Source organism: Gordionus sp. m RMFG-2023, chromosome 2 (genome assembly GCF_954871325.1).
Source record: "Gordionus sp. m RMFG-2023 chromosome 2, tfGorSpeb1-WG-v2, whole genome shotgun sequence".
NCBI classification, from domain to species: domain Eukaryota; kingdom Metazoa; phylum Nematomorpha; class Gordioida; order Chordodea; family Parachordodidae; genus Gordionus; species Gordionus sp. m RMFG-2023.
In genome coordinates, this window is record NC_088776.1 from 13,616,490 (window position 1) to 13,686,897 (window position 70,408).

The window sequence follows — 70,408 nt, forward strand, 5'->3', positions numbered from 1 at the left end:
TAAACCAAATATTTTGGCTTTTAAATAAGATTTAGTAATATTTTAAAATAAATTATAAATAAATATACAAAAATGTATATACTTATAAAACTAAATATATTTTGTATTTATAATAAATGTAAACCCCATATATGAAGGGGAAAAGGCAGATCGAAAATAATTCTATAATTGATTTATTTTATTCGTTTCAAAATTTATCTACGAATAACAAATCCAAATGCTAACAATAATTTTTTTTTTGACGAAAAATAAATTTAAATGATTTGCACTATTCTAAAATTTTCGAAATTACGAAATATTCAAAAATATTAAAATTAGATAAGTAAGTAGAGACTTGGGCCATTTTTTATTAATAATGGCGCGATCTCTACTCAATTACCTCTAATTGTTAATTTTTGAAATATTTGCCTATATTATTATATGAAGGATTTTTAAATTAAGGCATGTCAATCAAGTATTATTTTTTATTCTGACACTTGCAGTATTGATTTTTTTAAAATTATGTTAGTGATTTCTTGGTTAAAATAATTTCCTAAAAAAAATGAAAATAAATAATTTATAAATGATAAGATCAGGATCGTAACCAAGCGGCATTTTACTCTAATAAAACATATTCCCTATAACCCCCCTCCCCACCCCTTCCCCAAAAATCCCAAAAATATATAAAATATATCACTATAAAGAATTTGAAAGAAATTAGTAAAACTTAATAACCTTTTAAAATAACGAACTATAATTCAAAATTTTTAGAAAAAGGCATTTTTATTTTTAAAAAAAGTGAAAACCAAAAATTATTTTTATACAAATAGAATATAGCTAAAGGCCTAAAATATAGACCAAAAAACCTCCAATAAAATTTATGGCGGAAAACACCGCCTAATAATCCCCCTATAGGAAATTCCTGGATACCCCTATGGGTAAAATTATGCAATCGGACGGAAAGAAACAATAGGACACTTCTAAATCTTGTAAGCGTTTAATTTTATAGGAAATATGATTATCAAATATCGCATGTTTTTAAAAATGAAACAATTAGGAAAACCTTAATCCTTGAAAAGAGCAGCCCGGTTATTTTTTTCTAAAATTTTTTTTACCCTAGGCCCGGATATATTTAAAAAATAAAAATATGCCCCAGCCCTATGCCTGGGCTTAGGACCGGGCCTGTAAGTCTCGTATATATAGTCTTATTTATTTACAGTGGTTGACTCAAATATATGTTACAATTTACATATCTATATTGTGTATTTTGATGACACAATATTACCTATGCATTCTATTTTTTACTAATAAATTTTAAATATTTATAATATAAGGAAACCGGGGCTATCCGGCAGATGGGGTAAAAATGCAAACGGCTATAATTTTCTCATCATTATAGACCTTATAATTTCAAATTTTGTCAAAAGTATTTCTTCATTTAATAACGGGAGCTCATTATTCAAAATATATTGAATAAAAACGATTTTTTAGCCCTTTTTATTAACTTTTCTTATAAGTATTTTATTTATGAAATTTTTATATGACATAATATTTTCCAATGTATAGACGATAGATTAAGTCCGAATAATTTAATTTGCTTAGAAAGGTTTCTATAAGCATTTAAATCTTACTACCTCCGTGACTAAACGTCAGAAAAAACGCGAAGACTAAATAAAACGCACTAAATTTCCCGAATGGGCACATTCAAGTTGTGATAGGAAGAATCCATTTTATGTGTGCCCCTATTGTGAAGATTAATTTAAAAAATATATATTTCTCAGTTGGTGTTCATTATAATAATAAAAATTTTGTGTTTTATGTTTTGAATTTTATATTTGCCATCCTACCCCCAAGGGTCTTGTCTTGCCATTTTACCTAGGATCGTCGGTAATTAGTAAAAAGACCTACTTTTACTTAACCATAAATATCACACACAGTATAATAGGTAGAAAGCTTTGGTTTTATATTCATCTAGTTGAATAATGGTCGCTCAATGATACAATTAGTTTTATCCTCTAAACTAAAATAAAATTTTAGTGTAAAAGAGCATAATACCTGCCGCATAGCCCCGTCCCCGACTTCGTTATAGTGTTCAAAACCTCTCAAAATTTTATTTTTCTAAAACCATAACCAAACTTGTATCTTTTTAAATGTAAGCCTCTAAACCGAACCCGAGACATAACCTTTTTTAATCTTTCACCTATCCATGATTCAAATTTAAAAGTTAGAAATATGCTAGGCTTTTTTAAAAATCTCTCATACCCCAAAAGTACAATATGGAAACCAAAAAGAGTCTATCATGTTTTCTGATTTCAACATATGCTGCTAATAGCAATATTTTGTCATAGGCCTGGAGATCTTTTTAATGCTGAATGGTCTAGATCCATGATTTATTTTTCTAACATGCAAGAATCTTAAAAATATTAGACAGTCGACTCTAGTCTAGACCACTCATTTAATTATATTGGTATTAAATAATATAATATATTTTTATTTTGTTAAATTTATCATTCAGTTTTTTTAAATAAATTTAAAAAAATAATAATTTAAAAATTAACAAGATGTTTTTATGCAGGAAAGAAAACCATATATAATAAATAATTTTAAGTATAATTTGGAAATTTATTTTTGATTGATTTAAACGAATGTTATTAAAAAACCTTTAATATTGTTATGTAATATTTATTGTATTTTTATAATTAAAATGATACTTTAAAAAACAATTTTAATTTTAATTGTAATAATAATAGAATATAATATAATTTTTTTTAAATAAATTCTTTTGATGATACAAAATAAAAACATTTTTGTTAGTAAAATTTCATCTTGATAAATCCTAAGTTAAAAGGGAAGGAATTATTTTAAAAAAATTTAAATATTAAATTTTCAGATTTTAAAAAATTATTGTTTAATAATAACACTGAGAGAATTAGGTTCAACATTTATAGCTTGTACACATAAATGAGTATATTTATCCCTCAACATCATAATATAATAAATACTCTAAATTTAAATGTGAGGAGGATTATATGTAAGGTTATTTTATTTTAAATTAAATAATATATGTTTTTTACACAGATTTTTAAAAAAATCTATGAGAAAATATTTTAAAATATAAAAAGTTATTTCAGATATTTTTAAACAAAATGAATAATATGTATGTGATCATTTTTTTATTATTATCTTCTCTTCCAACATTTCATTTTTTTTATCTATCATATAATTAAACTTTTTGATGTTACTAAAAACGTTATGTATATTTTTATATATTATATAAAATTACAAGATTTAAAAAAAGTTTTATTAATATATATTATTCTTAAATAATGTTTATGTAATTGTTTTTTTTTTCAACGAAATGGGGGAAAAAAAGTTTTTTTTGCGGCTTTATGACTTTCGTTTCTTTTGATGTGGAAAAGGCGAAATCGAAAATATAAAATCAAAAGTTTGTAATTGATTATAAATATTATTTTGTTTTATTAAATCCTTATATTTAAAATGAATATAAAGCATAGTTCGTTTCATCTATAATTATTATACATATAATTAATTTAGAGAAAAATTATTATTTTTTATTTAAAGTTAAGTTTAGTTACCGGTAATGATAAAATGGATTTATTAGTTAATTATATCTGTTCTATTTTATCGAGAGTATTTTCTTTTTATATAGTGCATATATAAATATCATTGGCTTATATAAATGACAACACCCCACTTAAGTTTTACCCATTACCACCCATCAAATTTACCCTCTACCCAACTCCCCTCTCTCTAAAGTTTTTCTCGCTCTAAAATTATATCTTTTCTATATTTTACCACATACCTCCTCCCACCAATTTTAAATTAGCAAGCAAAAAAATAGAAATCAAATACCCCTCCCCCCTAACCTTCTCCAATTTTATTCAAATGATGATAGAATCTTCATAACTATCTACCACAATATAATTTCAATGACGATTCTGCATACCTCCGTCTTAGTAGAAGTTCCTAAAAGACTTTCATGATCAAATTTGAGGAGTCTATTAAATGATTCAAAAGGCAATAGGGGTCATAATATAGAAAATTAGCCCTAATTAACTATTCTGTGTTAATAAAGATGTTTAATTTATTAATTTTCAAGAGAATTTTAAAATTTTATTTGATAATCTATGAAAGATAATTATATAAAATAACAAAATATTAAAAAAATTATTAAAATCTATTCATAATATTATAATTGGCTAAATGAATTGCTGTTCATTATGCAGGGGTAGGTGTTGCCAGGGAGAGGGGCTATTAGGTGGGGTTTTCCCCATAAATTTTATTGGAGGTCTTTAAGTCCACTTATTGTAGGCCTTTGGCTATTTTAGATTTTTATAAAAATAATTTTGGGTTTTCACTTTTTTTCATAAAAATGTTTTTTCCTAAAAATTATAAATTATCGTCGTTATTTGATAAAGTTTTTAACTTTTAGCAATTTTTCTTTCAAATTCTTCTTTATAATGATACATTGTATACATTTTTTTGAGGTGGGGGGATAAGGGGTGAGGTGTGTGTAAGTAGAAAATTTATATTATCATAAAATGATATTTACGAGAACAAGCAAATTTCCAAAGGGTGAAGAAATTTTCCTTTGACTCTCCCTGGCTACGCCTATGGGTGACGAAAAATTGACATACATCTTGTCTTAAAGTGGCAACTTAAAAATTGTGGGGAACTGATTTTTCAAGTGTTCTTTTATTATAATCCGTTTTCATGCATTGGTTATTTTCGATTATAAAAAGAATACTTCGCTTCTAAGTTATGCAATTTTTCAGATGGAATTAAGCCAAAATTATGTCATGAAATTGGATATTGACCGTTTTCATAGCTATTGTTTTATACGGTAATAGGAAAAAAAAACCCCGGAAAAAACCCCAAGGAAAAAAAACCTCATGGAAAAAAATTTAAAAAAAAGAAAATAGTTATTTTTAAAAAAATTTTTTTGTCAATTTTTCTTAATTTTTTTTCTCAAATTATTATTTTCTTCCCATTTTTGCTTTAAGTCATTGTTAATCTTAATTTTTCTGACCTTTTCTCAATTTTTTTCTTCTCAATTTTCACTTAATTTTTTTAGTATAACCTAACAGTAATTAATATTGATGAATAATTTTATAAGCTAATGCCACAATCATTAACAGCTATTAAACTCCAAAAAAAAACACAAAATACTTACGAAAAAATATTCGAAGTAATAATGTTTAAATGTCAAGAACGGGATTTATTTCCTGATCCATTATATATATACATGGATTTAAAAAAGTCTGCTATGAGCGCGGTTAAAACTGTCATTGTATGATTATTAATATGTTAAATTATTTATATTTATTTTTTCAATTAGGGGATCACATCATAATCAGAAGATGCTTTTACCATTTGTGTCAAAGTACCCATAGAAAAATTCAAAAGCTAGGTCTGGAAAGCCAATACAGAATCGATGAAGCCCTAAGCTTCTTTTGTGGCATAATGGACGGTTTAGCATTTGTTCCTTTATGTGATATGGGCAATGCAATGGCATTCCTTAAATCGGTTACTCCGAGCAATGATAAGGATATTCTTGAATATTTCGATAAAAATTACATCAATGGAGTATCAAGGGAGGTTAAAAGAAGCAATTCTCAATCCCAGACAGGTCAAATTGGGCCTTGATTTTCTCCAGAAACTTGAATCAGAGCACTCTATCTAACGAATAACTCATAAATAATCAATGCGAAGGTTCGAATCATTGTTTTTCTAATCTGGTTAGGAATAAACACCCATCAATCTGAGTATTGATTAAAAAAATGAAATGCGAGGTGGCTGTCGATGAAACCAAACTTGAACGGTGGCGTGTAGGTAGTTGGACACCGAAAACAAAATCGCAGTGCTTAAACAAGAAAAAATGCTGATGTTCAAATTGGTACTGGGGAAATATCCCAGTAAAATAACCCATGTATTACTTATTTTCGTAAAAATTTTTGCTATAGTAATAAATACAATATCCATCCTTAATTACTATGTTAAGTAGACTAAATTTGACAAAATTTGCAATAAGATCTGTTTATTTTATTGATAAATCATTATTATGTATAATAATATTTTTTTCTAAAATACTAATTTGTGTATACCTTATTAAATCCAAATAAGATATTATTAGATCTTAAGTAAATTCGAAAAGAAATTTCGGGGTTTTTTTCCGGGGGTTTTTTTCCAGGGGTTTTTCCGGAGGTTTTTTTTCCAGGGGTTTTTCCGGGGGTTTTTTTCCTGGAAGTTTTTTTTCTTGGGGGTTTTTTTCCGGGGTTTTTTTTCCTGGGGTTTATTTTCCGGGATTTGTTTTATACATTACAAGAATTTTCAAGAGTTGTATTTATTAGTGCAAAAAAAGATTTATAAGCATCATCTCTATTTTTTTTTCTCAATAGAATTTCGTTACAAATCTACAATTTCTCTCAAAAATCATGAAAATAACTTTGATGTCAAACATGGGTCTAATAGACCTGGAAATTATTTTCATTTTTTAAACTATGAATGAAATTTAATCAAAAGTTTCTTGCTCATTTTTTAATAACAATAAAAGGAACGTATATTTTAAAAATTGCACTATATGAGTGATGAAATGTTAAAATCAAAATTTTGTCCTAGCAACTTATGTTATTGAATTAGGGTTAATGATACAAATTAAATCGGATCAATTAGGGAATTTAAAATTTTGATAAATTATTTCTTTATACTAACCCATAATGGACCAATATCTTTAGGATCAAAGTCCCGTTCAGAGCAAACGAGTAGTCACTTCTTGCAATAGATGATAACAATCTTTCTCTCCTTATTACGCTATATTCTATGTTCAAATTGTAATAAACACTATCTCAAATTTTCACATCTAAGATTTACGTATATAAATAGGAGATACGAATATTAAATTAGACGTTATGGTTACGCTAGTTAAAAATTGATAAAATACCGTTCAATAATAAAATAGCAAATTAAGATACAAAGCAGATTAGGAGACAATCAAATCGAATAGATTAATTTAAAGAGAGATTTAAAAATAAATTATCCCCAAATCAATTCGAACTTTGTAAAAGATTCAACCTAAAAAAATATTGAAGTTATAATCATTCTGCTTATTTTCTTCCTCTTCTGAATATTCTATCTATAACCTTAAATTGGACCTGTAAGAAAGGATGCTAATTTTGAACGAGACTACGCCCTGTCCCGGACTGATGTTTGATCATTTATATATCTTGAAATAAAGTCGATGCAGTTCGCTGTGAATTTAAAATCATATTTTTTAATAAATAGAGGGACCTAGTGTTGTTAAACGGTTCGTTTTGAGCCGATTTTTAAAAACGGCTAACTCAATATTTTAGCCAGGAAAATATTGCCTAAGTCTTGAGATTTTTTTAATAGATGCCCAAACCTTTGTTCCTACACAAACAAAATCTTCAGGTCTTTCGTAGTATTATTCTGGATGAAATATTGAATTAGCCGTTTTTAAAAATCGGCTCTAAACGAGCCGTTTAACAACACTAGAGGGACCGGTGCACATTGGATACAGGGATGTGTTAATTCGTTTCACCTAAAGCTAGTACTTTATAATTGATACAAATATATAAAGTTGTTACAATTTAATGATTTATCTGTAAAAAAAATTTACACACTACAATATATCATCCACTTGCATAATTAATCTTTATTAATTAAACTTATTAAGAAATAACACATTTTTTTCCCTTTTGACAAATTAATTTTTATGTGTAAATATTTTATGTTTGAAAGTAAATATATTAATAAAACCTTACTTTTCTTAAAATTTTATTACATACCATCCCTAACCCATTCATCTATATTTTTTTTGTTAATATATAATTTGTAAATTAGGTGATTTATTATAATATGCACTTGAATCATAATTTTTATAATCCACTCTTTTTGCTCCAGTCTCTCCATCACTCTTCTCTCTTTTCATCCGATTCGATTTGTTAAAAAATATAAATTTGTTGCAATAATAACATTTACAGATGCCTAATTTTATAAAAAGTATATATTTAAAAAAAAACATAAATGTAAATAATGTATAATATAAAAATAAATATAAAGTATAAAAGATTATGGTAGATGGATGGAATGGAAAAAAAATATTATATAAATTTATTAGCATGATGATTTATATGTATAAGAAATGAAATATAAAAGATATATAAAAAATAAGTAATCCATCTTATTACTATAACTATCTTTTTAAGTTAAGACAAGAGTTTATTATACACTTTAACAAATGAGGTAATAAATTTTGCATCCTTATTTCTTTCTATCTATTCCTATAATACTAATTTTCATAACAAACCATTCCTCTTTTGTTATCTAAAAAAAATATTCTATATCCACTCACATTATGTATTGTAGTAGTGGTATATTATGCTTATATTTAAATCTAAAAAAATATGGTAGTATTATATGTATAATATAGTAATTCCCTAATTATACTAATATAAGTAAAAACTATATATTCACTATACATAGCTCAATTCTCAATTTTTTTTTAGAATCATATTTTTTTTAAGATAAGGAGTACACAATAAATTTATACGAGAATATATGAACTTGTGTATATCCATTATAATAATATAGCTTATTAGTGAAAGATATTTTTTTTTAAATTCAAAACATCTCACTTTAAAAAATAAATTCCTATAAGCCATATATTCAATAAGTGGAGTGGGTAGAAGATTTTATAAGATGAAACATTTTATTTATATTATTTTTATAATATTTTGTTCTCGGTAAAATTTTTATTATACAATTTTTAAAATGATGATTGATTAACAAATGTGCAGAAATTTTATTTTAGATAATACATAATTTCATAAAGAAAAAAAAAATTTTTTTAAATTTTATTTAAAAAAAATTTATACGAATATTTATCAAGTGCATAATAATGGTTAATAAGTAGCTGTTAAATAGTGCTGATACGTGTCACAAAATAACGAGATAAATACGTCTTACCCCTCATATACTGTGAGCGCGAATTTGCGATGGAACAAAACTCCGTAAAAGTACAGCAAAGAAATTTAGTTTGGATTATATTAGAATCAAATAGAAATAAAATAAATAGATCTTATTTAGTAATAAAAAAAAATCCTACATTATTTTTATTATACAATAACATCGATAGCCTTTATTATTTAGGCATAACTGTGCTAAGGAAAACAAAATTGATTTGGCCATGCTTAATAAATATTATGCTTATAATATAAATAAAATATTTTATGCGTTCTAAAACAAATTCTACGCGTGCTAAGCAAGTGTTAGACTGTCCTTAGCAATCAGAGGCATAATAGACACGACCACAACCCGTGCGGGAGAGCCCAGCTAAATTTTATAGAAATAGGAGAGGGGTCGAGGGAATATTTTGGTGAGAAGGAAGGAGGGGGGAAGACTATCCAAAATATGCAATAAAGTTTGGAGTGTCTATAAATACTTAATTCCTTTTTTGTCAATTACACAAAGCAATCAAGGTCGATATCTCTAGTTTCGGATGATATCTGTGAGCGATAATGCGAATTATATATATATATTTCTTTTCTTAAATGGAATAATCATTCCAATATGGTAAAAAGAAACACAGCTAAGTAATGATATGGATATAACGTGATGGCTTCTCTTATCATGGTGAGGGGGGGGATGTGAATAGAGTCGATTTTTTTTATATTTAGAGAAGCTAATATGCCTAGATTAAATTCAGAGGTTCTGAGTGAAACCGCATGCAGTGTCGCATACCTAACCATAGCACTAATATGTTACATTTATTTCAAACAGTAATATATATCTTAATTACTAGGCCAATTGATATGACTTGCAAACTCTTTTAAGGATTATATCATTTTCATTTAAAAGTTATGACGATAATTAATAACTATTTTGACTAGAATATACATATAGTATTTAGAGGATTTATAATTGATAATTTTGAATACCTGCTAAAATCATTCAAATTAGTTAATTAAAATAATTGACGCTATTGTAATACATTAAATTTTCAAAAAAGGAACAAATGTCTTCACAGGGATCCCCTCCCTTACCTTGCCCATAATTTTAATGAAATATGATCTTATCCTAATTTCTTTGTAATATGGTCAAAACATGAGGAGGATCGGGGTGGTGAACCAGGGATTTCCGCCCCCCCCCCGCTTAAGCCAATGACGATTTATTCCCAATTCCATCATACCCCCCATTCTTACTCTCTACCTCCTAACAAAACAAAATGGGACAAAAAAGGATATTAAAATCAAAATTAGCAAAAAGAAAGAGGAAATCCAGCAAGAAAAGAAGGAGGGAAATCCAAATCTGTACTACAACTTCCTTTAAATTTAATAATGATTTTGCCCTTCGGTGGTAAAAGTTATAGTGAGCTACTTAACTTTATAAAAAATTTTTTATTAAATTTAAATCATATCTACTAATTTTATTCGTTTAACTTATAACCATCAGGTCACTCTTCAATAGTGAAAATATATTTTATATATTAGATACAGCTTTATAACAGTAGGCACCTTACGTAATTTTAGCCATATCCCGGGTTGAATAAGGCTAGACTGTGTTAAATACGGAGGGGGGGGTATTGAAATTGGAGGAGATAGGTAGTAATGAAAAGGCTATCAGGAGTACTTTTGCTTTGGATTCTTTTTTTGTTAATTTGAATTTTATTTTATTGCGTAGGAGGGGGGAGGGGTAAATTAGGGAATAGGGGATAAAATTTTAAATGGAAGTATAATATCGTCGTTGCCATAGGGAAGTTAGAATTCTCTAAACATACTCCATTTAACGTATAATTTAGAGGTCTCTGAATGAGGAAATTTGATATATGATAAAATATGTAATAATTTATATTATTATACTTTTTTATTTTTTTTACTAAAACTTTTTATAAATACAAATTTAGATTCAAATAAGATGTAAGAGACCTTAAACGGTAGCTATATATATTTAAATATCAAAACTAAAATTTAAAAATTACAATCACTATAATTAATTTATGAATAAGGCACAGGGGGCCGATCAACACCCTCCTCTCATCTAACTTCCTGTCTCCCTTACTTGCCCTTTAGAGGTCATTTTAGGAAGCTTTCATTTTAGGTATAACGCCGAATCTGAATACGACGAATGATGACGTGAGAAAGAGGAATACTTTCCGTTAAATGTTTGTTTTAGGGCAGAATGTCTAATTTCGTTTTTGTTAAACTCTAAAGGAGATTTTTTCAAGATTGGATTTCAAACTTTTATCTTTATATATAAATCATATAATTTGACCTATTCCTGAGGGCATTATTTTCAATAAATTTCCTTCTTTTTAGATTCTTACTGTGATGCTTAAAAAAGATTCTCTTCTTCTTTTTTTTAAAAATAAGGTTAATTTAATTAACATACAAGCAGCCACCAAATTTTTATTACCCTTTAATTTTTTTTAATTAAAATATAACATTTCATAAAAAAAAGATTGATTTATATACAGAAATGGAAATATTGCACAAATTTTTTAATAAAACAATCAATACATTATATACTTTATAAGAAAAGAAGTTAGTCTGCTTCCCGGCAAAATAAAAGAGATTAAAATTGTTTTTCTTCTTAATGTATAGAGACATTTTTATTTTGCAGTATAATTCTTTGTTAACTATAATCATAATAATAGATAGGTATAATGCATGTTATAACATAAGAATATCATATAATCATTTAAAAATAAATATATTTTTTTATGATGATGAGGAACGAGTTGCGAAGAGCCAAGAATATTCTAAAGGGATGGTGTAAATATTCATTATCATTAATATAAAATTACATTTTAAAAAAATTTTCTTGGCGTCTTTGTAAATTATTATATTGTATAATAATGCAATTTTAAAAAAAGAAGAAGAAAGTTAAACAACACTCAATCGAATGTGTTAAGTGGGAGAAAAAAAAGAGGAATAATGAATTGAGCCTTTGATATAAAATAAATAATTTCGTTAATTTAATTTCGAGCACCATTTTTTTTCTGGTTTTTAATTTTATTCTCTTTTCTATAATAAGGGCTGCTGGTGTTACATTAAGAAAAAAACATTTTTCGTGGCAGCCACGATTATAAGATATTAATATTGTAAATAGGAAAATATAGAAATTAAATTTATTATATTTTTATGTTTTGAAAGCCAACATTTTAGGTTACAAAATCTAATCTATTTTTTTTAAACAAAATATAGTATTGAATAGGAAACTGAGGCTATACGGAATGTGGGGTAAGAAGGATAAATACCTATATGATTTTTCTTTAAAAGCTAACGATGTCAAGTCAAATTTAATCTAAATTAATATCCTTAAAAGCTGAGCCCCCACTACTAAATAAAAATATGGCAGATACTATATAGCAATACATATTTTGACCAAATTTGAAACAATGAGCTCTAAGGTTGAAAAAATTATAGATGTTTCCCTTTTTACCCCACCTGCTATTGGTCCCCAATCTCCCCTCTATAGAAAGTTGACAAATTCTTTGCGACTGAACGAATTTCTTTATAAGTTGTTCCCTACTGCAGATCAAATATCCATGTATATTACAAAAAGCTAACCGGTTAATTAAATTCCAATTTTTCTAAAATTTTAACAACGTCGCCTTATAATAATACATTATTGAATGTATTAAAAAAACATAAATAAAAGAATTGACGATGTTTTGTGTACTGCTAAAAGTTTGATAGTAGTAGAAATAAAAAATGGAGCCCTTCATCGGACATATTTTCGCATATCAGGCTTTATCTGAACATTTTCTTTTTTAAGGTCAGAGTTTAATGAGCCCATCCGAATTTTTTCGAACCAAGTCAGTCTAGCAAAGATTTTCAGATTTTTTAATTACGGTCCGGTCCACCCAGGTACTATATATTATATGAAAAGATGAGTTAACTTCATAAGAAAACTTATATAAATTTTGAAAATTTAAAAAATTGTTTGTAAAATGTAAAAAAAAAATTATATCGATGTATATAACTATATTTAATTGTAAAAAAAGGGTTAATGATGCTTACTACCAAGCGAATGTACGGAAATATTCTAAATACCAACCTAATTTGCTAAATACCTACCAAAATTTATTAAAATGTAATAAGATCCTTTAACGGAATCACGTGGTCGAGTCCGGCCTCCTATATACCCACCCCCCCTCAAGGATGGAACCACCAAGTTAGATTTAGAAATAAAACATGACCATTCCCGGGATTCGAACCCACGACTATGGGATAAGTAAGCGAAGCTCTTGCCGACTAGACCAGAGGCTTTTCAAAAATCACGATTTTTCAAATATATATTATAAATATATTTGGTAGTGTTTATCCAAATGAAAAATAAACAAAATTCAAATTTGATATGTAGTAACTTAAGGTAGTAAGCATAATTAACCTAAAAAAAGCTCTTACTGAAATCAGTGTGATTTTGCACAATGGAAAATATTTCTAAAAGTATTTGAGAGAATGATAGCAAATATAAAGAAAATTTAAATTACTAATTTGAAAGCACGAAAGATAAAAAATAGTATATATGCAATATTCAAAAAATTTACAAATATTGCATATATGTCAAATAGATTAAAAATTTTGAAAAATGTACAGCCCATCAAGCCCTACTTTGGGTAGACCGACTTGGACTGGGCAGACCCACGTAGAGCTATGGTTCACATGGCACTGAATCGGGTATTAAGTGCCAAGATTGAATATTATATATGCCCCTTTTGCGAAGACATAATTTATTTTAATTTTAATATTAAAAATTTCATTTGTTAATTTCGACAATAAATATACAATATATACGTTGTATTTTGATGCTTAAATTTGACATTGGCTATTTTTATTAAATCTTAAATAGCGCCCACATATAAAAGGTGGGAAGTTTGTTATATTCATATTTTAGTCCAATAATTAGGCAGTCCAATGATAATCGCTTAAGAGCAAAATATTCGCCGAATAACTTTTATTATCGGGCGCTCTTTCGCCTTAATTTTTGCGAGGATTCGGGGTTTAAAAATATCTCCTTTTATCAATCATTTTAATCTCTAAAAAAATATATAAACTCTGTTTTTGTTTAAAAAAATTAAAATATTCGTAAATTTCCGGCTTCACATCTCTAATTGTGTTATCTAAGATAAAAAATTATAAATTTGAAAATAGATAATAGATAAATAATATTATATTATTATTAGGTTATAATCATATCTGGCAAAATAATTTTAGGATTAAGATATTTTTACAGAATATGCTCATTATTTAAAATGAATATAATTTTTTAAAAATATTTTTCAGAGACTTGTAAAGGTTAAATTTCAACCTAGCTCCTCCAAAGAAAATAACTTAAGGCAGATCCCGTGATGCTCTCTTTAGTTTTAACAGGATACCACTTTTAAAATGTTTTTAATTTTCCGGTAAGCTAGATCATTACCCCTGGGGCTATATGGTAAGGGGATCTTGTGAAGCAGACCGCATTAAATATTTAAAATCGGGTTTCTGCTTGTAGAATCTACTCAAAATGGAATTTAGCGATCATATTTGTATCGATCGTTCTGGAGATGAAACTATTTTGGATGACGTTATTTCTAATGATAGCCAAAGTAGCCCATTCATTATATAATCATAAAAGAATAATAGGCACTTCTACCACAAGAGTGGAAAGGGGGGGGGGTATGATACAAGATCGTTATTAAAAGGAGTGAGGAGGTAGGAAGAAATAGAGGTGAATGGGATTTGTTTTTTAAGCTAATTTTGATGATTTAGATTTACTTTTCGCTAAGAAATATTTAGGGGTAGATATTTTTTTTTAAGAAAATGGGGGGCGGATAATTATTATTCAGTGATAAATGCGAATATTTGTTATAATATACTAATTGTCCTGAATTGGTATATTCTATTGCCAGGAATGATATAATCTTATGTGTGCCTTTTATAAAATTAATTTTTTTTAAATTAATTTATAATTTGTTTTAATAATTTAATAATTATAACGATTAAAATAAAAATGTTGGATTTTATAATTGCCATTTCCCCCAAAAGACTTGTTATTTTACCCAGGGTCATTGATAAGTAGTAAGAAGCACTACTTTTATTTAATTCCAAGTAGAGCCCACAATATAAATGGTAGGAATCTTGGGTACAATTATTTTAATCTTATATAGTAAAAAAATAATTAAACACAAAAGAGCGAAACACCTTCTATCTCCCCCTAATATTTGAAAATTGTTTTCTTAGGAAAATTTGAAAATTGTTTTCTTAGGAAAATCGAAAACACATAAACAGGTATAGAATGTTAAATGAGGGATTATATGATTTTTGAACTAAGTTAATATATTTCATTTAAATACATTTTGAAAAAAAAATTAGCCTTGCTCTGGTCCTAATTTCCCCTCCAGGCAGGGTCGGGTTGGGTCTGCAAGTCTCTTATTTTTTTATAAACTTGGAATTTTAAATATTTTTTTTCATAATATAATATTTTAATTATTATGATATCTCACAAATAAAATCTTTAAAAATTTTTTTTTGCAAATCTAGGCGCTGAAAAAGAAATAAATACAAAATAACATTTCGTTAAGTTATATAAAAAAAATTTCTTTTTGTATATCGGGTACAACACACAAATAATTCAAGACACCATAAAAAGTAAAATTAAAAAAATATGTATAATATAATATAATATATTGGATAGAAGAAAAAAAAATAGATAATATTTTATAACTCCGTAAAATTTAAATATTTAAGTAGTTAAACTTCCAAAAATTGAACACTCTATTTTATAACTCCGTATAATTTGAATATTTAAGTAGTTAAACTTCCAAAAGTTAAACACTTCTTCTTATATCTCAGTATACCTTTTTTGGAGTAAAATACTCTTCCATTTCATATTAAATAAAAATCACGAAACTATTTTCTATTATAATTTATGGCGGTTACCAGGAAAAATAGATATGGTCCCATGAAAATGAACTAATATTATTGTTTATTACATTAAAATTGCTAGTTAAAAACTTCTCCTCCTTTCTAATATATTCTGCATAATATATGTATTTTTTTAAAAAAATTGACATTTATACTAATAAAACATTTTTTTTTTCTTTGAAAAAATAAACAACTACTATAATACTATACCTTCAATTATAAGAAAAACTTAATTATCACCTATAGCGGTCGGTAAATAATAAGAAATAAAATTTTTAAAAAAATTTAATTGCCAAAATAAAAATTTGTTATTTAGTATATGAATAAAATATCTCTAATTATTTTAATTTTCTCTTATTTTTCTGAAATTTTTTTATATAAATATTGAAAAAAATATATTTGGAACTTTAAAAATAATTGAGCAATTTGTTTTGGAAAGTTTAGTAAGGTTAGAGGAGCTGACATAAAGAAGGGAATTAATCTAGAAAAGAAATTTCTAACTTTTTTAATAAGAATAATGACAGAAATCATAAATTTGAAAAAATAAACAATTTTGAGATTATTTTCATTAGACCGGGGTTGGTAGACGCCCTATACTTTATTCCTAAAATACTTAGCTAAGGAGATTAAAAATTCGACCTAATATATAATTTCCAAATCATGTATAGTGTAATAATATCAGCAGGATTTAAAGTTATGCACACTCAAAGTTGGAAAACAAAATTCGAACTTTTCAACATGTAAAAATTTGTTTTTCATTTAAATTAAACTTTACATTCAAGTAAGCGATAATATAAAAAAATGGTTTTCAGTAAAGACTTAAAATTTTAGGACAAGAAAACATTATGGAGCCAAAATTAATTCCATCGGATCAGCTGAAAAACGGTATGATAGTGGTAAACCACGCCAGCTGGTACTATAGGAAATGTTGATTCAGTTGAAGCACTCGTATTAAGCCAAGAAGATCGACCTGGCACCCACAGAACAAATCATCAGGTATCCCGAGAAACTGGTATTGCACAAACTTCAGTGCATCGGATTTATCAAAAAACTGTAGCTAAAATGTTTAAAAAAGGCACAAGCTTAGGACACAGTCGATGCAAATAAGATTGCCGGTCTGGTACTTACCAAACAATTCCTACGAAAATACCCTTAGAGGTTACTTTCATATAGTTCACGGAGAAATTTACCATAACCCCACCGGTAAATCTAAAAGGTGATTGGATATACTTTGCCCTTTCAATGTGAAAAAAACAAGTTGCAGCCAATCGATTGCTTCGTAAGCTTTTAATTTCTCTAAATTCGTCATGCTTTAGATGGGGTATCAAGTCTTGGTTATATAGAGCTCATTTTTATCAATCCAGAGATCCAAATTTGTGGTGCATGTTATCGTGACCTTTTACTCGGTGAGCACTTATTGCCTGCTATTAAAGATTTGTCGGGCAGTGAATATTCATATTCCAGCAAAACAGTGCTCCAGCTTACCAAGCCAGAGTGGATTTACTTAAGAGAAATTCGAGATTTCATTTCACTTCCTCTTTGGCCCCCTATAACAAATCCGCATACGCGACTTTGACCATCTCAAACTTTTGGAGGAATGGAATTGTTTTGATCAATGAATTGCTGATTGTGTAATCAATGATTAGCGAGGGGGGCACCTTAGAGCTTGTATTGGATCTAATGGCAGGCATTTTGAACATCAGTTTTATGGTACAACTTTTGACTCAAATTAATTTTAAATGTTGGTTTTTATTTTTGTCTAATTGTAAAGTTTAATATAAAAAAGTGAATTTATACATTTTGGAAAGTTCGAATTTTGTTTATCCAACTTTAATGGGCATAAATTTGGATCCTTTTGATAGAATTTGATAAAATATACAGAAAACATTGATAATTTATCCCTCACTCAATCTACATTAATTTTAGAGGCAGATCTATTGCTAAAACAAAAGGGTATCAGTTTAATTGAAACACAGTATATATATGTATTATATAAAAATATTCCTGTCATTTTAAAAGTATGGCAAGATTAGAAACTGGGGCGTGATTTAATAAAGGAACGACCACAATTCAATAGGATATTGGTATTTCTAGGTTTACCTTTAGTTTAATCATTTTTAAAAATCATTTGCTTTATAATTTTACCTCAATAAAAAAAATAATAACCTTTTCCTAATTCGTTCATTTAATTCGCGGAAAATGTTGAAAGGTGAATACTCATTAATTCGCCATCGTTTCAAATAGCAAACAAAAATATTTGTTAAATTTATAGATCTATAGATTAGGATACTGTTCGAAGATCAAATAGCACAGTTAGTCATCGTTTAAGAGAGTCAGGTTAAAATCGAAGAAAGCGTTTAAAAGATATGATAAGGTTCTAGAAGAAAATGGCTTAAAATACTCGAAGATATCTCGAATGAGTGTAATTCGACTCTTCACAAGGTTCTTATAATAGAAGGATTTCTAAACTGTGTTATTCATTTTATAAGTAAGAACTTTAATTTATTATATTCTATACCATTTTTATCGGAATAGTCTTCAAAAATAAACTAAATTCAGCAATTGAACATACAAATTAGGCTTCCGATAAATAGAATCAACTGGTATTTAGCGATAAAATCCGGAGAGAATACAATAATAAACACAACCTCATATTGAGCGAGAAAAATGAAGATGAATAAAACTGGCGGCAAAGTTCCAAAAAGTTTAATTATATCTGAGATTTTACTGCAAAAGGTATAAGATGGTTGTTCTTTATCAATGGAATTTTGATCAATTATATTCTGCAGAGGAAAACCTGCTTCAAAAGGATAGAGCTTTATTTTTCTCATCAAAATCAATAAAAAAAATGGTTGCTCGATAAGAGAATAAAGGTTTGGGATTGGGATGGTATTCATCAAGAATCGATTTTAACCAAATCAGAAATATATGCGGAATTACGAAAAGAGTTACAAACGTCCTTGTGCAAAGACGTAGAAGAGCCTTTGAGACTTATCAACAGTTAATTAACTCTCAGTTAGGATAATTGGAGACATCTAAGCAAATGGTGGCATTATTAAATTTTTAACCTTATAAAAATTTTTAATAAATTATGTAGATGCCATTTTTTTATTGAATCTCCCTGGCCTTTTGATTGCATGATGATTTTGATATGTCTAGAGAAAATTGAATGTTTTTAAGTTTTTGATATTAACGTAAAGGATTATATTATAAAATCCAAAAAGCTCATTTTAAAAAATTAGGTCCGGCATGAGAAATGGCTTTTATTTTTAATGCATCAGCTCATTTTATATGCCTGAAATAAAACATTTAAATTTAATCATGATTTGTATTAATGGTTTATCTCGGGTATCTTCCGTTTTGCCCTGGTAATGGGGTAAAATATGTTATTTATCTCTATTGAGGAAAGTGAGAATACCTCATAAATTCTAATGGATGGCGAGCTTATTATTTTATTTTGTAACCTAGTGTTGTAGATAACGAATAGAAATTTTACTTTTAACCACGAAAAATTATAATAATGTAGAAAAAGAACAAACACTTGTCGTTCCGCCTCTGTTTCCCCTATACTTGTTTATAATATATATATATATATATCGTTTTGCCAAAATCAGAAAATTTTCTAATATTTATTTTATTAATTTCACCAATTATCTCATTGAAAAAATGCATCGTTTTAAGAAATTAGATTAAAGGATTTTAAAGACGAAGAAATAGGAAAATAAAAATGTGATTTTAAATTTAAATATTTTTTTTTTTAATGAATTAAAATTTAATTTCAATTTATAATCACATAATTTTTTTAAAATGTGCTAAAATAATTTTAATTTTTTTTAGTTATTTCCGGAATGAATAATTATTAATTATATACAAATTAATTAAATGATTGTATATTAGGATTATATACAATACATTATATTTTAAAATATTTTTTGAATTTATTTTTAGTAATCAATGGAAAAATAGTAGACATATATATCGTAACTCGCTTTACATATATCTAATATATAAAAATTTGTTTGTGATTTGGTAAATTATCAATGCCATTTTAAATTCGCATATTATAACCCATTCTCTCCCTTCTTTCTTTTTTTTGTAATTTTGATTACACATTATACAGAAACATTCATTTTTTGGTAAAGCGATAGTTTTATAGGTTTTTCCGACATGCGGAATAGGTTTTGAAATTTTGAATCATTAATCGAACGCTTTTTATAAAATTTAAAGACCTAATTTTGCCAGATAGACATTCCAATATGTGTAGAACCACCCTATAAATTCCAGACAATTTTATGACCAACTTTTGGAAGAAACCTTAATATATATTAATTTCTTCATAATTTTTCCATATTTTTATTTTAAATTAATATTTCTTCAAAGATTTATTATAAAATTGTCTGAAATTTATAGGGTGGGTATTATACACCTATTGGGATGCATTTCCGGCAAAATCAGATTTCTAAATTTAAAATAACGGTCTCAATTAATGACTTTAAATGAAAAAAAATTAATAACATCTATTAAACTATCGCCTTACCCATTTTTTAAATGATTTCTCCTTAGGTATACTCTTATTTTGAATAAAAAAAGTTGCTTTTACTGAGATATACACAAAAATACGAATCAAATATCTGCATTATTTTTATTATGTCCATTCGTACGATTCCTATGATTTGAATGATTCTTTGTTCCTTTACAAATAATAAAACATTATTCTTGATTCGCCAAACATTCGATTCGAAAATTAAATTCTTTAAAATATTTTAAAAAATGAAAAATTTTAAAAATCGAATATAGACATGGAAAAAAAGTAAAAAGTTTTGAAGGGACATCTTAAATACTTATGAATAATTCAAAATATTTAGGAATAATTTTGAATATTTATTAATATTTCAAATATTTACCATTTGTTAATTATAAAATATGAATCGAATAATTCCTTATATATATATACGGAGATGAGATTACTATCGCAGCCTTTTCTTATCAATTCTTACCCTTTTCTTAAGGGATAATATTTGATTTTAAATTATTTTTAGCTGCTTTTCTATACAAGCTAAACTGAGGACAGGTGTATTCGATAGGCTATAACTAGATTATATATTAGAAGTTTCAGAAAATCTAGATTATTATTTTTAGTTCAAAGCAAAAAAAACCCGAAATTACTTTTTTTAGATAAGAGAAGAAAAATTGTTTTTTGTCAATAACTGGTAAAAAGTGGTCTTACACCTTCCCGAAATTAACTAAAGACAACAGATAGTGTTGATAAAAATAGGTAAGTAATTTCAGTTAAGTTACATTATTATAGAATTCTAAAGTATTAGTTATAGTTAAATTTTTCAGTACATTGCAAGTTCTTTTATAAACTACTAGTGTAACGCATAATCTTAAATAATAATTTTGCGATATAAATATCCACAATATAATAAAAATTTGTTGGATTTAATAAATTTTTATTGGGTTTTTAACGATAAACTATTCTTAAAATTGGGCTCTAATGGTGTGCTAGTTTTTCTTTTAGATTTATCTTCTTTGGAATATTGCCCCTATTTCGCCAGTTTCTACCCTACTTAAAACATTATTCTTGCACTATCGTATCTCCACAATGGCGTTGGAGGGCCATAAAAAGTTAATTTTTCTTTATTTAGTCCAAGATGTTCAAAAATAACATTTTTAAATAGAGCATATATTTTGACGTGCTTAATATTAATATAGGCCCTTTGGGCGAGTATGCTTTTGCATACCTTTTCTTAAAGATGCCCAGTAATTTTTCATTCCCGCGTCACTTTTCAAATTAAACAATGAATTATTTTAAAAAATTGATATAATAAATCAACCATCATCAAATCAATCAAATTTATAAATTATCTGTAAAAAAATAAAAAAATAAATGAAAAGTATTTTAAAAAATGATTGGCATTTTTATTAAAAATAAATAAATAATACTTATTCTTGCCAATATTTTGTTAAATTGTTTAATTTTAATTTTAATTTACAAGGAATGTTTCATAAACAAATAAAAAATAGTATTAATGAAAAATGACGAAATCATTTGAAAATATAAGTTTCCAAATTCTACCATATCTGTCACTGTCGCAATTCACAAATAAAAAAAAATTAATTTATATATAAAATTTTAAACTACTCGTTTTTTATAAAAAATATTATATAAAATAATTTTGTAAAATAACCAGTCCATATATCGAGGGGAAAAAATAAATATATTTAATTAATAAGTCAGATGATTATAACATATTTTAAAGCATATTAGCACTTTATGCAAATTGATTCAAATATCGTTCTTAAAGAAATAAAGTCATTAAATTGTTGTGTTTAATTTTTAGATTGGACTAATAAGCATTAGGGAAAATAATTTTATTTATTTTATAACCTTGACGAAATTAATATTTATATTTACCTAAAATAAATTTAAATTTTTTGAAACTTTATTGCAAAATTTTGAAATTTAATTAAAATTATAAAAAAAATATTTATAAAAATTTATAAAAAATAGGGAAAAAGAATATTTCGATGAAAAAAATATAATTTGTTATTCATTTTATTTCGTTAATAGTATCTAGATTGAAACTTCTATAAAATAATTCCTCAAGGTATGTTGACTGGTCAACATAAAGATTGTCCAATATATACAACATTTTGATATTACAATTTTGGATTTTGGCAGGGAACAACCCTAATGGTTATATTATATGGTAAAGGAGTAGGTGGCCACCTTAGGAGGTTTCACTGAAGTTTTTTTTATATCTTATTATATTTTATCATTTTTGTCCAAAACGATTCCCAAGAGAGTCTTAATATCTAATGCTAAGAAATATAATTTTTGTTTTTTTTATCGGAAAATTTATTTTATATCCCGTCCTAACTTAATGAAATTTAGTTACGAACACTCTGGCCTAATTTATGATTTAAAGTTATTTTAACGCAAATTGGTTATACTAATTTTATTTATGCTCTTCGTTGGACAGTCACATTTGTTATATTAATTCATTAATTCAACGAGAAATTTGCTAATTTCATTGATCTAGGAGAGGGTACTAGAAAAGAAAGAATTAGAAAAATACTAAAAAAAAGAAAAACCTTTATTAAGGTTATCAAATTTATTTAGCAAAAAAAATACAATTTTATATTTTATTTAAAAATCAAATCCAAATAATAAGAAAAATAAATAAATTATAAAATTATATAATTTTATAAATAAAATAAAATTTATTTTAAGAAGAAAAAAAAGTAAATTTTGATTAATTAATGTAATATTTAGTGAAAATTATCTTAAATTTGAGTATATAATTACAAAAAATAAATTATATATTATATATTAATTTATTCTCATCTAAAAAAATAATATAATAATCATACTTATATATCATATTTAATTGCTTTATATTTATAATATACAGATCAAAATTTGATAAGTTAATAATAAAATAAATATATATAAATTATAATATTATATAATATTAAGTTGTTATTGAATAATGAATATATACTTTATAAATTTTATATAATATATATTCGGTCTTATCTAAATTATAATTTAATGTTAATTTCATTTTATTTCATTTTTTTTACTGTTTTTTAAAAAAATATATATTATGTAACATTATAAAAACAAATAATTCTTTTGATAACTGGATGAAATATATAACATTTTAGTAATAAATAATATTCTTTTTTTTTTAAAAAAAAAGCTTAAATTTTTTCTAACGCATAATAATGCCTATTAGGATTTAATAATGGTTAGATATTTTAAAACCATATGCGCTATCGAATGAATTCTTCTCACTTCCAATATGGCAATTATTGGCTTAACAAATTATATCCCACTACCAATGATTCTATGCTAAAAAAATTAGATCCATATCTTCTCCCGGATCTACCCATCAACGCCTTCGATGAGAGAACTACCATTTCCAAACAAGCATCCTCCACATTCAACATAACCTCTCAACTGAGTTCTAAGGCAAACGCGTTTTCCATAGAGGCCCTAATTTTTGGTAGTAATTGCAAAATCATGAATACCCATGAAAATCGTTTAAACCATTATAGAACAAACAAATCCATAGATACATCTCCCAGCCAAACACGAGTATTCTGCTCTTCAAAGGTCTACGATAGATCTATGATATCCTCGACAGCACACAATAAGAAATCTAATTTTACAAATATCTCTGCTAATATGAGGTTTAAAAGGAAACCCATTTTTCATAATTATGATTCTAATAATGATGATAACAAAAATGAGAATGTTGTTAATATAACTAAGAAAACGTATTCTTATGTTAAATACAATAAGCGTTTCGCAAAAAATCCTCTTAAACATCAGATCAAAAGATGCAAATACGGGGAAACGGGACATTTGGACGATATTCCCTTACAAGAAAAAGGTAAAATATATTTAAATGCAAAATCTTCTGTATATACACATACATCTTTACAGGAATGAATTATTTATCACCAGTATTTAATTTATTTATATTTGGAGGCTTGATTATTTTGTGCATCATTGAATTTCATGTTAAACTAATAAACATTAAAGCTAACTCTAAAACCGATCTGAATAATATGATTAGTCGAAAAAGATATATTTTTTGTTTAATAATAAAATAATTAATGAATATTATCTTGTTAATTATTATTGACCCTTTGTAAACCCAAAAATAATGCTATGGTTTAGGGCTGTTCTAAGACTTTTTAGTTGCCCAGAACAAGAATAAATTCATCAGCCGTTTAGAAAACGCTCGCCATTTTATAAAATGGGATTCGCCAATAAAAGGCTTAAAATATGAATTGTAAGAAATGATTTTCTAAAATAAATTTAAGCATAAATTATGTATAATAGGAATAAAATTTGATAACCCCTAAATCAGTCCAATTTAGGCGCTCCATATCTGCTGCCTCGCCTCCTCCGTTTGCACGAGCCTGGCTATAGTTTAAAATATTATTTTCAAAGAATTTAACTTTAAAAAAATAGATCTTGTTTTAATTGTTCCACACTTTTATCGCTATTTTATTTTTTCTTTTTAAGATACATATACTAAAATGCTATATAGACAAAAAAAAATTAAAATTAGTTATATTTTGAGCAATCTTTTAAAATAAAAAATATTTAAAAATTATAACAAAACCACACTTGACCTAGGTTAACACTTAAAATACAAGTATTTATTATATAGAGGAGACCTCTATATTATTAAAAGTATGCATATATCATTTTTTTAATAAAATATATTTCATTTTGTCCCTTCTTTTTTTTTTAGTTTTATAGTATATATTTAAATTAAATTTAAAATTTTATTCTATGTGTAAAACTCCAGTTATACCCATGGAAAAATGGCTTACAAGTGATTAAATCAGAGTTGTTAAAAAATACTACAGTAAGTTGAGTCTTAAATTTCATTTTAAAACGCGAATCAAAAATCGACATTTATATACATTATAAGGGGTTTTTTCCCTGACTCGAAATATTTTTAAATCTTATGATTCCAAGATTTTTATAGGTCAATTCTTCTTTTCGATTTATTGAATAGATATAGACGTAAAATAGTTAAAATCTCATTATACTGAATCGAGTTATATTTTGTATAAATCTGAATCTCATATTAAGACGTAGTTCTAGAAGTGAAATTTGCCAAACATTTAAAAGCACTAATTCTAGAGCCTAGTCAATATGTATAATCAGGGGCGGACTGGTCATATGATCAGGTAGACATTTTGCCCACAAGGCCGCGAGAAAATGTCGATTTTTGAGGCCGATCAGAGGAAAATATCAAAAAAGAGGCCGATTAGAAAAAAAATATAATTATTAGTTTTAATGATATCTCTATGATTTGAATATCATAGTCCTTGACAATTGTCATTAGTGATCTGCATCGAGCCTAATTTTTCAAGCCCGGCCCGAAATTTTTTTTAAAAAGGTTTTGCCGGCCCTCGGCTGGGCCCCAATTTATTTAAATATAGAAATTAATTTTTATAATTACTCAAAATAAAAGACATATGTTATATGGCGTTTAGTTTCAATAAATAATATCAAAAATTTTTATTTTACATAAAAAATTCAATATAAAATTGATAAATTTAGATATATTTAAAAAAATTTCCAAAATACGACCCGACCCGGCCCGAATTTTTTTAAAAATATTAGGCCCGGCCCGGCCCGAACCTGATTATTTTAAATAGAATTAGACCCGAGCCCGGCCCGCGGGTCGGACTCGGGTAGGGTACGGGCGTGCCTAACTTTGCAGATCTCTAATTGTCATATCGTTTACTATAATTTAATGCATAAAATACCAGTAACGTCGATTGACGCTATAGATCATTACCATGTTCTTATTTTTGTTTTTTTCCAAATGAAGTAAAAACGCTTCTGTTTGAGTAGAGTAAAAGCTAAGTTTTGATTAATTCATTATTTTACATTTTTATACATTGATTTATTGTAGAAATAATATAGCCAACATTTCTTGTTCTTAATTCATTGAAATCAAATATAATCCAGGTCGGTGAATCAGATTAAAGGATGGATGCTTGGGTGAAACAGAATATCTGGGCCTAAATAAGTTGAGAATAGGTTAGATAAAGTGGTGGGCAAGTGAAAAACCCCTTAGAGGATATAAGGTAAAGAGAGCTTGCTCCCAATAACGATAAATGCACTTAAATTTATAATAGATAATAAATCATTTGAGACAAGAACTTGATAATTTATATAAATTTAAGACTCTAAGTAGAGCTATAATATATTTGGAAATTTTTGAAATAATTGGGCCACTGTCATATCTTCAAACTAAAAAATTAGGTACTTTGTCAGCATGGAAAATGATAGAAGATGATAAGTCTTCTGTATCATCGATTATTACATCGATTCAAAATAAAGCAATAAAATGGCTTCTAATTTTAATATTTAAAGCTCCCGGAGAGTATCAGGGTACAGAATGATCTGCCAAAAAATCAAATAGGACGAGCGAAGAGAATATATAGTGACAAATGCCAAGATAAACGTCCTCAAGAATCGATTGATCTTTATAGGTTCGGAGTATTTCATCCTATAATTGATCAAATTATAAACAGCTTGTCCGAACGGCTCTCTGCGAATTGAGAGCTTATTTTGAATATGCAATATTTGCATCGTAGACATTTTGATGAAATAGTTAGTAAAAATATATATATTAACGAATAATGTTCATTTGCCAGTGTATTCAAAGATTTGGTAGCAGAATTAAATGAAACGGACGATGATCGTATGTACAAGTGAGGAGCCAAATGAAGAAAATGGAATATTACAATATGATAATAACTCAGAGTGTGATAATAAGTGTAACAAGTGTTTAATATGCGTGTATGAAATTTTTAAAAGATGCAATATGCATACAAGTGACACTAATTTATTTTTGGCATATGAATACATTTTAACTTTGTCATTTATGTAGGTTAATTGCGAGAAAACATTTAGTAAATTAAAAATTATTAAAATAAGCTGATGACCAAGAAAAATTAGAAGCGTTTTTAATGATGTCAGTTGAATGAGAACCATTAGCGCAGATTGAACTAGAAGATATTCTTGTATATTTGCGCAAAGGTTCAAAGTTAATGAGAGATTTATTAATGTAAAAATTATATATTTCCTTAATTCTTTTATTTGAATTTTATTAATATCTATTTACAAAATGATCGGTGCCTGATTTTATAAGTGCAGCAATTTTATACGCTGTAATATTGTATAACTGCAATAATTTTATATGTGTGAAATTAATTGATTTGATATATTGATTATGTATTTTTTTATATTTAACATATAATATATGATTTGATTTTATAGTGCAATATCGTTATAAATCTAATGTAAAATATATATGTGCAATGAATATTATTTTATATTGGTAGTGAATATGATTTTAGATGTGCATTTTTTAAAAATAAAATATATGATTATCGTATAATATACTATTCTTTTTTACTAAAAATGTAAATCTTTTGAACTTATTTTCAAAAATAAGAAGTTATAAAAATCATTTAAATCGAAGAAGCCATATAAGGGAACCCGATCGAAGACCGGGCAAAAGCGGGCCGAATCTCACAAATGGGGGTATGGGAGCGAAGCCCCCATATAAATGAGGCCGCTATAAAAAAATGCCCACGATGCCGTAGCGTCGCCAGTCTTCCCCTGTGTATAATGCCTACCTAGTATAAATTTTAGTTAAATGCTCCAATCTATTTAATAAACAGTATATAGACAATCATAATGAAAAAAATTACATTATTTAATAAAAAAATCAACATTTTATCGCATTTCGAAATATGAGACTCTATGTCTCTAGTTATAGCTTTAGCTTTAAAACTTTTATAATTTGGTGGCAGCATAAAAAATATTCAAATAGAATTGTGGTTGGCATATTTCGAAAATGTGATACCAAAATATTAAAAACAATTACAATAGATTATCTATACTTACAAGCGCTAAGGTAAAACGATTGTTTAAAGTGATATTAACTAAACGCGCTTTTACGCTTAGATAAAAATGTCAAACATCTATCCCTCACGAATTATAGCGTCTCTGGAAAGCGTCCAGTTCTCAATTTTTATATATAACTTATAAAAAAAATTTTTAGGCGAAGATTTAATTAAAAAATTAAATGTGCCAATAGTAATGCTTACTCGTATAATTTTTGGATTTTTTAACTTTACTTTTGTAAGTAGAAGAAGAATTTTTCTGAAATAATTATATGTAAATAGAAAATTAAATAGGGGTGTTTTAGCAATTTAAAATAAATGAAAGCAAATTGTCTAGATATCAATCATTATAAAAATGTTATGACGCCACAAAATCCCCCTTCTCTATGGCGGAGGGGGTCAAACTTCCCATCATCTACATAACTTTAACCATATGACCTAAAAAGTACATCTAGATACATTTTAAAAATATATTTAGATATAGATTTTATTCTATAGATATAATTTTTTTTATTTATAATTATGTAAGATGAGCATAATTTCAAAATTGAAAATCTATTTTTAAAATAAAACTCAAAATTTTAAAGTAAACCAAATAATTTTTTTTTTACCAGTTTGATATCTTATTTAATATATACAAAATAAGATAATGATTATGTAATTTTATTGTAAGTTTTATAACTAAAACATTCTCGAAGTTTTGATCAGCGACGATAACCGTTTACCTTTAAAAAAATATTCGGTCAATTTTTTTTCCATTCGCGCAGGAAAGTATAGTTCTGTATATCGGCCCGGCAACCTATAAGATTTTCGGACAAGACTAGGACTACCTTTTTTTCTCAAAAAAATTGGACTTATATGGGCTAGAAAAATGTAAAATAGTGAGAAAAGATAACATATTAAGGGATGTTTTCATTTTAGAATTTATATTTGAGAAGGTTAGTGATTTTTTTATTTCATTAGACTTCATAAAAATACGATTAATTAATTAATTATTTTTAATTTTGGGCCTGGTTAGGGCTGTGCGGGCCTTGGAATGTAGTGTTTTGATATATATACCTTATAAATACCTAACACTTTTATATCGGGATAATTTTCAAATATTACTAAATCCTCATAACACTCCGTTTAAAAAAAAGCATAGAAAATTTTGGGTGTCAAAATTTTTATCCTAGTCCATATCCTCTGAGAAGTGATTGGGAAAAACAAATATTAAAACTTTAGATTTTATTTCATTTATAAGATATTGTGGTCTTCATATGTGTAAAATAAAATTTGCCAGTTTGTTTTCATTTGTAAAGAAATAAACTTTGAGAGAATTTTAATAAATTAGATATAAAAAAATGTGATTAAATATTTTTATTATGAATAAAAAAGACGCAAAATAAAATTGTATTTAATAATGGATACTGATACCGCAAATATGTGTCTGGAGGCAGATACAATCTATTAGAATGAATCTAGATAAGATATAGAGAAAACGTATAAATCTCGATATTTCACAACTCAGGGTCGAATAGAACTGTATTAGAAGAGATATAAACCAGGCACCACATGCTTTCAATTGATCAGCCAACGAGTCTTCGATAATGTATAATAGAAATTCGCACAGTCGAAATGCTGAATCTTGCATCATGGAATAGGCAGGGTTAACTCGATTGTGCAAAATACTGGCAGCAATTTTTTGAAATTTCTTACTTAAATATAATGCAAAATTCATGTTTTTTTTCAAAAAAAATAATTACCGGCTGGGTTAAATATTTGAACCGGCCCGACCTGTACTTTGGGCCAGGACAAAAATTTAACAACATTCTAAAATTCTTGACGAGGGGATTCATTTAGACCGGACTGTGCTGCCGATATCCAAATATTTTGATCAATTTTTTTTTAAACATAAAAAGATAAGAATTGATAAGTTAATAGCATTTCAAATATGACACAATATAATTTTATCCCCATTGACAACTTAATTAAATATTCATATATGAATTATTAGAATAAAAGATATTTAAATTATTTATATATAATATTGGCATAACTTCAAAATCAAAATATAATTAGTTAAAAATTCTCATATAATAAATCTCCATTCCATATAATTTAAACAAAAATTTAATAGTGTCAACCGATTTAACAACTATTTGTAAATAATTAGGCTACCAAATCATTGGCAAAATATTTGAATTGGCTTGCCATATATTCGAAATTAAAAATTATGGCATTTTTATCATTTCAATAACAAGTTAATAATTAATTCAATTCAATTGTCAATTGTAATTAAAAGTTTAGTTGATGTTGTGCTCTCTCGTTAAATTACATGTACAATAAATATTGCCAGACCATAACCACTGGGAGATCTATGGGGGATGGGTCTCCAATAAGATTTTTGCCCTCTACATAAAATTTTCAAATTTGTTTTTTTGGGGGCATTTTAAATGAATTGTAATTTTAAAAAAGTATATATCCTAATTAATGATTATAATTACTCAATTCAGTCGTTTATGACAAATTATTTATATTTTACTATAATAAATTGCATACTTATACCTAATTCGTGTTCTAAACTTTATGGAAAAATGATAATAGAAATAATAGGATCAAAACAAATTTTAGCCGCCTCGAAATTATTTATTTATGGCCCTGGTTGTTTCATTAAATTACACTTACAAATATTATAATCACACATATAAATTATAAATATTATACCAACATATTTCAAATTTATATTTTAAAATGAAATTGTTTGCCAGGAGACATTATATTAAAAATAATATTATATATCAAACATTAATAATACAATATTTCTCTCACCTCTTGATAGAAAAATATATGCTTATGATATCTCTGCATCGATTAAACATTTGTGAAATTAACTGTTTTTCTTTTTTTCCCCATTTCTCCCACTATTCGTTACCCCAGGCCTCTAAATTAATTATAGAACCTTCCACGTTTCATATGTTTGGTAGAAACTCCATACTACCTTTAATTGAAAACTTAGACATTTTAAAATTCAGCCTATGCATTTTGGGTAAGTAAGTACAGGGACTAGGAAGGAGGGTGTAGATTTTTGAAGTGCTATCATCATTTGAATGAAAAGGAGGGATAGAGGATAGTGTTGATTTGGATTTCATTTTTTCTAATTTTGATTTGAATTATCTTTTTTTGTTGTTAATGATTTAGAAGGAGGTAGTAATAAGAAAAAATTTAGAGAAGGATGGAGATAAAATTTTAGAGAATAAATTTTTGAGGTAGTCATTATCGTCATTGGCTCAGGAGGGTGTAGAAATCTCTCAAAGCGACTGGGCCTTTTATTTGATTTTTTTCTCATTGGCTAATCACTTACATAAATTTGTGATAAATTTGCTAGGTTTATTTAAAATTATAAAAAATGTCAAATTTTCCATATTATGTTAAATTATATTTTTGAAATATGTCGAACCAGGAAGCAGAGGTCTGCAAAGGGTTAAAAAAAATTTGAACATTAGGCTAGTAGGTTTAAACTTTTTTTGAATTATTATTTTTTATTTCATAATATTGTCTATTTTATACGTGTAAGTAAAAGATAATAAAATAAAATAATTAAAGAGCCAAACCAGCCAATCATAATTTTTAAGCAATGGGTTCAGGAATAAACAAAATATGAACTGGCGAGTAAAATATTTTAAAAACTATGAGCGAGTGGGGGGATGGGGGAATTATCGGCACCTTAAGGCCTCTCTCTTATAATAGAACCTTAACGTTAAACTACACATACCTTCTTAAAAAGATTAAAAGGTTATGGGCGACTTATCCCTCCCCCATCTACCACCCAGAACTAGTCTTCCAAGTATTTTCGCATTGGACAATTTAAAGAAAATGTTATAAGGAATAAATTATTAATATTACTCTACAAAAATATTAAATCTTTTATATTTTTTTTACACCCGTCAAATCTTATAAGGCCCCTCCCTGACCGTTTACCGTAAATCTAATTTAAATTATTTATATTATGTGTCAATCATTAATTAAGTTTTATGCAAATTATCTTGTCTTTACATTAATTTTCAAGTTTGATATAATAAGTATACCTTAAAATTTTTTTTTTCAAGGAGAATTTTGATATAAAGCCTAAAATAATCAAAACCACCAGCATTCTGAATGTTTATTATTTTTTGATCAGTATTTAGTATTTTTTTTCATTTACTGTTATATGGAATTCATGGGGATTTGGAATCTAATTTTATATTATTTATTAAGAACAATCTTTAAATTTGAAAAGTCTGATATGACCGGAAATGTATTCTAGCATAAGTACTAAATTTTAGACATTTCTTGCATTTAAATTTTGTGTATTTTTCAATATATAAATATGTATAAAAAATGGAGATAAATTAAGTGCAGTTCAAAAGTTAACAGCAAAATTGTTTGAAAATCATAGTGTTGGTACTCTATGAAATATTTCTGGTCAAATCATATGTTTATTTAAAAATCGCCCTCAGGTTGATTTAAAATGGAGTCCAATACGCCATATATATAATTAATATTTAGTTATTATAAATAATAGATTATCAGCTTGGAACTTTAAAAAAAATCAAACTAACTTCCTACAGCAGGTAACTTATATAGCTTAAGGTTAGGCTTATTTTATATTTTAAAATATTTTTTCAGAGACCTGCAGAGGTACAATTTGCACTGCCTAGTGTTGTTAAACGGCTCGTTTTGAGCCGATTTTTAAAAACGGCTAACTCAATATTTTAGCCAAAAATATTGCCTAAGCCTTGAGATCTCGCTAATTGATGTCCAAACCTTTGTTCCTTCTGCAAACAAAATATTCAGGCTTGCGTAATAGTATTCTGGATGAAATATTGAGTTAGCCGTTTTTAAAAATCGGCTCAAAACAAGCCGTTTAACAACACTAGCACTGCCCCGATTATTTCTTTAAAAAAAATTTTCGGGTTGGCCCATTTTCAGGCCCGACAAGCTCGGTCCGGATTTTTTTATAATATATTTTATTTATTTTTAATTTTTATAGCTAATAAAGGCGAAAAATATTTGGTTTAAAAATATAAGGCCCGGCCTGGGTATTATTTTAAAGATAGTCCTGGTATATTTTTGAAATCACTAGCCGGGCTTAGGGCCGGGCCTGCAGGTCTGTGATATTTTTGATGTTTTTAATTAATAAAAAATTTTATCAACGTATTTAGTTATTCTTTGAAAAAGGCAAAAATATATTAGATATGAATGAGTTGTTTTGTGATAATGAATTCATTTTTTTGGTGTAGATTAATTTTAATAGAATTATTTTACAGGAGTATAATATAACTAAAATAATGAGATAGATATCTTCTGACAAATCAATTACTACCAAAAAAATTGTATTTATTGGCCAATCTATTTAAGATACCAAGAGAAATATATCTGAAAATTTTTATACTAAGGATACTGATATTTTACTATTTGCACTTGTAAAATTTAAAAAAATGCCTGATATTAAATACAGTTCCATATATGATTTCGATACTTTAACGACTCTTGTGTTATAAATGCGGTTTCTTACGTATTATATACATAGCTGGATTAATTTATTGGATTGTTTTATCTCGATATTTATCATATGATATAGTTACCATAAAACTTAAATTTATTAACCAGGATATAAATTGGGCAATAATTAGAAACTAAGACCAGGGTCATGGCGAGTCCCAAAAAGCAGATATCAATAAAATAAAAGTTTTAGCATTTTTAATAAAAGATGTTTATCATTAATTTCTCTTATATATTAGTTCTATTATATGATTTTAAGAAAGAACGATTATTCTATACATTTCTCACAATTTTAGTCAAAAATAAGTATTTAGAAGAAACATGAACTATACACGAGGAAGGATGAGCCTTTAATTGTGGACTTTTTAGAACTAGATGATTTTTGAAAAATAAAACAAATATATTAAATAATAGTAATAGTTTAAAACCACAATTTCTGGTCATATTATAAACTTTAAAATTAATATGTTTAAATTCGTTACAAACGTCAGCATAGGATACACTCTCACTTTTGTTTTAACATCTTTTTATCAAATAATTTTATATCATATGTGGAGTAAGATTTTTTTCTAGAAACCTTGATTTACAATATAATTTTTTTTTACAGCCGCTTATGCATTGTATAGTTGTATTGTTAAAAAGTATATAGTAAATAGTTTTGCTTATGATTTACTTAGACAGTAAAATAAAACTACCCATCCCAATTTGGAAAGTAATATCATAGCAGGGAAGGATTGGTTTTCTTGGTTTAAAAAAAGATTTTTACATATTTTTATAAGGACTGACAAGACTTGCTTAAGCCTATGGCTTCAATGCTAAAAGGAGTTGAAAATGAACATCAAACATTATCACATCCTTGCCGTATAAACACATTTATTTAAAATGGAAAAGGATGCTATGCCAAGAAGAGTAAAAAGGACAGGTTTTGTGTTGTGTGCGATCTAAGTAATAAAAAGTAAAAATGGGAGTGATTGGGTAAAATTTATTTATTGTAAGGTATGGGAACATTCTAGTTGTGCTATCAGACTTGCTAGCGATACTTCTAAAACATATCGATACCGATACCGTTATAAAAACATTTTCTCCATATGTATTTGATACCGATATACAAAATTATTGATACATTTCAGATACATTTATAAATATTCCTTAACTATTAACGAATATATTTATATTAAAAATACAATATATATATTATTTTAGTAGATTTACAAAATAACATTACTTCAAATATAATTTATTGATTTTGATAAAACATTTTCTAAGTTTTTATCAAAGAAGTGTCCTATACTATCCGAAACATCATTTTTAGCTACACTTAATAAGCGTTCAACCGATGTGCTGGAAGGAATGGTAAATGGTGTTGTATTATATATAACTGTTTAATATTAGGAAAACAGTTTAAAATGGTGAAATATTTAAAACTATAATTTAAGATAGGGTAAAAAGTTTCGAAATGTATCAATTTTTTCCGATTCATTTAGTCTAAGATACATACTAATTTCAAAAGTATTGCCAATACCGTTCGATACACAAAAAGATATCAGTTGCAGTTCGATACATAATTTCGATACTTTAACAACTCTGTGTGTTATAAATGCTTCTTATTTCCACATGTAAATATATGTATATGTCTTTATTACATAGAATAAAAATAATTTTTGATGTATTTTTTGTTTTGATTTTTACGATAAAGACAAAATATAATCTATTTTATACTTAATTGATATTTGCCATTCTACTCTATATGGTTTTGATTTTACCCTGGCTCATTGGTATGAGAGACCGGGACGCAATAAAGCAAATACCAATAACTTTTTAATCATTTGAGCTAAATAACTCAAATTTAGTCAGATGTTTTTTCGCCTTATGATTTTTAGAAAAAATCGATAAAAATTTTGAAATAAAACACAAAATGTTTTGTGAATTTTTCGCTAAAATGCATTCCGTCACAGTTTAGGTGTGTGGGTTTTAAAAATATTTAGAGAAATCTTTAAAATGTTTTGATTTTGGAATGTGCCAAACTATTTGATCTCATTTTTTAATATTTAAATTTTACCCCAATATAGATTTTAGTATAATGTGCATCTATTAATTAGAATTACATTGAAATAATTAACTTTCATGATTTTATATAAGATAAAACATTGATTTACAATTTTTATGACAAAATTATCCTCTTTTATAATTTAAGATAATTTTATTTATGGTGTTCTAGATATTATTTTAATCATAATTAGTAAAGCTAATGCCACTTGAGTATGCCAAACCAGGTTACTTTAACCACTACCAATGCATCATTTTAAAATATATTTAATTTATATTTGATTTTGATATATTTTGTGGATTATTTGTATCAAATTTCATGAGATATCAAAATGCAAAGAATCGTATTTTATATGCCCTAAATGTTTATAAAAATTATCAAAATTATATTTTTTATTTTTATATAAAACATTTTTAGTCACGTCGTGCCGACATAGTTTTTTTTTCAAATACATGGTGTTTTCACGTCCACTAATATTAAAAAATGACACTATATGCTTGAAAAGGGGTTAAAATTCTATATAATGGGTAAATTTTATTGTATAATACTTAAAATACTAAATAGTATAATATTAAGATTATTCTATAAATATCAATCTTAAGAAACAAAAATGTCATTTCTGTCCACTATCAGTAAATTGAATGGTATAGGAAGCTCCAAAAGATGGTTTGACTAACCCCATTGTTGCGGCTTGTTAGGCAGAATAACATTTTTTAAAAGGTATATATCTGTAGTGGTATTTATGGATGTATAGATAAGAAAATCGGGGATAAGTGGCCATGTTGGCTGGTGATAGTTAAAAGATTTAAAGGCTGCTTTTAATCAAATAAATTTAATTATGTATGATTAGGTCAAACAATAACCTAAAATCTATATCAGAGTTAGTGGTGGCTCGATTTCAGCCAATTTTTAAAAACGTCAGGCTCAATATTTTAGACAGAAAATTATTGCATAAGCCTCGTCATTTATGCGAATGGATGCTTAAACCTTTGTTCTATCTATGAGCTAAAATCTTCAGGCTTGCGTAATGTTTTTCTGGCTAAAATATTGAGTTCGTCGTATAAAAATCGGCTCAAATCGAATTTAACAATAATATCAGATTGAAAGTATATTTTTGGCCATATACCTGTGTTGCCTCTTAGACTTATCGATATGAAATCTGAATTTATTTTTATTTGAACCAAATCTATACTCATCAGTTCATGACTATAAATTAATGATTTTTGTTATTAAATATATTAGAGATCTGGCCGGGCCGGGTCTATTTTAAAAAATAATCTTAGTTTGGACTGGCTTGGGTCTAATATTTTTTAAAAAAATTTCAGGCGAGCCGGATCGGGCTTAAATTTTTAAATATTATATCATTACATTTTGTCAAATAAGTTGATATATTTTAAAATATTGCAAGAAACAAGACGCTAATACTTTTTTATTAAATTATATTTAAATAAATACAGGCTGGGTCGGGGGGGGGGGGGGTTGGGCAAATAATTTTTTATTTTTTATTTCGGGTCCAGCTTTTTGTAAATAAATAAAAATATTGTTTGGGATCTGCCGGGCAGAACACTTTTTTTAATAAATTTCAGGCCTTGCCGAGTTATTATACTATTCATCATTAAATGGTCATTTATATAATCATTTATTTAAATTAAGATTTTTTTTTGTAAGGATAAATTTTATGTATTTTTTGCTTGTAAAAAAAATACAAATAAAAATATATTAGAGACTTGTTTCTTGCAAGAATTTTAAAATATATCAATTTATTTTATTAAATGTATAATGATATAATATTTAAATAAGCCCAACCGGGCCATTGGCCCAGCTCGGCCCGAATCAGGCCGGGTATGGGCTCGGTCTTGGATCTCTAGTATAGATTGGATAATTATATATTATTGGATAAACTATCAGACAAAATAATCGAATAGATAAGAAGTTAGAGGGGGGACAGTTATCCTAGTAATTACTTATCTCAGGTTTCCCTCCTGATATAAAAAGATACGGAAGAGTTTTATAGATAAGGTTAAAAAAATTGTTTGCGTAGCCTCAGTCTCCCATTCTTCACAAATTTTTGAATGATATTTTATAAGTATGAAATTATTTTTTACCAGGTAAAATGATATAATAATATATATTTTATATATAAAGTCTCGTTTTCTACAATATTTTATAAATAATAAATGACATTTCATCAGCTAATAAAAAAGACGTTCAATATCATTTTTTTAAACTGTTATATTATATTTGTGATCATCAATTTAACGAAAATGCAAAAAATAAAATAAAAAATTTTTAAAACATTTATAAACATAAAAAATTGCCGTCAAAAAAAATTTGCATTTTATTAGCCATATAGATACAGTGGAACCTCTAAAGGTGGCCATTTATTTATGGTGATCAGTTTCTTATTTTTAGTCTCTTTAAGTCTTTTCGCCCTCCTCGCTACAATTGATTTATATATTAATTATTTCACTATCTTGACCATGAAACTTTACGGACCATGAGTGATCAATCCATCAAGGTTTACTATCATATTATTATTAATGTTATATTATTCGAATCATTTACAAGCATTTAAACAAAAATTTAAATAAATTATATTATTTATAGTAAATGGTATAATTAAGAAGGCATCAGAAAACAAAATTTAAATAAAATATATATTTCTATTTTATGAGCTCAGTGACTTTTTTAGGATAATTAATAATAAAAAATAAATATATTAGTCTATAACTAAAATTTATTTTGATGATCATTTTCGTAATTATTTACCTATATATATATTTCTATTTTGAACTTTTATGTTTATATTATTTAATTTTTTTTATATTTGTTTATAAAAAAAATGAAATTGGAATTTTTTTTAGGATAGATCCTTTCATAACAGTAGCGTCATTGGAAAGAGTTAAGACAGCATACCTAAATTTAAAGAGTCTAATATGCCTTTGAGAACCCTTAGATCAAAACAAATTATAAGCTTTAGCAGCCTTAAATGATAGAAGCCAATAATGTCATTATTTTGTTCTTTCATATGTAATATTTAAATAAAAAGGAATTTATATATAGATGATTTGTTATCTCTCTTTCATCCAATGCTTAAATGGCCACCGCGATTTAGAAATGAAAACCAACAAATGAGAATTTCTTTAAAGTCACTGACAGATGGGGATAAAATTATGGTTATTTTCCTTCTCTGTTCAGATAGGAGCCTAGTTTTAAATTATAATGTGCTTTACGAGATCAATCAGATATATAATATTTTAATTGTTGAGATTTTATTTTTAAGTTTATATATATTTATTTTATAAACTAATTGAAAATATTATTATATTTTTAGAGCTTTAACTTTTAGCGGCCCAAGGCGAAATAAATTCGGCGGCCCTTCAAGACCCCTCAATAAAAAAATCTATTTCAAATAAGGTTATCAAACTGATTCACAGATTTTTTAGAGATTCGGTTCAAATTTAGACAATAAATTTTTTAGGTTCAGATTAGATTTAGTAGATACAGCGAATAGTAACGGTTGATACTGGGTTGACCCTTCTGGTCAGGTCCAGTTTTAATTCCTGCATTTTGGATCAATAAAATAATCTGTCCTATGTATTTTTCTTAGATAAAATTAAAGTATTCAGAAAAATAATTTAAAATTATATTTTATAATGATGCATTCCTGGTTTAATGTACTCTGGCTTAGCATGCCCTATTAGCACTAGCTATACTAATAATGATTAAGACCTTATCTAGACACCATATACGTTTGCAAATCTTTCACAAATTATATCAAATTTGGATAAAAATTAAATTGCAGAATATTAACAATGTTTAAATTATAATATTAAAATCTTGTCTTACAATAATTTTCGAAAATTTTACATCAAAAGTTATATTAAATTTTTAAGTTAAGTATATTATAAAATATTTTTCATACACAGATGCACACTAATAAAAACCTCACCAATGGCAAAATTTTAATATTCTAGTTTCTTAAATTAAAAATTGGGATCAAATGGTCTGACATGTCCCATCAATTCAACAGCCCCGATCTCTTTACTACTAAAACCACTCTTATAAAAAATAAAAACATATTCAGAAGCGAAAACCTTTGGCTCCAAACTCTTTTATTAATAAACTAAACTTATTATTATTAATAAGTCTATCCTAGATCTAAAGTCTTACGCTGGTCAATTTCAATCCGAATTCGGAGCGGTCGGATTTGGACCTTAATTTAAAATTTAATTACGGACCGGACTTGGACCTCACCAAAATTTCAAAAAATTTTGTTTCTTTTTTAAATTCTTTTTTTTTCAAGAATATATTACAATTTTCTTTTAATTTTTCTCCAGCGCTTAACTTGTTTCCGCTTTCGGTGAAATATCATATTTTTTGAAAAGTCTTAGAGAAAATTAGGATTGGCTAGGTTGGTCAAATTTTTTTTTGATCGTGTCAGATCTAAAAGATATATACTTTGCAGAGCTTTACCTTATTTTAACTGTCTTAATTTAATATAAACTTCATTATTAGTATATATAATTATAAAAGAAATTAATAGAGAAAAAATTCTATTAAAGAGACTGCGTTTTTGAGTTGTTACCTGTTATTGGAAGGATATTGTAAATAGGGATTTCTACCCCCTTCCCTAAGCCAATGGTAATACCAAATCATACCCCCTATCCAAATCAAAATTACCCCCCCCCCCCCAATTTTTTTAGGCTATAAGCTATACTAAATTTTATTCGAGTTCACCAAAATTAGATAATTTAACAGCACTACAGTGACGCCGCCATCTCCTATCATTTGCTTGCGCTAAATAAATCAACTTTTTTTGGCGTGCAAATTAAATGTAAGTATTCTAAGCCAGCTCTTTTTTTAGGAAAACTAAAGATCTGTCACATTTAAATTCTTATATATAAATTTGTAATTAATATTTACGGTTTAAAAAAAAATCTCAATTCATATTGAAATTGAATTTTTGAAATTAAATTATCAAAAAAATATAAATAAAAAAGTATTTGTAAAAAATAAATTTCAAAAATAAAATACCTAACAGATGTTAATTGGTTCTGTTGAAAACATTTATGTATTTTTTTTGTATTTTTTTTTCTCTATATCCAATCATTGTTTCGTTCTTATAAAATATCAGACAATTTTATTTTTATAACAAAATTAAAAAATTATTATTCTTGAATAAGCTTTAAAATATATTTAATTATCTACCTAATTAAAATATTTTTCAGTTTAATCTACTAGATTAATCTACAGAGTTCGAGCCTTACAACAAGCGTATGAGGGGTAGGATAAAAATTTTAAGGGTGCCCAGGGCAGTCATTATCTTAGTTATTATATGGAATGCACAGAGGCTAGAATGATACCATATGAAACTTGTTATAAGTCTAAATACGGATCCTTTATTATATTTTTAAGGATAGGATAAAATAGAAATAGTATATAAAATAAAATTAAAAAAGAAAATTAATTTAAAAGTTTTAGAGGTTATATCCTAATAATGTTTTTATACATTGTGTTGAAACGAAATATTAATAAACAGCTTTCATAAGCCAACAAATAATGAATCTAATCATTATATCCCATTAATCTTCGGATACTTTATACAATTTTTTAAAATATCATGAACTAAACTAATAAATTTTGTGGTTTATTTTGTATTGCTTGTGTATATATATAATACAATATACTATATAAAATACAACTTATCTAATATGACACCAGCTAAAAAGACCAAATATTTTCGCTTAAATTATAAAAAAATATAAATAATTATATAATTCTTATTTGAATCGATAAAAATTTACTCATATTAAAAAGGTCTAATATTAAAGATCTGTTGTGTATGGAGCTCTGCGAATCGGGCTGAAGCCCAGCCCAAACTTGAAAATTATAAAAAATAACTTATAAAATTATACTTTATTTTCTTTTGTTTTGTTTTGTTTTGTTTTCTCAAATAAAATGATAATTAAAATTTTTCTGTGATAAGGATAAAGTAGTTAATGATTTTTACTTCATTATTTTCATTAAAAAGCGTGTAATTTATATTTTTTAAATTAAAAATTTTGGGCTAGGCTCGGGGCTGACCGGTTATGTTTAGTTTTAATCACAGCACAGATTTTCAATATCTATTTAACCGGAATTTTTAAAATTTCATTATTTTGTGGCTGTAATTTAAAATTTAAAAATATTATAATGCTTTTGCAACTGATTAAGATACAATTTAAATTATCTAATTTTTTTTAAATTGACTCAACTCTGGTTAGGAAAATAATATTTAGGCCCAGCCTCATTTTTACATGTTTACGCTCAGCTCCGACCGGGATTGAGAGTCTCTTTAGGGAAAAATGGTAATCATTAATCAAAATTTAGTATTTCTTTTTGTTTTATAAGTTTTTAAAATCCAATAACATCTCATTCGTTATTTATAGATAACCGCAGCTTAAAAGTCTCGCCTTTTGGGTGCTATGAAAAATCACTTTCCGACGAAAAATCAGACCCAATAAAAATATTGACATACAACAAAAATGATATTTCCCCCGAATTTAGGGATAAATCTAAAACAAGCATAAAACCCGAAAATTATAGCGATCTTGGTAACATTACGAGTAATGTACGGACGATTGAAAAAGATTGTAGTCGAGTTAAATGCCGATGCGAAGATTGTCTTGGAAATTATAGGAAAAGCTGCGACCAAAATAATGAAATATCATCGCATGATCTCAAGGAATACGAGATTCCGAGCAATAATTACGAAAGTATCGCAGATAAAGGGAGAGACGTTAAATCGCCCTTGTTGTCTCCGGCCTTCAAAGTTACTCAAGAACTTCTAGATTCTACTTCTCCGCTTATGAAGGCAGTAAAATGCAAACTGGAATCGGAGGATTTATGGAAAAAATTTCACACTCTGGGCACGGAAATGATAATCACCAAAACGGGAAGGTATATAGCCAAATAATAATATAAAATTATAATGATTTGCATTGTATTGTAAACTGGTTGGATAATGTGAACCGATTCTTGCATAAATAATTTAATATTTCCACTAAAAAACTATGGAATTAATGACATACGTATAATAAGCTAATTAAATCGGCGAAACCATTTAATATTTAACTATAATATTGGTCAAGTAGAGAAATATACATTAAATTACAAGATATCAGAGGCATGCAAATGTATACATATTTTCAAGCCAGACATTAATTTTTTAAAAATAAATTCCGCTATATATCCCATTAAGATTTTTTTATCGATCCATACAACTGGGGTTATTTGGTTATTCTAAAAAAATGGTTCTATTTTAAATAGTTTCGAAAGAAATCGTAGTAATGAGAAGCGAATGAATGTGTAAATAATCCATCATGTGATTTTTTAAACTGGTTAGTAATTTGGATTTATTACACTTTCAATTTTTTTATAAGTTTGTATACGTATACCAATTAGTTATCTGCATCGGACCTAATTTTTCAAGCCCGGCCTAGCCCGAATTTTTATTAAAAAAATTTGTCCTGCCCAGCCTGATCCCGAACGATTTTTTTTATTTGTCTATTATTTGTCAATCCGGCCCTAGCCCGAATTTATTTAAATATAGAAAAAATATAATATTTTTTTATTGTAAAAAAAATATTATACAAATAAAAAATATTTAGCGCCTTTTTCCTCCAAGAATTTTATATCAATTTATTTGACAAAATGTAATGATATCCTATTTAAAAATTTGAGGCCAGAAATTTTTTAAAATATTAAGCCCGACCCAGCCCGAACCAAAATTATTTTTCAAAAATAGATCCGGTACGGGTCAGCCTGTGATTTGCAGATCTCTATACCAATAATTCTAAATGTCAATGGCTAGTTAAAACGAGAATAAACAGAATAAATTTTATAATATGGATGAAAAAAATCTACACAGTAAATGCGAACCCCCCCCCCAACGCTATTTCGAGAATACTTATGAATCTTAAGATAAGCTAATTATATGTTTAATCAATCCTAATTTCTTTTAAAAATTAAATATAGAAAATAATGAAACAGTAACTTTTGAACATATGGTGGCTAGAAAGAAATGATAGATAGTTTATATGAAATAACCATGGCCCTCTAACACAGGGAGCGTGTACGATGCAATTTGCATCATTAAAATTTTATGGAGGTAAATTAGGAAGGTATCCCCTTAGTCAACAAACATACATGTAGAGCCCTGCATTGAAACTTACGACACTAATCCGTGAAAAAAAATTTCCCCCCTAAAGATCCAACTACAATTAATACCCGAAATTTTATTTTAGAAATAGATCCGAGAAAGTGCGATATTTGAAAGAAAGCGGAAAAAATCGATAAAGGTGAAGGATAAATAAATATGTTATTTTTGAAAATAATATATTAAAACAATCTAACCATCTATAAAACAAAAAAAAAAGAAGATTTTGTCAAGGTCCGATTCCCATCCAATCCAAAGTAATTTCTTTAAATCCAGGGTCCATATTCGATTCGTCAGGGTCCATATTCGATTCGTTAGGACTAGTGTTGTTAAACCGCCCGACTTGATTTATAAAAATGATTATTCAAAAGTTCAGCTAAAAATATGTTACGCAAACCTGGAGATTTCGCTCATAGATGGTAGAAAATTTGGCCATCTATTAAAGAAATCTCAAGGCTTACATAATATTATTTTGGCAAAAATCCTTATTTGGCCATTTTTTTTAAATCGACCCAAATTGGGCTGCTTAACAGCAGGTAGGACTGACTTGGATTGAATTCTGTCATCAATATTATAACAAATTATTTTATCTGCCATAGAAAATAGCTATGAATATATAATAAAAAAAACTTTAGTTATAGTTAAAGTCCGTGATCATTGTGGCGTGTTCATTAAATTCATTTTTATTTTTTAACATCATAAAATTAATAATTACTAAGATAAGCATAATTTAAAATGATCTGATAAAAAAACATATAGTTATGAAGCTTTCGAAATATTTATTCCGGAAGCTTCTGATCTCTCTCGATCTTTAATCTATGATAAAAAAAATATGAATATAATATTATAATATAGAAGGTTTTTTTAAAAGATAGTTTAACTTCTTAATATAATTTTCCTTTATATATAAATGTAAGCGTATCATATTGCATAAAAAAAATTACACAATTATTGTGCTCTGAAAAACGCTTGAATCAGGAACTTTGATCAGAGTTGCAATTTAATTCATTTAGCATTTGCCTCAAAAATATCTCAAGATAAATGCGAAGATCAAGTTTAGCGAAGATCAAAATCCTAGTAATTTAAGAAGAATGGGTGTTAAAAAATTATAAAAAATACTAGGAAAAGGTATGTAGTAAACTTTTACACTTATGCTTGCTTACACTCTTAAAAAAACCATTATAATTTTTTTTGTTTATGATAGCGTCTTTAATTTTTTTTTATGTGGGGCATATGTGTGTCAGAAAATTATTCATAAACATATAAAAGACAAATAGATTCATTTCTCTCTCTCTCATCTAAAACTATTTTCCTAACTTACTCTTTTCCTTGAACAATGGAAAACCGTGTGAGAAAAAAGAGAGTAAGGTAAAAGAGAATCTGTTTATATGACAATTCAGCGAAGCCTTTTTTTTATGGAAGATGCGAAGATTTCTTCGAAGATAATTTTGTAGAAAAGATAAACACACGAAAGATCACAAAGGGTATGAATTTGCGCAAATGTATATATAATCGAAAATGAATTTCCGTGAATATGCGTAACCTTTAAATACATATTTTCGAGTATGTATATTAAATTTCGCTAGTCGTTAAGGAATTATTATTATTTTTTTGTTAATTAATTTTTTGAAAAATTAAATGTTTGATATAATGTAGTTAATGTATATTACAGATTTTTTTTGAAAATTTAGCTGGGAATGTCTTGCTCACTTTATTTAGAATTTATTTTTAATAATTGGTCTATTTAAGTTAAGATGTCGATCTAAAAAAAAATCCACTAGACCTGTAGTGTTTTTAATACAATCGAAATCGTTTAATTGTGCATCGGTTAAAAAAAAATAGGATTTTTAATGCTAAATACATTTGGTATAGTGAATGAAATCAGTAAATATGCATTATCAATTATTTCAGGTCAAAATGAAAATATTTTTGTATCCATTATATTGGGTTTGTATATTAAATATTAACTAAAAATGATTTTGAAATTTAAATAATTCACACATTAACATAATTTTTCATTTATATCTGAATATTTTTATAAATTTGTAATATTATATATCAATAAAGCATTGTGCATCAAAATATAGGAATTAAATTTATCTTATCTTAGTACACTTAATATTAATAAACCAGATTAGACTTTTCCAAGCGATGCTAATGCAAGCCTCGGGTTTGTGGCTTGTTTTACTAAAATCTATTAGGATAAATAGTCAGTATATAATTAAATAGGTAAAGGATCGAGGTATATCTCATGGTATTTTCTAAATTCAGATACAACGGTTATTATTGGGTTCTTGCTGACTTTATCCATAATTACCCTAACTACCCCCGGTCTCCTCTTATCATATGGAATTTATTGTAAGAATTCGATATTACAGATAGTAAAATATTCTATTCGAAAAATTTTGGACAAACATATTGGCGGACATTCTTAACATTTTCTTAGGGTAAAATACTTTTTGCGGTAATGCATTCTTTCGTTACAATTAAGTGAATTCTCAAATCACATGGATTAAGATAGTGCTGTAAAGTAACGTAGTTGTTTTTTTAAAAAAAGGGAAGGCCGTTTGTTACCTTTTTAAAAAATAAGAAGGGACATGTTGCCTTTTTTCAAGGTAACTAAAAAAAAGTAAGGCGTTTATTTTTTTGAAGTAACGTTTACTGCACAAGATTAAAGACAACATCTAGAAGGCTATATAAATTTTTGTCATTTATTTAAAAAAAACTTTGAAAAATGAAGAAGAATTTTTTTTTGTATAAAAGTCACAAAACAAAAAAAAATACCGCAAAATATTATATTATAAATAATAAGTATATATTTTATTATATTTAGCCGTAATTTCGTTTCTTTATGAGAAATAAAATTTTAAAACTATTTTATTACATATTATTATACATTTTTTTGAGGTGTGAAAATTTACTTTTAAAAGACTTTTTTCAAAAAATAAAAATTTTTGTTATTTTTTTTTAGACTCCTAATAATTTTTTTTATTATTATTTAAAATATCAACCTCAAATTATGGCCATATCCTTATCTTGAACCATTTTAGATAGATCCATTTCCTACAAAATTCCTATTTCAAGTGTTTATCGAAATGTTCTATTCATTGCCTACCTCTAAATTCTGACCAAAATATAATAACGAATGGTCACCTTTTTGGAGGTTCGAATTTAAGTTTATAAATATAAACATTTTTAATAACATAATATAATATAATAATATAAAAATGTAATTTTTTTATTATATATTTATAAATTTTATTATGCGTAATTTTTTTTTTTTTAAATAAAGATATTTTTATAAAGCTTAAAATGCCGACAAAAATTTACCAAAATAAAAAAAATTAACTTGAAAGTTTTATAGTGTCTAATAATATTTTTTACGAGAATAGAAAGGTATATTGAAATTACAATTTTTTTAAATTATTTCATAAATCTATTGGGCGTTTTTTTAAAAAAAATCATTTTCTTAAAAAGTAACATAGTAATAGTATAAATAGTTAAAATTTTTATATACGGTGAAACTTCCATAAGGTTACATACCATTCAAGAATAGAATACTTTTTGTTCAACATAGAAAGGGGTATGTGTATATAGGAAATTGTGATAGGATTATGGGAGGGGAGAGACTGATTTAAAAATATAGTTAGGTATTGGCTAAATTTCGTTAATTCTACTCAATCTACAGGCGCGTGCCGGTGAAAATCCGTTAACAATTTCGCGTTTTAATTTATATTAGTTTGCCATATTTAAAAACACTGAGGTCAAATTGATAGTTTTTGGCAAAAACTAGGTATATCCGATTTTTTAGAAGCCTGAAAACTAAACGGGTAAAAACATACTAATTCCCCAACTATACCTAAAAGTGGTTAAATAAAGTTATTTTTTTAGTCCTTCCAATATTATAATATATTTTATTTAAAACTAAATAATATAAAATTTATAGGCGGGTAGGAGAAATCTGTATTAGTGTTGTTAAAAAGATGTGATTCGAGACTCCGACCCAAAATTCGGGTCGTGTTTATAGACCTTGATCCGAGTCGAAGCCGAAACAAATGACCACGATCTAAAATCTGTGTCGATTTTTTTGACCTCGAATCAAAGTTTGAGGGCTTTTAAGCTTCTGGAGTCACAATATGCCTGCAGTTATAATAAAGGGGTATGCAGGAGGATTATATATAAAAAAATTGCTAACATATCGGGAAACCGAAATTTTAGGTCAGATCTGGTTTTGAAAGCCCGACCCAGATTTTTTATTTATGATTATTTAGCTGCCGGGTCCAGGATTTTTAAAATTTTATTATTTTGATTGCTGCATTTTGTAAAATTTTCCTATGGAAAATCGAAAAATATGCGCAGGACTGAGAATTTGTGGGCCTGGCCTCACCAAATATTTGGACTCCCCAGCGAAATAATGCGGATTTTGAGTTTTTTGCTATTTCCATATTGAAATAATTTTTTTTGGAGCATTAAAAATTTATTAGAACTAATCATCATATAAAATTTATTAGAACTAATCATCATATAAAATTTATTAGAACTAATCATCCTATAAAATTTATTAGAACTAATTATATTTGAAAATATGATAATTTCGAACACAAATAATAAAATAATGGAAAATACAAAATATTAAGCGAATATAATATGGTTAGAAAATATTATAGCCCGATATGTAAATCAAAATAAAATATAAAATTAAACATTTTATAATTTGAAAGTTAGTCAAAATATTGTTCATAAATGAAAAGTTAATCTTCTTTACGATTGCGCCAATTTTTTAATATTTATTTTGTGTTGGGGATTAGACCTCAATGAGTAAAGATAGTCTATTCAATCAATTTTAAGATGTCATGCTTTTTATATAGGTTTTTACCGTAATGAAGAAAAGGTTCTATCATTTGTGCTTGTACTTATTGGTATCATTGCCAAAATATACAGCAAATGCTTTCACTGTATTTCTTGGAGGGTTATCTACAAAAATGTATCTTTCATATTATTTAAATTCTGAAATTAATTGGTTTTCAGATACATTTATATCCTTTCAAAAATATTTGATACGCTGGCTACGCGCCTGACATTATGCATAGATAAAGAAAAGAATTATGGTATCTAATTGGTCAGTTTTTTTGCCGTGATGGTCAATCTATCGATGAGTTATATTAATCCCATATTTAATAAGACCAGCCATAACGCAACAATTTAGCTTATAGTTATTTTGATTATTTTTATAAATTAATATATCGTAATATTTAACTATACCAATAATTAACAATTAAGGCATTTAGTTTATACATTTAAATGAAATCATTTAATTTTTGTTACAAAAAAATAATACTGAAATTTTTTTTGCACCATAAAAAAGTTTTAATCATTAAGCTTATAATTTCCTCATTCATTAAATAGCTTGGCTCTCTTATAATAAAATTAAAAGTTTTATTTTTAGCTTTTTATATATTATGAAATGATATTATATGATTTGAAAAATTTTTGAAATCAAAACTTAATTTCATATATCTTTTGTTTTAGAAGAAAAAATAGAATATTAATTCCCCGAAAAAGTTTTATAACTTCTTATTATTATACATTTTAAAAATTTCCTTTTTTTAAAAGATTTAATTTAATTTTATTTATTTTTAAAGTAAGAAATTATCTTTATGGTTAAATTCAATTTTTTTTATGTCTTAGATTTTCTTTTAACGAGTATATATTATGTGATTATCTCGTCTTTAAGGAAAAACCGTTATAGAGAATACAATTTATAAGTATAGAGGAAAAAACCTTTATAGAGAATGATTCTATAGAGATTTATTCTGTACAAAATTTATTTTATAGAAAAACTTTTATAAGGAAAACAATTTATGGTGACTATCGCTTTATATAAAAACTATAGAAAATTTATTTTATAGAGAAAACAATTATATAGAATACCATTCATAGAAAATTATTTTACGGAGATTGTAGTTTATATGGTATCATTTTGCAGTTAATTATTTTATAGAGAATGATTTATAAATAAAATATTTCCCCATTTTATCGAGAATCCTTTTTATATAGAGTTATTGAAAATGTTTTTTAGAATATGCACTCTTACATATTGGTGTATCCATGATTCTATTTTTGAATCGGTTTGAAAGCCCTTTTACTAAATAAGCCAGAGGAAATCAAATATGTTGAACTGCTCATTTTTAAAAACTGCTAACCCAATATTTTAGCCATTGAATATTACACTAACTTCAAGATTTTGTTAATAGATGCCCAAACCTTCTATCTATGATAAAAGTCTTTTGTTAGCAGTTTTTAAAAATGGAGCCGTTTAATAACACTAAAATTAAATATAATATTAAGAAAAGTTGAGTATAAGATAGCGGGTATCTTTGTATCTTTAAAACTAAAATTTTCCGTTTGAAAATTGTTTTTTGAACACCGTTGGGTAAAATATTTTACCACTAAGTTACTCAAATCTAGAGAAACTACTGTATAAGAAGCTCTCTACTTTTTAAATATTACATTTTTATGTAAATTTGTAGACAAATATCAAAAAAACTAAGAAAATAAAATATTTAAGTAAAATCTAAAAGCGAAACTAGATAAAAACAATCTAAATTTCATAAGTAATTATTATTGCCCTAGACAATCTTCGGAGGTTGGAAAATACAACAGTAATAAATTAAATCATATTAAATATTTGATTATTATTTATTATATTTTATAATTTTAATACTTTTCATTATTTATTCTCTTATCTAAATTTCCCAAAGGATGAAAAAATAAAGTAAGAGTTACAATTTCCGTTACTTAAAAAAATATAACTGAAATTCTTTGTTTCATATTTAAAATTGCAACAAAATCAGGAAAATGCAATTTTGAAAAAAATGCCTTTATTCTTGTTGATTGCCATTCTATAGATTATTGTTGCAAAATTTTAAGACGATATTCTTAAAAAAATTTATTATTTTTTTTTTTCCTAAAAAAGATATTATAATATTACAATAATAAAATTGTGCTTATTTAAATTTTCCTAATATAAAATATAAATGGGTATAGAATTATTTCAATGCAAAAATTCCTTCAAATTGGGTTGTTTTACCCTTCTTTATATTTAATCTCATTAGAATTTTAAGTATTAAAGCCATTTGGCAAATTTTACTTTTTGTGTTTAACCACTAAAGGTTTTGAGGGTTAAAATTTAAGAAGTAACGATCTTAAGAAAAATTTTCATAAAAAAAACATGCAACAAATATCTAAGGTATAGAAAATGTGAAAGCAATAAGATTGAAAAAGAGTTATATATATTTAGCAAGCATTGTTCTTATACTCTAAGAAAAATGATTGGCGTCGTTAATTTTTATCATTTTGAAGACTCGATTTCTTTAAAAGTCGTTCTTCTAATTAAATTTAGGACTGACCCGTAGGACATAAGGAATAACAGAGTGATCATAAGTTCAGGCCTACGCTTTATCCCGTGTAAATGTCAAACTTTTATAAATCTTTTTCCTCTAACTTAGTTATTAATAAACGAGTTAATAATCTCAATTTCAAAATTATTTAATATAATGTTATATTATAATACTTATTAGTTATCATTATTAAAAAAAATGATTTTTATCTCAACAATTTTCTATTAATTTTTTTTCTCTTAGAAGAGAAAATAGGACTAAAACTTATTATATCATTTCAATCTTATTAATAATTTTGTAGATGGTTAAAAATATTAATCTTTTTAAGTTTAAATTATATAATTTTATATTATATAATAATATCATATAAATATAATATTATTATTATCTTCTCTCTTTATTATCTATCAGTAATCCTTAATTTAGCTTTAAATTTCCCGTTTTTTAATAGAAAAAATATTACAAAGTTATAATATAATTAATCTTTTTCCATCTCTAAGTATAAATAAGTTATAACTTATAAGTATAATAAATTTCTTCATCTTTTGTGTGTATTTCGTAATTTAATTCGTATTTAATATTGTTTTTCGAAATTAGATAATATTTTACTAAAATTGTTAATTCTTAAGCCCCCCCCCCATTTCCCCTCCTTTTTACAAATAATTTATGTTTAATAAGTTTTTATAATTGAAATCATATTTTATTTATTTTTGTTTAATTCATAATCTAATTCTTCTTTACGAGAATTATCTAGTAAAAACATGTCTTCATTTAAAACTTTTAGCCCTCGAGTGATTTGCCAAAAAAAAAATTGGATAAATTATCAATTAAAAATGAACATTTTTGGATAATTTGAATTTTAAGCTTAATCTTTACTTTTATTCTAAGCTCAAATTAGGCAAAATTTCATTGTATATTAATAATATTGGTAATCTTATACAATTACAAATAAATATTTTATTAAGCATTTCGAATATTTTAAGATCAAATCAATATAAAAAATATATATTTGATACTATTAATTTTTTGAGTTATAATAATTAGTTTTAATATAGTATTTATAAAGAAACAGATTAATATTTCTCAAATTTTTTCCCCCACTAAAAAACGATAAAACCACGAATGAATGATGAACGCTTAAGTGCACAATTAAGTAAAATGCTAATATAGTAAGGGAGATCGGGGTTAAATTCTCCATAAATAATTTCAGTGCTATAAAAAATAGATGAAATAAATTTTCTAATATCTTTAAACGTAGTTATATTCTTTACATATATCTCTACTGTAGAAATAAATATTTAAGTAAAAAAATTAATTTTTTTGTTAATATAAAATTTAAAAAAAATAAAAATTTAAGCATTATGAATAATATCCGGGGTACCTATTACCCTTTAGCGTTGCGTGTCAATAGCACTTCTTTATTTTTAGATTTTAAAAATTTTTTTATATAAAAATGTTAATCCTATAAATAAATGAGATAAATTATCGAATATGTTAAATTTACCATGTCCATCTCTATTATATATAAACTTGTTACCAGTTAAAACATAATTTCCAAAAATAAGTCAATCAGCTAAACTCTGGCTTTTAATGTTTTTATAAATTTGAATTTCTTTTATTTAAAATAATCCATACTTAAAAATGGCTAATACGCACCCCGCCAAAACCTGCCCCATGTCTTCACATTTGATTAAATTTAATTTCAAGAAAATAAATTATCATAAATTATTTTTTCATACATGATAAAATTTTCAGATAAATATAAAAATTATGCGGTTAAAGTAAATGTTTTAAAAAATATATATTTTATTGAAAAGAAGGAGAAAATTAAACCGGTTATTGCTATGGGAATTTTTTTATATTGTGAAAATAATTTTTTGCAACATTTTGTCATTTTATAAATTAAATCGAATTTCCTTAGTTACAGACTGGTATAAGTCATAAGCCAGCCGAATTATATTTTTTTTCAAAAAATAATTTTTGTTTTTTAAACCATTTAAATTGTTTTCTTTTAAATTCTAAATATATAGTTAATTATTTTTAAATATTATTAGCTGATACTTATTATTTCAAAAAAATATTGTTTATAATTTCTTTTTAATATATTTAAGGTAGATGAGGGTGTGGATGGTGGTAAAAAAATCTTGTTCATAAAACAGAGCAAATTTGTCAATAGGGTGTCCCTCCATGCTCACACTAAGAGCATGAGTAGTTTAGGGAAAAAGTAACAAAAGTAAATACGACAAAAATAATAAGATATGTCACTATGGATATATTACAAATTAAAGTTATAAAATACATCGAATATTTAGCAACATCATAATATTAATAATAAATTTAAATATCAGTATAAAGAACATTTTTTCGCAAAATATTATAAAAGTTTGATACATTTTTTCCTTGAGGAGTTTTTATATCTCCATCCACCGGTATATTCTCCTACAAAGACTAGGCAAACAACCAAATTCGCACGTTATATAATAAGTATATTATATAAATTATCGGTTTTTTTGAATAAACAAAAAAAATGTAGGAGAATGTTTCCAACGATAAGGGTCAATTTTAGCGGGCCTGGAATAAAACCTCAAAGCAAATATTTAGTGTTATTGGATATAGCTCCCGTCGATAACAAACGTTACAGATACGCGTATCATAGATCATCTTGGTTGGTCGCTGGAAAGGCCGATCCTATAGTAAATGATAGGATTTACGTTCACCCCGATTCCCCCTTTACTGGAGAACAGTTGGGCAAACAGATTGTATCCTTCGAAAAGCTTAAATTAACCAATAATGAAACGGATAAAAATGGACATGTAAATTTTATATGATTGAGCATAATATATAATGGGGATAACTTTTTTTAATAGTATACACCTATAGGCTTGAGATATGATGCAAAAGGGGTGCAAAAATTAATCATCAATATTTTTTCTGATATTTTGGAACTTTGTTTAAATTCAATAACTTTTAAGGTTAACATATAAATCATGGAGACTATTTATAGCTAATAAATCACTCTTGTCAGCCGAAATCTTTTTAAGTTTATAAGGAAAAGTCTCTCATAATTTCTAATTTAATTGAGAATTTGAAAAAAAAAGAATTCATTTAAAAAATCTTTAGATATTTGAAGAGCAATTTCAAACTCTGATATTTTTTAGGAAGACTGGATGATAAGGGATACCATAATAGCAGTGCCATAAAATAATTATAATAAATTATCCCAAAGTGTATACATTTTTTACAATTTATAGCAAAGATTAATCCTTTTTTTAAAATGGAATTAATTGTAAATATATACCATATAATATATTAACTATACTCCTTTTTTTTAAATTACATAATAAATTGGCAGATAATTCTAAATTCTATGCACAAATACCAACCTAGATTACATTTAATCTTGTGCAACAATAATAATTATACATTCGATCCTTTAAAAACTCCCTTGAAGGATAGAGTTCGTAAAACCTTTATTTTCAAAGAAACCATCTTTACTGCCGTTACAGCTTATCAAAATCAATTGGTATATTTGTCAAAATTTTTTTAAATTCGGTTAGATATCATTGATGAGATGAACAATTGTTAGTTAAGGTTATGTTTGGGTTGCTTATATTGATCTATTAAGGTAGAATCAAAGTGAGTACGGTTAAAACTGTATTGCTATAAATATTAGTTATCATTATCATTAAGTAAGAACTCATAATCCAATTTTAAAAAAATATGTAATTGTAGATTACAAAATTGAAAATAGATAGTAACCCATTCGCTAAAGGATTTAGGGATTCTTCGCGAATAAATGATTTTGAAAGGTATATATATCCTTTTTACTTCTCTCATATCATATTTTATTTGATATTAATTTTTTTTTCGTTTTCTAAATTTTTTCTTTTTTATATGTTATATATAAAAAAGGGATGGTTTTGATTCCTTTTTCCATCACGACTCTATTCGCAGACAACTTTTTTACGGCCAACCCGAAAAATCTTTGCAATATTTCAACCATTATCTTATCAATCCCGCCTATAAGGACTACGGTATGATCACCATGAAATTGCCACTCAGGGTCCATAAATTTGGGATTTTAAATACAAAATTATTATTGGTTATTTAATTCCGTAGAATGGCTAACTTTTTTGATTAAAGTCATTCAAATTTTCTCAATGGACTCATAATTTAAAATGCCAAAAGTAGAAAACATGTGTAAATTAAATGATTTCTAAGAGGCAAAACTAAATTTTTTAAAGGGGGAGTAACAGGTTATAAGTACCAGAGACCTAGACCGCCTTAAGCTCATGGACCAGACCAAAATATTCGGGCCGGGATTGGTTTAAAAAAAAAATATTTATAAACTAAATTCTGAAATTTTTATATAATACTTTCAGTAAAGTACCAACATTCCATATCAGAACGAATGTTTAAGAATTGGCATAATAGCATGTTCACTAATCCGAACTTATTCCTCTCGATCTACTCTCCTAATGCTAATATGACGGATATCCCTTATCACACATCCTTCGCCCCTCAAATAGCTTCCGATGGAAGCTTAACTATTACTACCACAATAACACATCCTAAAAATAATATCAATTTTAAAGAAAATCTCTCAAATTGCAAAACAAATCCCCTTATTTTTTCAAAAGACAGTGTAATGTCAGATGAGTCAAATGATCCTGATGAAGAACAACACACTCAAAATGGTCTAAACAAATCGAATGATAAAAATCTGGAATCAAATAAAATCCGATTTGACCCATACGAGTATACTTCAAGGAACTCGCCCAACTCTGACATTTCGCCTATATTTAATCACAGAAATGCACTTAACAAATGGAATACAGACAGTTCTTACAAATATCATTCGACCTTTCACCCTTAATAATGTGTTATATTATATACTTGTAAAAACTAGAGATAATATTTAATTTATTTTATATTTAAATTTAAAATGTTAATTATTTTCTTTAAAATGGCACTACATTGCAATAGTGTATAAGTATATTATGTAATATATTATATTATATTAGAATAAATTTGTACACATGTATAATTTATACTAAACTTTCTAATTATATACTTTATTTTTTAAAAGATGTTATTTTACAAATTTAGAAAAATTTATTCTTATAATATACCTACCAAACGACGAAATAAGCATAGATAATTTGAAATTCAAATAAATATTTCCATGAAAGTTTGGCGTTTCATAGGCGTATCCAGGATTATGCCAAGGGAGGGGAAACTAGCATTTACTTTTACTAATTTTTCTTTCAAATTCTTTTTTACAGTGATATATTGTATACATTTTTTGGGGAAAGGGTAGAGGGGTGGGTCGGGATTGTAAAGGGTAAATTTTTTATTAGCTTGAAATCATATTTAAAAAATAGGCAAATTAACGATGTGGTTCCTCCCCCCCCCCTATTGTTACGCGCCTGAGGCGTGTTAATGTGTTTCGTTTTTCATTCCATTGATTGATTGTCGAAATATAAGCGGTAATTAAAATACATTAATAAACAAATGACCCTATCCCTTTAAAAAAGATTTAGACAAAATATATTTTAACCGAGAACCTTCTCTCTAGCTAATCGACGAAAAGCTCATTTTAAAACAAAGCAAAAAATGTTTACATTTCTTTTCTCCAAAATTAGTAGATTATAATTGTTCTTATATAATAACTCCACTCTTCCTCTTATGATAGATAAACATAAATTCCATATGGCTTCATTCTTCTTATTTTCTTTTAAATTAATTTAATTTAATGTGTGTTTTATTAAATTTATATTGAAAGAAAGAAAAAAATTGGTAACATTTTAACAAAATGAATAATAATTTGATTTCATTAAGAATCTATATGAATATGATTCTCTAAATGTATTTGAAGAGTGTTAGAGTGCACATACATTTTATTATAAATTATTTATAAATTCATTCATCACCATCTCTATTTTATATTTTTATAAGGATATAATTTTTAGTGCGTAGCTTAAATTTTCCAAAATAAAACCATGTTTTTAAAGGTTTCTTTTTAATAGAATTATAGATTAGATTTTTCATAATTATTTTTTTTGTTAAATTATTTCGTTGATAAAATCATAATGTGGCAAAAAATATCTATCTCATCTGATGAAAGAGTCCATAGGGGAATTCAATTTTTTTTTCACAATATCAATAATATCATATCTTTTCTCTTTATTTATTTTAAAAGTATATAATTATTTAATAATTTTGATTTATTTAATTATAATCTATTATATATATATATATACGTCCCCTTTGGAAGACTCCAACCATACCCTGGGAATTGAATAAGGGGTTAAGACATAATTTTATGCATATGCATGAATCAATTTATATTTCAATGTCGATTCTGATCCCATTGAAATCTTAAAATTTTAAACAGGTTTTGGATGTAACTTTAATAATAAAAAAAACATTTAAAAAATGGGTAATATACATTGTAAATAAAAATGCAATCTTTCTGTTAACATAAAATAATTTACTAAATAAAGTTCAAATTTTATTCAAATACAAGTATACGACTTGGGTGGATATATTTCAAATTTATTTTAAGATATATAAAATAGAGACAGAGTTCTGTAGTACCGGGAATACTTTTATCTAAGATATGAGATCCTTTTGTATCTTGTGCTCAGTATTTTTTTGGCATTCGATATCTGTATCTATATCGAAGATGCTGTTTTTTTTAATCGCGTGTTATTAAACTTAAAGATCTGATTTCCCGGAAATGCATTCCAATATGTATAGACCACTCTTTAAATTTCAGACAATTTTGTGACCAACTATTGAAGAAACCTTAATTTATATTGATTTTTTCATAATTCCCATATTTTGATGTAAATTAAAATTTCTTTAAAAGTTCATTGTAAAATTGTCTGAAATTTATAGGAGGGTATTAGTAGTGTTTGCAGTAAAAAAAAACGCCTTAGTAAATAATATTTTATTCTTTTGCACATAAATTATTATGTATATTATATTTGTATGGGAGACTGGGGCTAGTCCAATAGATTTTGAAAAATTGCCTATAACTCTTATGTTTTTATTAGATATTTTAAAGTACTATATAAATCAATACCTATAATTATACTCTATAAAGGTGCCATATAAATATTTTATAGTATATAATTATATTTTTATTTTTTGTAAAAGTAGAAATTTTGCCCAACAAGCCCCAATAGCGGGATTCGACAAACCACTACAAGGGGTTTCCTAAACCAATATAGGCTATAATGAATTGAAATGCATTTAAATAATTAATAATGATACGTATACAATATTTTATTATTTTATTGTTGAACATATCACAATACTGTTTAAATTGATAATTATATATAAAAATTGGAACTTAATTTTTGTTAATTTAATAAATATTTTTGACATATAAAAATAAGGTTCTTAAGGATAGATTATGATTTCTTAGCATAAATCTTAAATATTGATCATACACTACTATGAAATTTTTTCATAAGATTTTAAAATATATTTTTCATAATTGAGGTGAGCTCTAAATTGACTATTCATGATTGAAATAATATCTAAACAAAATAAATACTCATGCAAATTATAAAAGAGGTTTAAAACTTTCCTATAAAATTTAATTTATATATAAATGATTATATAATTTATTAATAATTAAAATTTGGTCATGTAAAAATCTTTTGAATTTTCAAAATTTATTTATTAAATAAAATTTTTAATAATTTTTTGCTTATAGATGCATACTAATAAAAGATAAATTAGGATAAAATTTAAACCATCTAGACTATTTTTTAAAATGAGAATAGCCAAACTCCAGGGTTTACCTAATCCCAGTCTCCCCTACATTTTATATTAAGAAATATATAATCAAATTCTGTATTAAAAAATGGAATATCATTTATGATGTCTAAATATAAAAAGATATTATGGCATTAAAATTTGAAGCTTTTTTATACCCTAATCACAAATATTTTTTATTTTTTATTCTTTTCTATTATCATACATAATTTATTTAAATATAAAATAGTAACTAATGAATATTTAATTTATATTATTGAATAGATATATAATAATGTATCATATTTGTAAGAATAATTTGATTGTTCCGGCTAGCCCTGAGTCTATAGCTCCTAGTTGCTAATATAATTAATACCTTCTAAAAATATATTTAAACGTGATATATGATTTTGAAATTTTCTGAAATGTGAAAAGAGGGTTTTATTTATGTAAATTTTAAATAACTGAGTTATATAAAAAATTTTCAGCTCAATTATAGGGGAGACAGGGGTTAGTTGATTTTTACAAAATTGGCTATGTCTCTTGGTTTTTTTAGATAATATAAAAAATAATATATGATTAGATACCTAAAACTATACTCTATAAAGGTGCCTTATAAAAATTTTAAGAATATAATCATTTTTTTTTAAATTCTATTTTTTGTAAAAGTGATAATTTTGTCTTACAAGCCCCAATAGCGGGGTGAGGCAAACCACTTCAAGGGGCTTCCTAAATCATTGGTTTTAGAACATAATTAATTGAAATAATTTTTTTTTATTAATAATGATACAATAGTATAATTTTATTGTTTTATTGTTCAAAATAACAATAATACTTATAAATTGAAGTTAATTATATATAAAAATTGAAACTTTATTTTGGTTAATTTAATAAACATTTTGAATGTAAAAAAATAAGGATCTTAAGAATAGATTATCATTTCTTAGCATAAATTCTAAATACCAATCATAAACAGCCATAAAATTGCCTTTTCAAGATTTAGAATTTTTTTTTATTATTAACTGACATAATTGACATGTATAGTTTAGCAAGCCCCGCTAGCGCTAAATTGACAAATAATCATTTAAATAATGTAAAACTTTCTCAAATTAAAGAAGAGTGTTTAAACTTTGCTATAAAATTTAATTTACATATAAATGATTATATTTAATTAAAAATTAAAATTCTGTCATGTAAAAATTTTTTGAAAATTTCATCAAAATTTTATTTCTTAAATAAAATTTTTGATAATTAATTATTTCAAAATATATTTTATCCATAGATGTATACTAATGAAAACTATATTAAGATAAAATTTTAACCTTCTGGTGTATTTAATTTTAAAATGAGATTAAATGGTTTGCCAAGCCCCGGTTTACCTAAGCCCAGTCTCCCCTACATATTATAAAATGCTATTACATAATTAAATTTGAATTTCTAAACATATCTAATTTTAATTAAAATCCGCTGAACTGACAAACCCCTTGTGCCGACTAGCCTTGGTCCCTCCTAGAACACCGAATATCAACCACTTCAACATCTTCCTGGTTGATAAAAAATTATTATATGGCTAAAGATTTATTTAGAATATTATTTTGACGAAATATTTTAAACCACTCAGCGGTCTCATGACAACTACTTATTGCTGGTAATTTTGATGAAAATTAAATTTTTGTATATGAAAGTATATATATAAAAAAATATTCTCGATTTTTAAAAAAGCATATATATTAAAACGTGATGGCCTAGTTGACGGCCGAATTAAGACTCAAAATTTATAGGACAAACTCTGAAAGCCATATTGATTCAAAATTATTATTTTCTGATTACCTAATTCTAAAGGGAAAACATTATCTTAAAACGTATTTTAAAAATGTTTAATTTGATATCCCTCAGGTGACTCAGTTAAAGAAAATCTTGATGCCGCCTTTTGTTGCCTTATAAAAAAAGAAAAATAAAGCATTTCTATCAAAACGATAGTAAATATGTGTCTTGAAAATTTATTATAAAATCTACTAAGCGATCAAATACCTACAAACCTAATCCATGATATTATCGCCGACCCAAAGGGAATAAATTTGCCAAATATTTTTCTGCGTTTCCTTCCAACCATTTATTTATACCAGTCATAGCTATTACATCAAACACTTGCTCATCACTCCCTAAGCTTATTCTAGACCTAGGACATGGCATTTCTTTGAAGACCGATGATTAATACGAAGTTTTCTGCCTTCTGAGGCTTGTAATAAACATAATCAAGACAATGGATAACACATTCATTCATGAACAAGTATTTCTAACCGCGTAGCCAGATATTTACGTTGAAAAAGAGCAATTCATTTAAACTATTCAAAAAATTCTAAAACGAACATTTAAAATTCAGTAAATTTATCAGGATGGGTGACTAAAAATATTGACTATTTTAATATACCAAAATAAGCCAAATTTTTAATATAAAATCTATGCGCCGAAAGACTGTTATAAAATATTATATACATATATAATCGGCATAATTTCGAGTTTTAGGATAAAAACTCGGTTTTAAATGAATTGAGCGAAAGGGTTAGTGTAGTTTTTACCTAACCATTATTATTATGAATCACTATAAAAGAAATGTGTGTTGAAAAAATTTTTGAGCTTAAATATATGTATTCTCCTTTGTGATTAGGCTAATTTTTCCATTTAATCATGCAAGGACTAATAATTATAATGGTATAATAATGTAATAGGAAAACAACTCTTAGACCTGTAAGGACTGCTTAACAAATCAAAAATCTCCCACCTATTTAATTTGAAAAAGTATCCAAATATCTTTTTTTGATAAAAACCTAAACTTAGCAAAAAATTTTAAGAACTCATAAATTGATATTTGTGCCAAAAATATTGCTTACAATATTTCGCCAAAGGCTTGCAAGAAGTGCCAAATTTTGAGGACTATTAAATGGGCTAAATCATGGTTTTAAGCATCACTAAAAAAGGTGGAATAAAGAAAATTATTTTATTTCTATTGATACTTCAATAGCTTAGTTAAGATGGGAGGGCAATTAGCTAATTAAAATTTTCCCCCTATACACCCTCCCCCACCTCTTCTCTCCCCCATCCAATTTATACAAATAAACATGAATTTAAAAGAAAAATAAGTAATAGAATAATTTTCTAAAATAACGTCTATAATAGAATTTTTTAGACATTTTATAAAAAAATAATAAAAAACTAAAAAGTATTTTTACAAAAATATTTTATAAAAGGCCTGCAATAAGTGGACCTAAAAACCTAAAATAAATATGACAGAGAATCTCCCCTAATAGTGCCCTCTCAACTCTCGAAAAATTCTAACTACGCCTATTATTAAATTAATTTTTGATAATGCAAAGAAATATCGAGCCCAAATATAACATTTTCTTCCGAAGATAAAAATTTTTCTACAATTTTATAATTTCACTAAGATCATGCTTGATATTCTCCTCTAACTCCATAAAAAGAAGACTTTTAAATATGTAGATAATCTGAATTTTTATAGCTCTGGGGGGAGGGGGAGGGATTATCCTTGCAACCCAACCCCACTGGTGATGTGCCTGCTTATTTCTAATAATTGACACTCTGATATATGTTTAAAATATTTATTTATATATTTTTGTTTTGTATTATTAATTTGTTTTAAATATCATTTTGCTGAAATATTGTTTATTGTTTTTAAAATTCAAATTCGGGTTATTTATCAACTCTTTGAATTAGGGTATGTATTTAAATTAAAAGTTAAAAATTTTTAATAAATTATAAAGTAAAAACATTTTATTTATGAATACTTCACGAAATAAAAGAAATCACTCATTGGGTGGTTTTTTCTTTTTCTTTCTCTTGATTTTTTCAGCACCCACCTTTTCTTTGGCATCGGTGGGCTTGATTTTTCCTTTTTCGGCATCATCCTTCGTCATTTCCTTGATTTGCCCACCTTTCTCTTTAATTTTTTTCCTTTTATCTTTCTTCTTATCATCCTCATTTTTATTTTTATCTCCATCTTTATTGTCATCTTTATCGCCATCTTTCACTTGATCAGCAGTTTTGGAAGATTTTTTGAACTTCATTTTGGATGTTTCTTTACCGGTTATTTTACCAGCCTTTGATAATTGACTTAATTTTTTGAGTTTTTCATAACGCTTTTTGGCTTTAGTTGTTATTTTTTTTGTATCCAAATGGGTTTGTTGAGCGTCCTCTCCATTAGTCTCTGCCTTAACTTCGGACTCAGGGCCTTCACTAGCTTTATCGCTTTCCTTCAATTTTTTGGACAATATACCTCCTTTAGGAAGTGTTAAGTCTACATCTTTTTTAACATCTATCTCTGAGGGTAAAATTCCCGGTTCTGATGGAGTTTTAGAAGAAGATAATATGGATGCCCTTGGGAGAATTATTTGAGCAATATCTTCCTGTGTTACTACATTATTTTCAGAAATTTTAATCCTGCCTAAAGCATCTCTAACCATGACTTGTATGTCGGATTGTCTTGCATCGTTGTCATCCATTATAATTGTCATCTTATCGGCAAAAATATCAAAATCTTCATACACATCCAATCTCTTTGCTTTGATACGAATGTGGGATGAGGTCTTAGGCGGCTTAAATTCCATCAACTTTTTTTTGGTGTGGCAAGTGCATTCACTTTCCAGATCACTTTCACCAAAGGGTGAATCATCAAGATCACGACAAATTTTATCTTGAGAATCACTAAATTTCAAAATCTTATGCATCCGGTTTTGTAAAAAATTAATTAAGGGTTGGTTTGCACTGCATGTTCCAGTTTTATTTACAGTAATATTGAATTCTTTCATCGTGCATTCGGGTCTCCATAAAAGATTGTTAAATAGATCAATAGGGAATTCCGTTCGTTTTTTCAGCAAAACGTTTTTCAAGGATGTGTCATCTTCATCATTAAACAAGCTAAATAACCCCTTTTTTTCGAATGGACGAACCCAGATACGTTTATAAATCATTTTCTTAGTTAGATTCATATCCACCATTTAAAAATTATGAATATTATTTAACATTTTAAATATAATATAATATACTATCATAATAATGACGAAAAAGAGAGATTCACATTGTTAAATTTATAATCAAAACATTTTTTAATTACTAAAATGTTGTAAAGTTGCAAATTTATTTTACAAAATAGAATCTTATTAGAGGTCTACAAAGCCCGACCCTCTAAGACTCGTTAAGAACACAAGTTGTCCGGCTCGACCTTTAAAAATTTTATAAAAAGTCAGGCATGGGCCTGTTAAAGTTTTACCAACAGTCGACTAAACCCTGTTAAATTTTTTGTGCGAATTTTTCGGTTATTGCATTTTTAATATCTATCTATATAACTTTTTTTTTGGTCCAACCCGTTTTAATATTTTTTTAACTTTTCAGGCCCGACCCGTGAGCCAAGATTTTTGACGGGACAGGTCGGGCTCAGTTTCGCCGATCACTAATCTCTAGTGTTGTAAAAAGCTAAATTTGGTTTGATTTTTAAAAATGCCCCGATTTAGATTTTCACTAAAATAATATATTATGTAAGCCAGGAAATTTTACTCAAAGATGTCAGATTGGTTTGAATTTCTATTTTTCAAATCTAGATCCTTATATAATTTTATTTAGGCCAAAATCTTAAATCGGTAACAAACTACTAATCTGAATATAAACAGAATAATACTTTTATAACATATTTATTTTATAATCAATTAATAATGTATAACAATTTTATTATGACACTATTTATATATAAAAGTATAAATAAACAAGAATTTAAAAATGTAAATCGACTAATAAATAAAACAAAATATAGAAAGTATAAAATTGTTATAAGAAAAAAGAAAATAATATATGATAGCGGCAATGTGTTTCTTCCGTCTATTTGTTATTTTTACAACTTCAAATTATTTTTTGAGCAGTTTTTTAAATTTAAATCTCATTTTATCGGAAATGTATTCCAGCATCTTTAGAATATTTATCTTTATGAATTGTATATAATTTTACCTTTAAATTTTGAGTCATTTATAACTTATAAGAAAAATATATGGTAAAACGAATATAAATTATATTAAGTTCAAAATTTCATCATAAACCTATCTAAAATCCATAGGGTAGGTGTTCCAAACATGAATACATTTTCAGTAAAATTAGATTTTAAATTTAATAAAACGGGCAAATGATTTAAAGTTGAAAAAATAATACATTGCAGGAAAAAACACATTGCCGATATATATAAAAAATAAAAAAGGGGAGAGATCTGAATAAAAAATAATCAAGAGAAAAATGTGTTAATAAGACAATGGATATGGGATTTGATGACCTGGATTGCAAGTCTTTGACAAAGATAGAACTTTTCTTTCTGGCATGCTCTGTTTTGACTGAAATCAGTCTGCTCAGTTTTTTTATGGTTTTGGACTTGAGGAACAAAAGTTGCAAGAGTGATTATGATGACTGGAAAGTAGTAATATTGATCTGACATGTCCATGTAAAGAATTTGAAGCTCGCTTTATAAGAGAGCGCATAGAGTGTGCAGTGGGGCTAAGCCACTACTTCTGAAGCATTGATAGCATGTCTACCCGAATCGGCTTCTTTGTGACATCTAGAACACTTATGTGATGATTGAGTTCACGTTAAAACGAATAGTCAAAGCAAAGCTAAATTTCATTCTAAGTCAAGGTTCTTAAAAAGGATTGCCTCTAAATATTTATGCCCTGAACCAAAGCAGAAAAATAAGAATGGCCAACAGATTATAGATTGGTAAAAAGAAGATAATCAATGGTACCTGAAATCACGGGCGCATCCAAGTCTTCATTTTTCTTTGTTTAAATGGAAAAAGGAATGCAGAATAGTTTGTGTTGCTCCATAAAGAATAAGCTTTAACAAGTAAGTGATCTGGAAAGGAGGAATGATGGATAGCAGTAAGTGTCGTATTGCCCAAAAACTTGGAGGGAGGTTACGATTTTTTAAATATATTATCAAAAAATATCATATATAAAATCGATTTTTTTTTATTACGAGTATGAATCAATTCTTTATTTTTATATTTTATTTTTAAAAAATGTAACAAATTAAATACCACCTATTTCTATATAAATAAATATATAAATATGATTTTAAAATAATCCTATAAATTTTTCATTTCGTCTTTTTATTTGGGCTATAATTTCCCTTAAAAAGATTTCATTCACCCACGATAATTCCTTTTCATGGTTTGATGCATGGATTTGGAATCCATTCCGATATCTAAGGCCCATCAATATTTATACATATAATTAATTTGAATATTTTATAGATTTTTTTTATTTGCTTTTCTTCTAGTAGACAGGACGGAACTGCTTGATGCTTTCTAGAGAAAATATAAATTCGTCAATTTTTAATTTTGTAAGTTTGGGATATTTTAATAGTATATTTTTAAATAAAAGTAAAATATCTGAATCGAGCGACATTTGTAAATATTTACCTTACATACAAGTGTCTTCATGAATTTGCCTCCAATTTTTTGAAGAAAGGTATGGGGTAGGCATCCACGGGGGAGTGGGGTTAAGTAAAAGTAAATACGATTTGTGTATTAAAAAAATATAACTGATAAAAAATTTAAATTTATTAATAAATATTTAATTCATTCATTTATAAATAACATTTTAGTACAGTTTGCAATTATATACATGTTGATAGCTAATATTTATATTAATGTTGGGATGGGAGTAACTAGTTAATTATCACCAACTAATAATTATTTGTTATTTCTGTTCTAATTAGACCTGAAAGAGTTTATTTAGAATTGCTTTAAGGTTATAAATAAATATTATATGATATTTTTTTATTATCTGGTTTGTTAGAGCAGAATGGGTGAGTAAATATCGAAGCAGACGCTCGCGAAAATTATTTAGGAGGGTAGGGATAGATTTTGAAGGGCGTTTGCTACCAATGAATATTCTGTCATATAGACTCTGCCTGCATAATATTTCATCATTGTCGACATGTTCCTAACTGATTTATTTTTTTTATATATCAATCAATCAATAAAAAATTTTTTAATTGGCACAGAAGAACCTGATAGAAAAATTATCTCAATGTATTATTTCTTTCTTGGTAAATTATAACTAACAACCTACCTATATGAAAATTTCAAATTCCTATTTGAACATTTCAAAGATTTTAAAATTGAACTATTTTTTTGTAGTGTTGTTAAATAGGCTAAATCCCAATAATCTAAAAATTCAATCCTTGAGGCCAGAATATATTTATTTCAAGGTGAACTATCCTTTAAGTTTAAACCACGAACGTGGCTAAGATGATAGTTTTCACTTAAAAATTCGGTTTTGCCTTTTTAGAGTTAGCTCAAAACTTGCTTAAAAAAGGAAGTTATCACCCCTACTTATTGGTGATGAACCGAACTATAAACTTTAAGGACTTATAAAAATAATGAAAATAAAAAATTTAAAAATGTGCTTCTATATCTTTTATAATTTATGTAGCTATAAAAAAATAAGAAAAAGATGTTTGATAATATAAAAATTTTAATAAATTATAACAATATAAGGAGAAAAGGGACTCAAATTTAACTATAAAATAATATTCAAAAAATTTGGTGGGGGCTAAGTGCAATGCACACCTGATAGCAGTGCTCGCAAGTAGTGTTTTTAAACGGCTCGATTCGATCCGATTTTTAAAACGACGAACTTAATATTTTATCCAGAAAAATATTAGACGAGATTTTACTCATAGATGGTACAACGATTTGAACATTTATTAGTAAAATTTCGAGGCTTTGGTAAATTTTTCTGGCTAAAATATTGAGTTAGCTGTTTTTAAATTAACTCAAATCTAGTTGTTCATTCAATCACACACACCTCGCAGGCCTAGATAAGATGAATACACAAGTCGATAATCGATCGGACACCGAATTCCAAATTTTCCAGTAGAAGTGAAAAGTGTAACTTAAAGGTCAAAACGTATATTAGCTATTTTTTCCATTATTTCTTTTATTTTTAACTCATATGTTTTGACTCTGGTAAATTTGAAAATAGCAGTGGATCTTAAGGTAAAGAGGATATATTAAAAGTCTTTTATTAGGAAATATGCCATTTTTCAAAGTATTTTAGGCTATGTAAGTTTTTATAAATTATTGTTTGATTGCACCCGTAACACAATAAAAAAGTTCATACAATGATATTAGTCCCTTCGTCTTTTAATATGCTGTAAGCTGTTGCGATCCACTAATAATTCCGTCATCAATGTACCACACATGGTGACTAAGCATACAGTTAATTTTTATCTCTACAGTATAGCAATTAAGACCTATACAAAATAAAAGAGAACCTATGCCCCTCCCCCTTGCTAAATGCCTTTAGCAGATGATAGTTTGGTCTACTAATTGTAGAAGAAAATGAATTTGGTAGAAACTGATTATGTAATTGCATAATTTGGAAATCTTCTAATGAATTCGGTGTAATAGCATTCAGGAGAGATTATTCTGGAAATATATTCTAGCAGCATGAGCAGCGCTTCGCAAGCACTTTTTTACCATCACCTAGCTGCTTGGGTGTAAGAAGCATAGAAGTAACATCTGAAAGCCGGGTTGAGATGACTTTGGCGGTGAGTTTTTACTATTCCTAAGGTAAGTCTTTATTGGGTTAAATGAGAGCAATTACTTTGGCTACAAATTATATCGGGCGGGCTAGTTTTTAAATAAAATTCTTGTTTTTGTCTTCAATAATATATGTATATTTAATATAATAATTATGAGACAAAATAAAATATTTTATTATATCTTAATAAAGCGTTTAATATCATCATCCCAAAAATAATGATATATTAGTCATTTTTGTTAAAATTTAGGAGTTTTATGAGAATTTTAGCAAATCCGACTCGATGCGCCTCACCTCACATTTTAATTATAGTCTATGTTTAAATAATCCCTTAAATGCATTTTTATTTATTTATGATACTTATAGAACTTCATTTCTCAAAATCATAATACTCATAAACTTAATTTTGGTTAATTTAATAAACATGTTGAACATATAAAAAAATTCTCGAAGTTGGAACCTGCACCATGTGCCCATCCTTGGCACATTCTACATTGTTATCACTCTTCACTGTTATGATATTTTATATAATTCAGTTTACAACAAAGAAAAATAATATCTTTGTAAATAATACCAATTTTTTCTTGCAAATATTCATTTTCTATCTCTTGTAATATATCATAAAGTTTAATCTAGGAATACCTAAAATAAACATGCATTCATCATAATTTTAATCATATGTTAAAATATAACAACTTAAAATTTACAAATTACATTTAAAAATAATATATAAATAACATTTTAATTTCTTTACCATTACTATTTGATTTTTATTTACATCTCTATAATTAAATATCGCTAAAATTTGTAATGTTTAAAATTACAATTTTAATCATATCCATATGTTAAAATATAAGAACATAAAATTTACAAATTACATTTAAAAATAATATATAAATAATGTTTTAATTTCTTTATCATTACCAATTAGATTTTTATTAACATATTCTCTATTATTAAATAAGCTAAAATTTGATTATATTGTTTAAAAATTACATAAAATTATTATGATTATATCTTAAAAACAACACAGATAATGTAGATAAATTTACCTGTTGGTTGGCTAGTGAATCTTGTTGATTTACAATCTTCATTAATCTAATTACATTATAATATCAATTCATCAAATTTTGGTATACTTCTAGATAATCATTAATATACTTTTGTAATTTTATTGAATTCGTATTTTAATACCATATTGAATAGTTAACAATTACTAAAAAATCATTCAAATGGATTGACATGTATGGCTTAACAAGCCCCACTAGCTCTAAAATTACTAATCATGATTGAAATAATATCTATAAAACTTTCTCAAGTTTTAAAAGAGTGTTAAAACCTTGCTATATAATTTATTATATATAAATGATTACATATTTTAATAAAAATTAAAATTATGTATTTAAAATTTTTTTTATTTTTTATCAAATTTTATTTCTTGAATAAAATTTTTAATAATTAATTATTTCAAAAGA

At 26.4% G+C, this 70,408-nt stretch overlaps 1 protein-coding gene and 1 long non-coding RNA gene across 4 annotated transcripts in view; one reads left to right on the forward strand and one right to left on the reverse strand.

Moving 5' to 3' along the window:
• Nucleotides 1-6,797, reverse strand: part of LOC135925272 (uncharacterized) — a 16,449-nt gene extending 9,652 nt beyond the window's left edge. The window contains exon 1 of the long non-coding RNA XR_010571600.1: nt 6,712-6,797. This is a non-coding gene — a long non-coding RNA (uncharacterized LOC135925272). The remainder of the gene's footprint in view (nt 1-6,711) is intronic.
• A 16,874-nt stretch (nt 6,798-23,671) lies between these two features.
• On the forward strand, nt 23,672-58,845 carry LOC135925309 (T-box-containing protein 2-like). 3 transcript variants are annotated; one of them, XM_065460569.1, is made up of 7 exons: nt 23,672-24,334; nt 42,393-42,903; nt 54,095-54,374; nt 54,914-55,084; nt 55,294-55,370; nt 55,474-55,595; nt 58,729-58,845. In XM_065460569.1, the coding sequence occupies exons 1-7, from the start codon at nt 23,707-23,709 to the stop codon at nt 58,752-58,754; spliced, it is 1,815 nt and encodes a 604-aa protein (XP_065316641.1). In that variant the 5' UTR covers nt 23,672-23,706; the 3' UTR covers nt 58,755-58,845. The 3 variants fall into 3 exon arrangements, with proteins under 3 accessions (XP_065316641.1, XP_065316640.1, XP_065316639.1); XM_065460568.1 differs by lacking the exon at nt 58,729-58,845 and adding an exon at nt 56,202-56,687; XM_065460567.1 differs by lacking the exon at nt 58,729-58,845 and adding an exon at nt 55,944-56,685.
• Nucleotides 58,846-70,408: the final 11,563 nt, after the last annotated feature.

Bases quoted from the DNA above. Each gene is read 5' to 3' on its own strand.
- LOC135925309 (XM_065460567.1), top strand. From the start codon at position 23,707: ATGCGCTATCGAATGAATTCTTCTCACTTCCAATATGGCAATTATTGG. The intron at 55,085-55,293 runs GTATATTTGTCA...ATGTAATTGTAG, and splicing joins CAGCTTATCAAAATCAATTG to ATTACAAAATTGAAAATAGA. The intron at 55,371-55,473 runs GTATATATATCC...TATATAAAAAAG, and splicing joins CGAATAAATGATTTTGAAAG to GGATGGTTTTGATTCCTTTT.